This window comes from Lactuca virosa, chromosome 7, assembly GCF_052849685.1.
Source record: "Lactuca virosa cultivar CGN04683 chromosome 7, Lactuca_virosa_CGN04683_v6, whole genome shotgun sequence".
Taxonomy (NCBI): domain Eukaryota; kingdom Viridiplantae; phylum Streptophyta; class Magnoliopsida; order Asterales; family Asteraceae; genus Lactuca; species Lactuca virosa.
In genome coordinates this window covers 22,095,927-22,168,015 of record NC_136432.1, presented here as the reverse complement: position 1 = coordinate 22,168,015, position 72,089 = coordinate 22,095,927, and the positions used below count along the sequence as shown (strand labels likewise).

Here is a 72,089-nt window from a genome sequence, read left to right as displayed (position 1 = left end):
TCAGTCTATGACACGCCGAGTTGTAGGAACAACTCGTCGAGTTCATCTTCATGAGTTGGGAGATTGCCTTGGACTCGCCGAGTCTGTTCATACACTCGTCGAGTCCTATGATTTCCAGACCCAAGACAAACCCCTAGCAGGCTGAGTGTTCCTTCCACTCAATCTAAACCATTTCCAGAAGACGTTTTGGGTGAAAAAGCGTCCCGACTCGCCGAGTCACCCAAGTGACTCGTCGAGTCCCTCTTTGTCCAAAACTATACAGTCGATTACAATGGGTCTCACTGCATCAAAACCATATATCTGACCTCCTAGGGTCCATTTCATACGTAAAGTTCCAATCTTGACGTCCATGCATGGGGTTTTTGGCTCAAAAAGCCATAAAAGAGGTATATATATGAAGCATGGGTCTCCCATGGCCATAAAGTTGGCACCTTTATGCCATGGGAACCCTCAATGGTACCAGATCTGAAGCACAAACCCACTTATGCACACAATTCCGACTATAGCTTCACTAAGGCTAGGAAAAGGTAGAAAATAGCCCCAAATCAAGATCTAAGCAAAGAATAGTCAAGGTTTCAACTTTATACCTCAAGTGAGCTGGAATTGGGGCACAACCTCTGGATCTACTAACTTCCACTTGAACTTCCAAGCTCCCTTCTCTTTTTTCAACTTCAAATACACACAAAATGCACCAAAAATCTAAAGAACACTCAATAATGGCTTAGGGTTTCGAGTTAGGGTTTCTCTGGGTTGGGAGGAATGATGGAGGCTGGGTTGAGGCAAGAAAAGTTGTTTAAATAGGGTGCAAACCCTGAACATTAGGGTTTGTCCAGACATCTTCTACTCGTCGAGTCGGTCCCCCGACTCGTCGAGTAGGTTACTAAAACTCCCGCATAATGTCGAGTCTACTCGATGAGTTGGGCCTCCAACTCGCCGAGTCCTAGAGTAATACCCAAATTCTTGGATTTGAATACGTACCAAGAACCGGGTGCTACACTACTTATAAAGTTGTGCTTTTAACTTTTAACATATTATACTTAATTTATTTTATTTAATATGTTGTTGTGTGTAAACCATTATCATTTTAAAGCAACAACTTTTGAACAGTTTGGACAACATACTTAAATTGTTAATTTAAATATAAAATTACAGAGTCAACTTAAATATAAATTTCAGTACACTTAAAAACCCAAAGAATATATTGTGAATAGTTAAAAGTGATAAATTGTAGTGCTAAATGCAAAAAACTAAATTGTAATTTCAATTTAACTAAAATATTTCCTAAAGATATTTTTATAATCGCTAAAAGTTTTCAAATAAGTAGCTTAAAATAACTTATAATAACAATAGTTAAAAATAACTTTATATAAATGATTATATTGTTACCTTTAAAAACAAAAAATAATGTTTGATGTTTTAAATAATTATAATGATAGAAATTAAAACGTTAAGCAAGTAAATTTTAAAAAAGTAATTAACAATAACAACAACTATAAATAACATTAAATCATATATTATAATTAATTTTATTGATGAGTAACCCGCAGGTAGAGGTTATTCAAACTATTGAGATTATGCAGTTTAAATAGATGTATATATTATAATATAATTCACAATAATCATTATATTCAATCAACTTAGTATACGAATTATTATATCAAATTAACAACAATGTTATCGTTATATTTAAAAAACATATATTTGTAAATATTTCAATTATATAGTTGTTTCTGTGCAACGCGCGGACATTCGCCTAGTATATATATAAAGGAAGCATTTTTTCTTTCACCGCATTCATCTGAAACTCTCATTCATTTTTCGTTTAACCACATTCATTTGAAACTCCCATGACTTTTCAATTTCTTTCTAATAATAATTATAAGTTGGTTAATAAGGTAAAATAAATATAAAACCTAAAGTGTAATCATATATAAACTAAATTTCAATATTAAAAGAATATATATTTTCTTCTACTTATAAAGTTATGTTTTTAACTTTTAACATATTATACTTAATTTATTAGCTCAAATATGTTATTGTATGTAACTCATTATCATTTTAAAGCTACAACTTTTAAACAATTTCTATAGAAAACTTAAATTATTAATTTAAATATAACCTTACAGGATCAACTTATATATAAATTTTAGTTCAACTTAAACAATCTAAATAACATTTTGTAAATAGTTAAAAGTGATAAACTGTAGTGTCTTTCAAATAATGATTATAAGTTGGTTAATAAGGTTAAATAAGTATCAAACCTAAAGTGTAATAATAAATAAACTAAATTTCAATATTAAAATAATATTTTTACTTCTACTTATCAAGTTATGTCTTTAACTTTTAACATATTATACTTAATTTATAAGATTTAATATGTTGTTGTATGTAAACCATTATCAGTTTAAAGCTACAACTTTTGAACAGTTTGAACAAAATACTTAAATTGTTAATTTAAATATAACTTTACAGAGTCAAGTTCAATATAAATTTCAATTCCACTTAAAAAATTCAAAGAATATTTTGTGAATAGTTAAAAGTGATAAATTGTAGTGCTAAATGCAAAAACTAATTTTAATATCAATTTAACTAAAATATTTCCTAAAAATATTTTTATAATCGTTAAAAGTTTTCAAATACGTAGCTTAAAATAACTTACAATAACAATAGTTAAAAATAACTCTATATAAATGATTATATTGTTACCTTTAAAATAAAAAAAAATAATTTTTTTGATATTTTAAATAATTACAATGATAGAAATTAAAACGTTAAACAAATAAATTTTAAAAAATTAATTAACAATAACAACAACTATAAATAACATTAAATCATATATTATATTTAATTTTATTCATGAGTAACCCGCATGTAGAGGTCATTCAAAAGATTGAGATTATGCAGTTTTAATAGATGTATATATTATTATATAATTCAAAAAAATCAATATATTATATAAACTTAGTATATGAATTATTATATCAAACTTAACAACAACATTATTGTTATATTTAAAAAAAACATATATTTGTAAAGATTTCAGCTATATAGATGCTTCTACGCAACGCGCGGGCATTCGCCTAGTATATATATATATATATATATATATATATATATATATATATATATATATATATATATATATATATATATATATATATATATATATCCCTATTCTAATAAATAAATATGTTTATTCTTATATTGACAAGTGTCACAGTATTAGAAATCATCATTAATATTATATGTCACCTATCATGCCACATGTCAACCTATTAATTCTCCATTTAAATTTTAAAATTTAAATATCTTACTATAATTACATTAAATTAATAACTGATTCTTCATTTCAAATTTCAAATTTTAAATTACACACTCTAATTACATTAAATTAACAACATTAGAACAAAAATAAAATAAAATAAATATATTATATAAGGTAATATAATTTCATGTATTTATTTAAATCAACGATTATAATTTTATATAACTAAAAGATATCTTTATTAATAATTTATTTAAAAAAAATTATTTGAAATAATTGATTAATAATTTTGAGTTTTTACTATAAAAGATTAATTAATTTTATAACCGTGGTTCTCACAGGTTATAAAATAATATATATATATATATATATATATATATATATATATATATATATATATATATATATATATATATATATATATATATATATAAGGGACGGTTCACTTGAGATTAAAAAAAAAGTAGAGATATTGAGATTCAACTTGAACCATATATTTCTCATTTGCCGTTTTAACGCTCCAGCGTACCGGCAGCAACAGTGTATGTCTAATCATAAATGATTATACATATATGTCTGTTTACAAACTGAGTAACCGTATATGATTATGGCAGTTGGTGGCAGAAGAGGTGATGGTGACAGAGGTGGCGGTGATATAAGTGATGGAAGTGACAATTGTGGGGTCGGCTGGTGTCAGAGGTGGTGATAGTGGTGGTGGCGGTGGCGGTTCTGGTGGTGGAGATGGTGGTGTAGGAAAAAGGAACGGACGACGCTATATAATCATTTATGATTATAACAGGTTTGTCGCGCCGGTATATCGGAGGGTTAGAGCGGCAAACTTGAAATATGTGGCTGAGGGCTGAGGCTGAATCTCCAAATCTCTATTTTATTTTTAATCTCAACAGAACACACACAAACATATATATATATATATATATATATATATATATATATATATATATATATATATATATATATATATATATAGGGTTATGATTAAATATGAATATTAATATTGTATATTGTATGACTAGATTTTAGCCATCAGATCATAATTCTTAGTGGTTAAAATTGGTATGGTATACCATACTTTCGGTGACATGCATCACATATTAACGATGTTTTATTTTATAAAAAGAATTTGTATTTAAGGGCATCATTGACATTTTATTCAACATCAAGTAAGGAAATTACTATTATTCATGAAGTTATAATTCCTTTTTATTTCAAATCCATATATGCTAAATTGATAAAAAAAACGAAGGATAATCAAGATGCGTTACATATTATCATCATCCAAATTTAATTTAGAACTATATCATTCTTCTCATATTCTTTAGGAATAACAGCATATATGTATTCATTAAAAATAACTTTATTTAAACATGAAACATTAAAGTTCTTTTTCATCATTAGAGTTGATACAAAATGTACATATACTCTTAGTTAAAACTATATAATGCGATAAACAAATTTGATAACAAATTTAGCACAATAAATTATGTGAATCGAACTTTAAATTTAAGTTAATACTTAAGATTTCATACAGATATAATTATATCGTTCCTTAAGCATGAAATTCTATAATTTTGTATTCAAACATTGTTTACATACTTATTTGATAAAGAATTACACAAAATTATAAATAATTGGCTAAGAATGAGACTTCAAGAATATGACAATTTCATTAGTTATTTTCTAATACCCTGTGTAAAAAACTCATATATACAAAATCTCTACATTTCAGGAACAACAAATATTATACTTTGATACTGAAGCGTAAACAAATTCTTATTTGTAGATCAATCGAATATAAATGAAAATATATCTTTTTGTACTAAAATAAATAATCTACAAGAATGATGTTTTCTTTATTTATAATTAAACCAAAAAGTCAATTATGCATTTAGTTCACACATATGCTATCCCAGATTTGATTGTAGTAATATGAACCACCCAAACGCCATAGATTTTATAAAATTAGTCAAATATAAAAGCAATCCTGTAGTAATATGAACCACCCAAACGCCATAGATTTTATAAAATTAGACAAATATAAAAGCAATGCTTTTTTTGACAATAATCTTAAATATAATTCTTACTTAAAGTGCCAAAGAATGAATGTAGTTTATTAACATTTTTAATAAATTAGTAGACTTTACTACTATCTCGTGTCATATGAGACATAATTTCACTTTGTATGTCTTTCATTTATCAACAATAAATCAAATTATCAAAAAAGCTATTAGTAGTATAATAAATTAATTAGAATTTTCAGCCACTATCATTAAAATGAAGCATATAGTGAAAAAAAATGAAGTATATACAGTGAAAAAAAAAAAAAAAAAGATGAAGTATATACAGTGAAAAAAAAATGGATTAACTAATTTGCAAAAAGGCAAATTTATCTTTCAAGCCAAAGGGTAAATTTGCAATCTTTTTCTTGGGAAATTCGACTCTTCAGCCAAAAGGTAAAAAACTAAAGTGCAGGTTCAAGAGTTTTCAAGACAAAAAGAAAATCCAACGTCTTCTTATGCCTATATTGCAATGTAGATTGAAATGGAAATGCAACCAATTCAAAAAATCAAAACCACAAATCAAATTGTTAGAAACACAAGAAGGGACAAACCAGTTGGCAATACAGCTTCACTGTATTAGACAACAAACAGACAACCATCGATGCCAAATAATCCCGAAAACTGAATTGCAACAAACATACGAATCAATCAATAATTAAGTTGCCAGTCAAAGTGGATCAATAACCCTTTAAAAAAATTGAAAATTGGCCAAGTTGCAGGCGTCGATCGAGACTCATCCCATGAGTTTGATTCCCTTTTTCCAGTTATAGAAGTGATTATTATTATGGAGCTTAGATGAATCTTGTATCTCAATGGCCATTGTATGGACCCTGGAGGGAGGTGTGTCGAACTCGGGGCGTCAGGCGTGCATCTCCGGTGTTCGATTCTTGTCATCTAGTCGGCATGTGAAAGAGAAACAAGAAAAAAAAAATAAACCCTAGGCGGTGGTTATAGAAGATAAATTCGTGCACAACGTAATATTGCTTAAACTCCTTAATTATAGGCTTTTACGTTATTTAATTAATTAGTTAATTGTAATTTGACTAATATGCCCCTAAATATTGATTGTCCTAGACAATGTTTTAAAAATCGGTTTGAACCGGCCGGTCGAACCGGTTGGACCGGGAACCGGAGGAGGGAACGGTTCAATTATCACCGGTTTTATGTTGATTTCTGAACCGGATTGAACCGGCCGTTTTTAGAAAAACCCAGTTGAACCGGTCAAAATAAACCGGTTGAACCGGTTAAACCGAATAAAAACTCATAAAAAAAATCATTTACATAATAAACTTGGGTGATTTTTTTTCAAATCTATTTAGTTTTCTCTAAATAAAAACATATGATAAATGATTTTTATCTTATTTTACATAATAAGCTTTCATATGATAAATGTTTGAACTTGTAAACATCAAATTCATGATTTATAAAACCGCCGGTCAACCGGTTTCAATATTTTTCATGTTTTTTTTTATTTTCCTACACATACATACATATATAAATCATGAATTTGATGTTTACAAGTTCAAACATTAAAAATACATATAAAAATAAGTTGTGGATGAATCCAAATACATTAAAATAACACATAACCATAAGTTTTAGTGTTTTACTCATATACGTCAAAAAGAAAATAAAATATAATACCGAAACAAAATATAGTTTTAGACAAACACATATAAAAACTTTTTAACATTTATCATATGTTTTTATTTAGAGAAAACTAAATAGATTTGAAAAAAAATCACCAAAGTTTATTATGTAAATGATTTTTTTATGAGTTTTTATTCGGTTTAACCGGTTCAACCGGTTTATTTTGACCGGTTCAACCGGGTTTTTCTAAAAACGGCCGGTTCAATCCGGTTCAGAAATCAACATAAAACGGTGATAATTGAACCGCTCCCTCCTCCGGTTCCCGGTCCAACCGGTTCGACCAGCCGGTTCAAACCGGTTTTTAAAACATTGATTACAATAAGCTCGTATATATAATTAATAAATTATGAGAAATTAAATTTTCTTATATATTTTGTTTCTGTTCATATAAAATAATAATTTGTGAAATCCATTAATTCATTCTTCATTAATTTATTCTTTATTGTGATATTTATCTTGGTTAAATGAATAAGAAGATAAGTGACAACAAAAGTTTGATGAATATATAATTTTTCATAAGTTTTTTCAAATAACTACAATTTGTTACTATTTTTAACTAAAAAATTGTTACATGATACCAAAAACTACTATGTATTTTTAATATTTAAATTGTTATCATTCAAAATATATTTTTTTCATATTACTAATGTATGATCACCTACAAGTATTCATTTGGAAATTTACTAAATTCTTTCACGTATTAGTCCATGTAATATCATTCTTTTAATATGAAAAACTTTGTATGGAGAAAATTTCATGTATCCAAAACTGTCGGTTTGGGAAACGATTCTAAAATCTTAAACGGCTCCCATTCCGGTTCTATTTCAAAAACCTACGGCTCTAAAGAAAATAGTCGATTTTCGCTTATACTCATCCTTAGTAACTATGACTTCAATGACCCCTAAGGCATTATTAGTTTTATGAATAAACATCACTATTCCTATATATAAAACACTAGGTGTGAGACCCATTTATTACATAAATTTATTTAAAAGAAATATTACATATAAAATTCTAAACATTTGAAGTTTGAATTTATAAAAAAAGTGAGAAAAATATTAAATTATTAAAATTAAAGTTTTTTTCTTTTTTAAATTTAAACAAATAATAGTCCAGCGGTATGAGATGGTGCCCTCCCTCTCTGAGGTCGAGGGTTCAAATCTCGTTGTGGACATAAGTGGAATTAGGTGTTAGTTAGGAGTAGTTTATAATATTTGTATTTGTCGGTTCAAAAAATAAATAAATAAATAAATAAAAATAAATAAATAAATAAATAAAAGAAATTAATGATGGTTTAATTTAGTAATTTTGAAATTAGAATGAAATTCCATTAATGGGATTAATATGCATTTATTATCACATTTAAATATTATGTAATATTTAATAAAATGGAAAACCAAAAAATGACATGTGGAAAAAAAATAATAATAAGAAAAAGTCATATGACATAATGCATTAGAAAATGAAAAATGATAAAATTATTTTCATTTGTTAGGGAGGATGTATTGCAATGGATATGTCCTTGTTGTAACATAATAGCTTTGATTGCTAATAGCATTATTTGTTTTTTTGGAGCCGGTATATTCAGTGTTTTAAAAACCGGTTCGAACCGGTCGAACCGGGAACCGGATGTGAGGACGGTTCGATTTGGACCAGTTTTATTACGATTTCCTGACCGGATTGAACCGGCCGGTTTTGGTAAAAAACTGGTTCAACCGGCTGAATTGAACCGGAATGGACCGGGTTGAACCCGTAAGTCTTTGATTTTTGTGTTTGTTTTGGGGATCTTTGGTTGATTTTGGCTTCTATAATGATTGTTTTTATCTGTTGCATTCTATTTAAGTTTGTAATACTAAAGAGATGACAAGTTTTGTAATCAATGTATGCAGGATAATTAAAGACATATAAAAGTATAGAACCGGTTTGACCATTCGGTTGAACCGGAAAACGTCACCCGGCCAGTTCAATTAAAAAACCGGTTTTTAAAACATTGGTCCTAGAATTAGTTATACGGTCACACAATACTTCTGGTTTTATATATATATATATATATATATATATATATATATATATATATATATATATATATATATATATATATATATATATATCGAGTAGCACATGTTATTGTGACAAAAAAAGTACATAATGCCATCTCATAGCTTTTCTGTTTTTAATGAACTTAAAGGATAGTGACAGGAAAACATATATAAACTTGAACCTAATGGAGTAATGGTCAATTCTTTAGGTTGTATGGGACAAATATCCTTAAATGAAAGGAGGCAATTAACCTAACTCAAAATGAAGTTAAGAGCTCGCCTATCTGGACTAAATAAGTGAAAATTTTGACTCTTATACCATGATTTGGTTTGTATTTTAATTTGGGGATGGACCAACATAATAAATATCATTGAATATAGATTTATTATATAGCTACATATATAACATCTTAACTACTTACAAATTTCATAAGGAAAATATCAAAAACGTATTTGCAGGTTTTGACCCGGCTTCACCCGCATTGACCAATTACCCAGCGTGCTTAATCCGTTAATTTTGCCACCTATACTCCTATAGATTATGTGTAAGCCTGTAAACAAATCAAATACATATGGGATCTTCTCGTCTCAAATATTTATATCTTTAATTTATTTGTATGCATAGATGATATGTAGAACATCTCAAATATTTCTATCTTTATATATATACTAGTTATATATATACTAGGTTATAACCCGTGGACACCACGGATGAGAAGTTAAAAAAATAGTTAAATTATGACTTAATTATTGAGCAATTTAATGAAAATTTTAATAATTAGGAAAGCATAGCCGGTAGATTACCCAAATGGAAATATATATTTTGAGATATATTCGAAATTTATCATTTTGTGGAATGCAATATAAATTAAAAAAAAAACACAAACATAAATTGATTGAATAATAAAATTGTACAAAGGTTTTATAAATTCCTAAAAACTTCTTTATACACAACATTTGATGTTTTATTTGTAAGTTTACCATTCTTATCTAAAATTAACAATTTTAATCTCTCTCTACTTTGAACTCTGGATAAAGCAACATACAATTGGTCATGTGTAAAAACAGGATCTTTGAGAAATAAACCAACCTTCGATAAAGACTGTCCTTGACTCTTATTAATTGTCATTGCAAAACATACAGCCAATGTAAATTGTCTTCTTTGGAAATTGAACGGGATCTTATTTTCGGAAGGAGTTAAAGACATTCTTGGAATAAAAGTCCGATTTCCAGTATTACTTCCAGATATGATAACCGCCTCAATAACACGTTTGCCCAAAGATATAACCTGTAGTCTAGTGCCATTGCATCAGCCATTTTTCTGATCAATGTTTCTCAATAACATAACCGGAACACCGATTTTTAAAATGAGCTTATGGTTTGGCAAACCTGAGACTTTTAGACCATTTAAAACATCAGGTGAGTATAAATTTGCATCAAACTGATCATTAACAAACTCGGATTGGCAGAGGCTATCTGAACTTAAATATTCCTTTTGCTCTCCTGGAAACAATTTTAGCAAACGATCATTTATTTCTTGGACAACTTCATTCTTGGGAGCAAGTATTGCTCTTTCTTGAAAATAACCCGCAATGTTGAAGTTTTCAAGAATCGAAGGATATACATGTTGGGTTTTGAGCATTCTAACACTCCTATGGTGTACATGCAACCCTATAAACCTTGGATCTACGTTTTCTCTATTATACATGCAAATATTAACTATTCCAAGGTTTCATCGTAACTAGCATATTATAAAGCACCTATACTACAAAGTTCTAGTTAGATGACATACCTTTTGATGTAGCTTGATGTCTTCAAGCTTTAAGAGCTTAACCCCAATAGTGTGGAAGCCTCAAATGGAATCACAAATCACCAAAACACCTTGGAAGAACTTGAGAGAATATGTATGCACACTAAAATCGGCCCACTCTTATTTTCACACACTTGTCCAATTTGGTGAGCCAAGGACCCCTTTATATATTATGGAGGATTAGGGTTACATCCATGTAAACCCTAATACCCATGACCTTTCATTTACATAGGATCCATGGGTTAAAAGCTCCATGGACCATCCATGAAAGCTTAGCCCAACCTAAATGAACTTGGCCCATTCCATATATATAAGAGTCCATATTTAATTAGTTCTTTTTGATCACTTAATTAATTCTAAAGTAATTCTTGATCAATACTAATTAAATAATATGATTCCATATTAATATATTAGAACTTATAATATATTAATATAAATCATAAATATACTATTCTCAAAAGACTATCCATATAAATTGTGCCGGTGAAGTGCAACCCAAATGGACCATGCCGGGTCGGGTCAAGTACATACCAAATATAGTTATGGACTTAGACATCAATCCAACAGTCTCCCACTTGGATAAGTCTAAAACTATTATTGAGTATGACTTCAAATGCGTTTTTGTGCAATCAATGTATAACCAACTCATAGTAACAACTCATATCTCTAGGTTTGAAGAATATAAGATATTATCGTCTCATGATCACTCGTGATAAAATCCATGAAGTGATTCAAATGAGCGCGGGTTGAATCCAATACTCAGAACTTATGAGCACTCATGAGTGTTGTAGCACCACTTTGTCCACCAACTTGGACCTCTACAAACCAACCCATGACAGTCTTGATTCATATCTACTTCCAACATATGACCGACTGTGGATGGTTTGAATAACTTAATCATTCAGGAAGAGCGACTTAGTTATTCTGGAAGTCAAAACATGCAAAGTGAAACACAAGAATAAATGAATCAAATATGGTATCAAACCCTATGAATATAAATAAACACTTTTATATATCACCATACTGATTACTCATTATTCATTGTTTCGGTTTTATCAACTTTATACTTGAATTAAAAACACTAGTTGTCCCATGCTCCAAGCATGTACACTATGTTTTTCTTAAACAATAGCTTTGCCATACACCAAGTATGCACTCTATGTTTGTCTATGATCCTTACTTTGTGAAATAAACCAATTGAACATAATTTCAATGATTCTAATTTCACACTCCCAAATCCTTATCGAAAAATGTGAGAATTTCAAATTCCTATCATTTATCGAAATCTGTTTAGATTTTAAACTTATATGCACTGACCCTCCTGTAATGAATATGTACAAAGTCACAAAGACTTGTCAACATGTATTATAAGGTATTCCAATGGAGATCAACTCCATGGAAACTAAGTCTCATATTCAAAGTACATTGCTTTGGACATGCTTCTTGCATTAAGTTTTCTAATCTTACACAGATAACTTCCACCTATGGAGACAACTCCATATTCTCATTTTGACTATCACTTCTGAATAAGAGATGCCTCTTTTCAGAATATGTCAATATGGTCCTTCCAAAATTAGCATTATACTTCCAACTGTCCCTGAGCAACCAATCTTTGGTAAACCTCAGATTGTCCTCGACAATTGCTTAATCATTTTAGTCATATCCAATTCTAGACCTTTTCCCTTCTTAATGCCTCTGGGCATTTGGAAAAATTTAGAAATGACAAATATTATAGCACATGCAATCGATCCTGTACCCAAAGCAAATGGTACACGATTCATGATGTCTCACATAAAGACATGATTCTAGACCAGTCTTTTGCTACAATATTTTTATTTGCCATGTTTTCAAAATTTGACTATGAAGAGGGATGCCGTAATCATAATCGAATTTTGAGAACGCAATATATAGAATTTCCTTAAGTTGAACCAATCCAACATGAAATTCATATATATATTCTTGACTAAAGATGATTAAGGTCTCAATCTAAGCCTTTAGAACTGAAATGAAGTATATCCTCTCCCTTAATTATAGCAAAACAACTTTTTCAATCCCTGCAGCCTTACGAATTGAAACTTTTGTTTTCTATAATTAACATTGCTAACTTGCAACACTAACAATAATTATCATGCTCCCACTAACATGATGATTATTAGCATAACACTTATGCTCCCACTAGCTTTGACATGTACTCAGAAATCAGCTGGACTTCTAGAAATCAATACTTTATTGACTTTCTTACCAAAGTTCAGATTTCTGATACGAGATGCTTTGATAAAACTTTATCAAAATCATACACCTTTCCTTAGATAGCATGCATGTGTGTCTAAACAATTTCAGAACTATGAAAAGGGATGCCGTAATCATAGTCTCAATTGTTTAGACCTTTTGCCATCTGCTTCAAATCTACTTGGTGGAAGTGTTTCCTCACCATCATTTTCATGAATCGGAGAGAAACCTTATGACCCTTAGATTTTATGGTGTATGTGTTCTTATCCATGTGAATCGTCAAAACCATAGTCACAAGACAAGGATAATGACAAATCCAAACTCATATAGACTGAACTTATGCAATCTTAACTTCTTGCCACCTGGCAGTACAAGGCCTGCCATTGCTTCCAAGTTGTTATGCAACCAATTGAGAACTTTCAGAACTCCTATGCAAAGCCAACTTTAACTGGAATGGGCACAGAATATGTCAACACGATAGGTTATAAACCTCAAGTCGTGTGCTAGTGAAGAACCTCAGGTTTTATTCTTGATTAGTTCTTGAAATTCTTTTTAGGATCTTTAAGACTCCCACTATCCTCTTGACATATAAGACTATCTTGCCAAATATTCAAGAGATAGTGCGGATTCTTTATCAAGACAAACACTTCACACAATTGGCCTTAGTTGGTCTTTGTTTTATCCAAAACATCACAACTTATCAATTTCAAATGTACAAGAGTAGGACACTTTTACTCTTACATTTTACAAGTGTTTTAAACCTTTCTTTAAGATATGTCACTCAAGTTACAATCTTGGAGTATGACTCTAAGAATTGTGTTGGAACGAAGTATGACTCATCTTCCTGATCTAACCATTTCAACAATTCATGACTCCTCTTCTTAGTCATAAGAATGCACTAAGATGACCTTTAGAGGACTAATTGTGATATGATTTATAAATCATTAAGATGATCACAAACATGATACTAAAGTACTCTCCCATCTTTTCAGATTTGAGAAACTTTTATCTTTCTGCCTAATTTGATTCTTCCCATTCGTTCTGCCATACATTGAGACTTTTCCAATGTTTCAGAATTATACTTAAACTTGTAAGTATAACCATATTTACTAGACTTTAGTAAATCAAGTAGTCTTAACGAGCTTTGTGGTGGACATGACCAGTGCACAAGAATGTGTACTCGATCCCTTTAGTCCTTCACTTGACTCACACATCCATGTGAACAAGTGATTAGTCTTGATTTTCCAATGCTTGAAAGTTCTCATTCATCATACTATTCAACTTGCATGATTCCAAGTTTCGGTCCAATTGAAACTTGGGTGATGAGGAACTTTCCTGATTTGGTAAATTTAGACACTACCACAGATGAAAGAATCAAATCCATTTTCCAATATTGCTGTCAGTGGAATCATATAAGCAACAATTTTCCACAAATGCCATTGTAAGGATACTTCAAATAAATAAAATTAAACAATTTTCTTTTATTTTAAAACTTTGCGGAAAAACTTATCCTTACAATCCACATGGAAAATTGTTGTTATCTATTCCTTAGCAATATATCATAACTTCTTAAGCAACTGCTCAAAATTCTAATGCGATCGAAATCCACCTTCGCGATCAGAATCAGCATATACTTCCTTTAAGATTTCTCTCTATTCTTTGATTCTTAAAACATCAACATGTGACCCAGTCACATCATGTAATGAGGATCTCAGAATAGAACTTAACAGAGTTAGATAATGGGCTCTACCTGATGTAGAGTCAAACTTATTGACTTTAACATCCTTAGGTAAATTTGGCAGCTTTGCAATCAACGCCCCTTCCTTTGGCAAAATAAACATATGGACCCTTTGGTAATGGGACTATCTCAGACTTAGCCTTTCTCTTTACCATTTGGTCAACCGGGTTGACTATGGCCAATCCCTTTCCATTGGGAAGAGAATGCTTTTTTCTGGATTTCCAGTGTCACCATTGTCACTGTCCATAAAGTTTTTGGGAAGTTGATCTTCTAATCAAATTTGCTTTACTATCGTTCCAAATCATTGCTGATTCAGCAGCACGAAGCAAATAGATATGATCATTAAGGTTCATGTCATAGTCTGTTTCATAGTAGTCCCAAAGGAACTCACTATGTGACTTAGAAAGTGATTGAACATCCAACTTTCTCAAGACTTTGACACCCAATTATCCCGGCTTGTCAATATGTGACTTCATCTCTAAGATGTGATCACACATAGACCTTACTTGCCATTAGGGCTTGAGTAACCTTGAACTTGTGGGTTAGGGAGAATAATTGGAGGAGGTGGAGGAAGAGAAGTATGACTTCCATGAGCCAAACTCGGGAAGTCATATTCATTAGGAAAGCTTGGTTTGGGAAGATCATTGTTGTCTAAACCAGACATCAACAATGGGAGAAATTCACGTTAAGTTGATTTAAGTCCTTAATATAACACCCAATATGATATATTAAGGTTAGGACCCAACAAACTATTTTATAACTTGGAAGAGGGATGCCGTAATCCAAGCTATAAAATATTTGAAGGTAGGTGAATGACGATTCACCAATTTCCACCAAGATAAACGAAATGTATTATTAGGTTTTAATTGGTTTTGAAACTCCTAGATTCTTTTGAGATTCATTGAACTTTTCAATGGCATGTTTCAATCTCGAGTGTCCCCTTCAGGTTTTGTGACTGGGATGCCGAGGATCACAAAACAAGGTGTGAAGTAACCATGCAAATATACTTGGTACCCTTAATATTTACCCCTCAATCGATGTGCCGGTTAACCACACGAGCTCCACCGATACTATGATAAATATTAAGTTACCCTTTACCTACTTTGTTAAATCCAGGTTAGTGTGCCGGTTAACCACACATGCTCCACTAACGGTTTAAACAAAGTGCAAAGTGTAATTTCATGGATTAGCACCAAATTCACATTTTCCTAAATAACTAAGATTGAGAATTAATAAAAGGTTTAGTTACTTAGTATTTATCATTAATACTTTTAATGAAGGGAGAATTATAGTCCTTGTCCTACCTGTTCGGCTAACGACCCTCCACCAGTCAAGGAAGCGGTGGGTGAGAGTGGACACCTATTAAGCTGCCATTTTATAGGCAACAACCTTATACCCCCTTATAGACCGACTTCGTGAATGAGGCCTACTAATGGTAAGACTGACTTGCTCTTATACACATATACATATTATTAACTTATAATATTATAAAGTATAAGGGTTGAATTTTAGACATTTAAAATACTTGGTGGTTTAATCTATTAATTAAACTAGACTTTTAATTTAATTAAACTCAAACCATATATTTATGGATTAATAATACTCTTTTAATTAAACGCTTTAATTAACTATTAATAAAGTCCATAAGAGTTAATTTGAACTATTCAACAAAACATCATAATTCCAATTATTAAACTCAAAATTAAAACCATTTAATTAATTGTGTAAGTTTTGAACCCAAGAGTTTTAGAATTCAATTCTTTTTTTCATAAAAACTTTTCTCAAATTCCAAAACTTGAGGGCAAGTTTTGTAATTCTTGAAAACCTTTGGATTCCATAACTTATGGAATTAATGGTGTTTTATGATGAAACTTTTCATGTTCCATAACTTAAGAACAAGTTATGAAATTCTTTAAAACATTAACACCAAATTTTGTAACTCCATAAAAACTTTGAATCAATTTTTTTTTTTTTTTAAAAAAAAAACTTTCATATCCATAACTTATGGAAGTTTCAAAAACCCTTAAGATCACAACTTTAAAAAAAAACTTTTGAGCTCCAAAATTTTATGACAAAATATGTAACTCCTTAAAACATTTAGATCAAACTTTTAAAACTAATAAAATAATCATATCATTTTATCTTTTACTAAATTTGACCTAATTCAACTCATATAACAAATGACTCAAATTTTACAAATAATTCGTTTTTCACAAAACAAGTAATTATCTTAAAATTTGACAAACGTCATGTTTTTTTTTCCTTTTTTTTCCAACTTGAAAATAAAACATTTGCATCAATATAACAGAAAACAACCCATGGCTCTGATACCACTGTTGGGTTTTGAGCATTCTAAAACTCCTATGGTGTACATGCAACCCTATAAACCTTGGATCTATGTTTTCTCTATTATACATGCAAATATTAACTATTCCAAGGTTTCATCCTAACTAGCATATTATGAAGCACCTATACTACAAAGTTCTAGTTAGATGACATACCTTTTGATGTAGCTTGATGTCTTCAAGCTTTAAGAGCTTAGCCCCAATAGTGTGGAAGCCTCAAATGGAATCACAAATCACCAAAACACCTTGGAAGAACTTGAGAGAATATGTATGCACACTAAAATCGGCCCACTCTTATTTTCACACACTTGTCCAATTTGGTGAGCCAAGGACCCCTTTATATATTATGGAGGATTAGGGTTACATCCATGTAAACCCTAATACCCATGACCTTTCATTTACATAGGATCCATGGGTTAAAAGCTCCATGGACCATCCATGAAAGCTTAGCCCAACCTAAATGAACTTGGCCCATTCCATATATATAAGAGTCCATATTTAATTAGTTCTTTTTGATCACTTAATTAATTCTAAATTAATTCTTGATCAATACTAATTAAATAATATGATTCCATATTAATATATTAGAACTTATAATATATTAATATAAATCATAAATATACTATTCTCAAAAGACTATCCATATAAATTGTGCCGGTGAAGTGCAACCCAAATGGACCATGCCGGGTCGGGTCAAGTACATACCAAATATAGTTATGGACTTAGACATTAATCCAACAATACAAACTTGATTAATGAACCTATAGGATCACAAGGATCATTAATAAGAATATCTTTCGGAATTTCAACAATCATTTCACCATCATTCGGACCACCAAGATTACCTTCTCCTATGTCCAAAAGCCAGTTTGAAAAACCCCTTGTTTCTTCCATAGCAGATGGATCGCTTCGAACAGTCAATCACATGTTTTTTGTTAATTTATGGACTTTGCATTGTTGCCACAAATGAGAATAACTCAAAGAAGCATTAACAATGTTTTGTCTACTGCCACCTGGAACAACAGGTAGAATTTGTCTGAAATCACCTCCAAAAACAATAACTTTCCCTCCAAATGGAATATTTGAGTTCATTGGATTGACAAACTTTAATATATCCTTCAAAGTTCGATCTAAAGCTTCAAATGCATGCTTGTGTACCATGGGTGCTTCATCCCAAATGATCAATGAGGTTTTTCTTACTAAACTTGCGAGATCACTATCTGGATCTATTCTACAAACAGAATCTTCGTTGAGAGTTAGTGGAATTATAAACCTAGAGTGTGCTGTCCTGCCTCCAGTCAATAATAATGAAGCGATCCCACTTGATGCAACATTTAAAACAATCTCACCTTGGGCTCTAATAGCTGCAGAAATTGTCTTCCAAAGAAATGTTTTACCCATTCCACCATAACCATAAATGAAGAATACACCTCCCTTATTATCTTTAACTGCACCCATGATATCAATAAAAATATTGCGTTGTTCGTTTGTTAATGCAAGAAACAGCCGATCAAACTCATTCTTTAAAATTGGTATGTCATAATCCAGCTCCTCACTAATAAGACGATTGTTTGCAGATGAAACGGAATCAGCATCTGGGTAAGGCATCCTTGTATATATTTTAAGACTGGAATTGTTACGGAGTAGAATCTGTTCTATCTCAAACAAAGTCAAGTTTGTAAGTTGATCTTCGTTTAATGATAAACATGTACAAAAAATATTATATTACTAAAAACATATTAAAGAATATTTTAATTGAGATGTAAAATATAATTGAATGTATATTGAAATTTTATATTATAATGTGTTAATAATAATGACATAAAGTTACAATACCTGGAGACTTTAATCTTTGTTGTTGATTGTAAAGAATTCCATCTGACAAGATATCCCAAGTGTTTTCCCAAACAATCTCTGGTTTAGACAAACTATTGGACAATAACATCTTAGCAAATAAGAATCGTAGATAAAAACCAGATCCAGAAAGACTTGCTTCCTTAATTGCATCGATGTATTCTTTGTCATCATCCAAAAGGCCTAGATTATAGCATGCATCTTTGAAAGTAGAACATATTTCACCATTGACTGTGCGAATTTCTTCAAATGATTTTGGACCTTTAACTTTATTTAAAAGAATCCTTAAGAAATATACTTCGCCTAGCTTAGGTGAAACTGAATGAATTCTACCAATCGCATATCCAATTTCCCTTGGCTTCCAAATAAGAAGATTAGATTTCCAAACAAATTTGGTAGGAAATTCAACATATGTAAGTTTCCTAGCTTCTTTGTTAATTTCATTACACTTCATCCAACCGGTGAACATTGAAAAAGCAATTGAAGGCTTGTTAAGAACATTTTCAATATCGTCGTCAGCCTCATATACAACTTGTTGTTGACCAGGAAGATGAAAAGGTAGCCTAATGACAGCAGGATACCTATAATGAACATCGTATTTAAAAATACGCCATGATGCTTCACATGCAGAGCGATTTTTAAATACGATGTTCATTATAGGTATCCTGCTGTCATTAGGCTACCTTTTCATCTTCCTGGTCAACAACAAGTTGTATATGAGGCTGACGACGATATTGAAAATGTTCTTAACAAGCCTTCAATTGCTTCTTCAATGTTCATCGGTTGGATGAAGTGTAATGAAATTAACAAAGAAGCTAGGAAACTTACATATGTTGAATTTCCTACAAAATTTGTTTGAAAATCTAATCTTCTTATTTGGAAGCCAAGGGAAATTGGATATGCGATTGGTAGAATTCATTCAGTTTCACCTAAGCTAGGCGAAGTATATTTCTTAAGGATTCTTTTAAATAAAGTTAAAGGTCCAAAATCATTTGAAGAAATTCGCACAGTCAATGGTGAAATATGTTCTACTTTCAAAGATGCATGCTATAATCTAGGCCTTTTGGATGATGACAAAGAATACATCGATGCAATTAAGGAAGCAAGTCTTTCTGGATCTGGTTTTTATCTACGATTCTTATTTGCTAAGATGTTATTGTCCAATAGTTTGTCTAAACCAGAGATTGTTTGGGAAAACACTTGGGATATCTTGTCAGATGGAATTCTTTACAATCAACAACAAAGATTAAAGTCTCCAGGTATTGTAACTTTATGTCATTATTATTAACACATTATAATATAAAATTTCAATATACATTCAATTATATTTTACATCTCAATTAAAATATTCTTTAATATGTTTTTAGTAATATAATATTTTTTGTACATGTTTATCATTAAACGAAGATCAACTTAAAAACTTGACTTTGTTTGAGATAGAACAGATTCTACTCCGTAACAATTCCAGTCTTAAAATATATACAAGGATGCCTTACCCAGATGCTGATTCCGTTTCATCTGCAAACAATCGTCTTATTAGTGAGGAGCTGGATTATGACATACCGATTTTAAAGAATGAGTTTGATCGGCTGTTTCTTGCATTAACAAACAAACAACGCAATATTTTTATTGATATCATGGGTGCAGTTAAAGATAATAAGGGAGGTGTATTCTTCGTTTATGGTTATGGTGGAACGGGTAAAACATTTCTTTGGAAGACAATTTCTGCAGCTATTAGAGCCCAAGGTGAGATTGTTTTAAATGTTGCATCAAGTGGGATCGCTTCATTATTATTGGCTGGAGGCAGGACAACACACTCTAGGTTTATAATTCCACTAACTCTCAACGAAGATTCTGTTTGTAGAATAGATCCAGATAGTGATCTCGCAAGTTTAGTAAGAAAAACCTCATTGATCATTTGGGATGAAGCACCCATGGTACACAAGCATGCATTTGAAGCTTTAGATCGAACTTTGAAGCATATATTAAAGTTTGTCAATCCAATGAACTCAAATATTCCATTTGGAGGGAAAGTTATTGTTTTTGGAGGTGATTTCAGACAAATTCTACCTGTTGTTCCAGGTGGTAGTAGACAAAACATTGTTAATGCTTCTTTGAGTTATTCTCATTTGTGGCAACAATGCAAAGTCCATAAATTAACAAAAAACATGAGATTGACTGTTCGAAGCGATCCATCTGCTATGGAAGAAACAAGGGGTTTTTCAAACTGGCTTTTGGACATAGGAGAAGGTAATCTTGGTGGTCCGAATGATGGTGAAACGATTGTTGAAATTCCGAAAGATATTCTTATTAATGATCCTTATGATCCTATAGGTTCATTAATCAAGTTTGTATTGTTGGATTAATGTCTAAGTCCATAACTATATTTGGTATGTACTTGACCCGACCCGGCATGGTCCATTTGGGTTGCACTTCACCGGCACAATTTATGGACCACCGGTAAATGAAGAAGGTAAGATGACACGTTGTCCGACATTGGAAATATATGTATTCCCATCAGCTTGTTGGCTACGCAAATTCTCATAAGACGTACATCTCAGAATTTTTTGTTGATTACGAATGAAATATAATCTCTCACTTTCAATCATTGTATAACCATCTACCAAAAATTGTTGGAACAACCTTTTTGCATTTAGGATTAGTGAGAACGAATGATCCCTGTCCTGAATTCTGTAAGCAAAAAGTTCTCTCATTATACAGGTTGCCCGCTTGCTGTTGCTAGAAGATGTAATACCTCTATGAAGGATGTCAACTCTGTAACCATCATCTCCGTATGGAAATAGTAATGGATACTGAAGAGCAAGGTAAGAAGGATGCAATTCACTAATACGTTGTAGTAATCCTGAGGAAGTTTGAACAACGATATCTCTTTTTTCAATCGATTCACAAAAGTCACCGACAATTAATGCTGCAACCTCGGAAGAAGTTGGTAAGTTATACGTCCTTCCATCTTGCTCTCTTTTTCCAATTAACCTTAATTTATAATCAACATGAGGATTTGAATGAATGCAATCTCTTGCCATCCTATAACACTTAACCAACTCATTATTTGAATCTAGCATAACCTTCAAAAATTCTATAATTTGAAAATCATATGCAGTTGAAGTTGACGTAGAAGCGTTCATTGGTCCACTGAAAAGATTATAATGAAATAAATAAATAAATAAATAAATATGTATATAATATAAGTAAAAGAATAAATAAATGAAATGAATTGAATTAGTAAACTTTAGTTATAGTATATACCCAACACTTGTTGATCTATTTGAATTCTCGTTCTCCGTATCATATATGTATAATTGACAAAATTTTGGTCTTGATCCATCTGCTGGCAAAAGACTACCCATACTGTGATAGTTTTGACCACTAAGTCTGAATATGTACGGAGCGTTGCCTTTGTTAATGGATGAATCAACTTTGCCTCCCATCGATGTAAATGAAAACATCGAATTGTAACGACGAATGTTCTTGATGAAGTGTTTGCTTTTTGAATCTATCGACCGATAAAGATTTTGGTAAGATGACGGAGCTTCTTTTAAAGGTGGTAGCTCAACTTTTCCATAGCCACAACATAGGGAATAAGATGCATTCTCTTTTTTTTTTTGCATCTAACCGATTCATCTTTCCATAGTTTTGCATGACAAATCTGACATATAACAATCTGGTCTCCATGATCCAAGTAATCTGTTGAATATGATAAAGAAATTAAAATTTCTGAATATAATTAAAGTTTTAAAAAATTAATAATAGCAAATTTTTAAGAAATATAATCACCTATTGATGTACCGCGACAAACATCATCAATAATTTGCTTAGCATTAATTTCTTCATCTAATGTCAAGTCAAACAAAGGTATATTAGATATACGTGTAGTCTTCCTTTTTAACCGATGCTTTCCTGTTGGTAATTTGATTGATGAAGATTTTTGAATGATGCTCGAACGACCGGTGGATGTCATACCAATAGAAAACAATTATTTATCATTGTTAATAGATATCGGTGTTTGAATGTTATTATGGAAACTATAATTTCCTGAAAAAATCAAAATACAAATTACAACGTTAGGAATCTTTATAAATTATATAAATGTGAAAGATATATTTTAAAATTTGACTATATAAAAATGCATATCATTTGAAATGTTGGAAAGGAGAGTTCTAACATTTGTATTTGTAGAAGGAGAATGAATAGTTTTATCTTGATATACAAATGATTTGACTGAGTTTATATTTTCTTTATCTGACGTAACATTTCTATAGTTATCTATAGATTCTGGATAACGACGACGATTGTAGATGTCTGTTATGTAAAGAGAAAAAAAGATAGTTAATTATAAAACAAATAATATTAACTTTTTAAAAGAGAATAAATTTAAGAATATATATAATTTATATAAATTTTATAGGCAAAAAATATTTTTAAAATAAACAAATAACAATACCGTTATTCGACATGTAAGAAACATGTGTAGTAGAAGATATTTGACGGGTAGATGTGTTAGAAGTTTTTGTTGATTTTCTATTATCCAAATATAACTTTCTAAATTTTCTCCTCTCTTTAGCGTTAGTAGATCCTGTAGTGTTAATTGAACCTGTAAAATAAAAGTAAATAATTTAGGGAAATTTTTTTATATAATTTGAAATAATATGCTATTTTATAAAAGTCCTTTATTTCTTTTTAATAAGTATGAACAACAGATTAAAAACATGTAAAAGTAAGTAAGAATATTACCGTTTTGGCTAAAATGAATAGCATGTGCAATAGGTATACGTTGAAACAATTCCGCGGTAATGTTTTTTTTGGATTTTTTATTATCCAAGTATAACTTTCTCTTTTTTCTTCTTTCTCTAGCGTATGTGGCATCCATATTCTTGTTCGATATATAATAAAAATAATAAAATAAAGTTAAAAATAAGATTAATAATTTGATATATATATATATATATATATATATATATATATATATATATATATATAAAATAAAATGTTTAACAAATTTCATTGATATTTATGAAAGTGTTTAGGAATAAATCAATAAAAATACATTGGAAATATTAAAAATATCATTTTAATGATTTTAATGATCATTCAGCATTTTTAATTATAAAAAAATCCACCTAACCCTTATTGATAATCCCAAAACGTTCCCCTTCCCCTTTTGTCTGTAAGAAAAACGCTCAAACACAAAATCAGACCTAGACTTACGATTACATACACATTTCCACAACCACCAATCGATTTGTGAATGGGTATGAAGGTTTATCCATTTATATCGATGAACGAATATAGTAATACTCAACCGATTAGAAATGTGAAGTGAAGAAAATCTTATATTGAGTAAATCCCGATGTCGAACTCAGAGACTGCTTAAACGCAACTTTCGCGTTTGAAGAAAGGAAGATCGAAGGTAAGAGATGATGAATTCATTGTTTATCTTGGTTTTTTTTAATAGAAAAATCATTCACAGACGAAGAATTTTTACCTGATTTTTTTTCTTCCAGAAATGTTGAATACGAAGATATAAGCGAAAACTGAAGCCGTTCAAAATAATACCCTCACAGTCGTTAAGAGCGGAAACACAATCAGGTATATATGATTTTGGTTCAAAATTTGAAATTGAAGTATTTGTTTAAACATTCGAATTTTGAAATAGCATTATTTTAGGAATCATTTGTGTGAATGATTATTCAGGGGATCATATGAGTTAATAAAAGATTTACTTTATTTGATATACATTCTTAATTATATGACATTTGTATATCTGTATATTAAGGTCTTCAATTTTATGTATATATGTTTAAACGTAAATGTACATTGACTGTTAACAAATATGTGTTTCAAAAAGACTATTAGATATTTCGATTATATAAAAATATGAAATTGAATGAACTAAACACTCATCATCGATGATGGGTGTTTAAAAGTAATGTGATTTTATTTATCTTTTACATTCATTGTCAATGGTTACAAAACACTCCCTGTCTTTTTCTCCCCATATACTGCACCCCTTTTCAACCCATAGTTTATGAACTATGAACTTATTCAACATATGATAACATAAAATTCTTTCAGCCCATAAACTTTACATATAATAATCTCATGAATTTTATTATCATTTATTTACTATAAATTTGGACCTTATTACAAAACCATAAGTGAATTAAATAACAAAATGTAACATAATGAAAAAATATCATGAAAAAAACAATAATCTCCAACAAATGTATCGAACTTAAAAAACAGAATGTCACATAATGAAAAATAAAATGCATAATCATTATTTAAAAATCATATTCCACTACGTTACGAAACTTCAACTTATAATAAAAACTCAGCCACTTTTTTCCAACTTTACCTTCACTAACTGGTTAATGCGTCCTTCTGGAGATATCTTAGGAGTTTTTGATGATGATAATTTTTCATTTAACTCCAAATCAAATACTTCTTCGAGATTTCTCTTCAAAACTGTTGGTGTATTCAAACCCTTCATGGGACTTGTTGCTGAGTTTTTATCAACAGTGGTAGGTGTTATGTTGTCGTCCGTACCAGATATTGCATCCTAAACAAAAAATAATTGTACTTAATTAATTTATAAAGTGAAGTAATATTTATAACATAATTATATGCAATTATAATGTGTATATAACCTTCAAAATCCTATTATCTTGTGTTTCGGTATCGGCTTCACCAATATCAAATGACTGTGAATTACCTACCTGCATAATAAATAATAAAAATATGAACATATATAATATTAATAAATAAAATAATGATAATAATAATAATACATAATAATATTATATTATAACAATAATAAATAAAATAATGACCTGTGAGTTGGTAAACTTATTTTCCAGTTCTTCAATCAACTTTTCATCATCACTGACTCTACATATACCGTATTGGTTGTTCTTTTTCGAGACATTGAAGCGATTGATTGATATTTTAAAAGCCAACTTTAAACCTTTAAGTGCATTTATCTCTCCGGGATACAAATGAGTACTAAAACCAAACTACAATACAAAAAATTAAAAAAGTTTAGTTAAAGTATTTCTAATTAAGTAAATGTATAAATTAAATTTAATTAAGGTGCACCACCTTGACTGCTTTATCAAACAGTTCTTTCGCTTATTTCTTCAAAAGATATTTTCCATCTCTTTCAAACATGGTTAGGGTAATAGTACCGGTATTGTCTTGAACACGTACCGAAATCATAAATATATAAAAAATGAAAATCAAAAATAATATTTATATATACGAAATATAATATAGGTTTTACTGATTTAGGATGAAATTAATAACCTTGGAACGACTGCAGTTTCGGTTTTTGTGAACTCATTATTATGACATTCATAACCTCCAAGTGATCCATCAAAATCAGGCTTCTCGTCTGCACCTGGAGGCCGAATTGCTTTGTAGTTGCAATTTGTACATGCCAAATAATGTCATTGTTCATTTTGTAGAATTCCCTTTATAGTGCCCACGATAATGAAATAATTTTTCTACATATTAATTGTATTTTGATAATTCAATATACATAACATAAAAGTAGGCTTATATTGATTATAAGAAATTGTATATGAAACACACCTCTACGGGTTCCAAAACATCAGCAATAGTCTTCAACTGAAACTTAACCATGAAATCTTCATGTTCAGAAACTTTATTAGACTTCATAAGTGTGAATGTATTCGCGGATGAATCACGACGATCATCTCCATCCAAACTGTTAGTTAAAAACAACTAACTAATATTACACATATAAAAGTTAATTGTAGAAATTAAAATGAAATAACATAAATTAAGTAATATCAATCAGATAATAGTTAATTATACAAATTATAATTATAATTGTATAACATATATTACCTTTTCTTAAAAACATTGATTTCATCAATGTTAGTGTTAATGAACAGCTTTGACACGGAAAAGTAGGTGTTAACCGTGGGACGATCTATAAAATAGATGTAACAAAGTGTTAGTTAAATGATAATAGAATAATGTTTAATAAGAAAATCATAGAGTATACCTCTCCAAATACTAAGTTTTGCAAATTGAAGGATAACAATGATACGAAGATTGTGTGGATTGTTATCAATAAAGTGTTGCATTTTGTAAGCAAAATCACCCCACAAATTGACACTCAGTTGCAAACCACTGAAAAAAAAATTGTTAAATTAAATGAAATAAATATTATATAAATCTAATATCCAAAACTAAATATGTATTTTAACAAACTTTGTATCTTGGATTTGGATGTTGGGCCTGTGTTTTTTTTAATCATTATTGTCTCGCCCCATCTCACCAATTGCAACCACTAATCCAATAACATCTATGAAGAACAACAAATGTCAATGAAATATTATTATTAATGTAAAGACATAATAATCTATTCAAACAAAAAAATTGTCCATAATTAATATATGTTTAAGGAAAACTAACCAATAACAATGTTTTCAGGATGGACTAATGAGATAATAGACTGATAATCAACAAACTCAAAACCAAATGTATGTCCAGAAAAGTCATGACACTCCGTAACAACAGTGTTATAGAGGAAAGTAAGTTTATGTTCCTGGCGAGTTAACCTGAAACCACCCATCTTTTGGGATGCAAAGCTTTGACATTTTATGTAAAATGCCAAGCCATCTTTTAAAATGTTTTTGAAACGGTAAATGTATTTTTTTAATACATTTGCTTGTATCTTGGTATCCTACATAAATATAATATAAAAAAATTATAATTAAATCATATTACATTTGAATGACTAAGGAATCTATAATGGTAAGTTGTAAGATACCTGTTCATCTATCAAAATCAATTCAATAGAGAAAAGTTCATCATTGTTATAGAATGAAGAAAGGTTCCATAGGTTTATCACCCTGACTTTGATAGTTGAATCATCTTTGAGTACATCCAAATCTACAATGAAAGTAACATTTGCCTGCGACATTAATCTGAAAAGAATGTATAAAATATGAACTTAGCAGTTAAAATAAACAAATAACAGATATAAGATGAATTAAAAAATAACAATAAGTACGATGCTAAAATAAACAAATAAAATGTGAAAGACTACAGTTGTAAACTTGTAGAGAAATTTGAGACTGACACAATTACAGGAAAAAAAGAGAACAAAAATATACAAAAAATAAAAATAAAACCGATGTGCAGTTATTGTTAAAAGAAACAATTTAGAGTTTGAACACAAATGATAGAAATAAAAGAGAGCAAAAATAAATGAAAAAATAGAAACCGGTGTACATTTAAGTTATAAGAAACGCATTAGAGTTCAACACAAACACAACAAAAAAGAGAACAAAAAAATATGATAAAAAAAATGATGTGCAGTTTGATGTTAAACAAATAAAAACTGAAACGGATGTACAGTTTATGTTAAAAGAAACAATTCAGAGTTTAAACACAAATGATAGAAATAAAATAAAACAAAAAGAAACAATTCAGAAATAAAAGAGAACAAAAATATATGAAAAAACAGAAACCGATGTACAGTTTATGTTATAAGAAACGAATTAGAGTTTCAACACAAACACAACAAAAAAGAGAACAAAAAAATATGAAAAAATAAACGATGTGCGGTTTGATGTTAAAAAAAACTATGTATTATTAACCTTTAAGAAATGTGGTAGATCAGAGCAGAGAATTTCACTCAAATTCGATGGCAAAGTAGAGCAGTAGAAAATGTTGTTCAATTCGATGGCTTGATATAAATATGGAGATTTTATTCCTGATTTTGTGGATTTGTTTAGTGGGTAATTGATTTAAATTTCAAAATCGGTAGAGAAGATATGAGATGAAAATAGTTGGAAGAAAAAATAAGAACGAATTTGCAGTATACATAAATAAAGTTGTTTTTGAGTCAACGATATGCTATAAATTGATTTGCTGATTTACAGTGGGTGATAATGTCGATTGTTATGTTTTTAGTTAATTGATTAATTGATTTGTACAATCAACAATTGAAATTCGTCTAAGATTGATTGCGTAATATGAAAAATAATATTCCTGATTTACCGGAGGTGATAACGTAGATTATTGATTTGCATAATACATATTCCATAAATATATGACTGATTACAGTTTTTTTTGCAGGTAAGTTTATATGGATTAGCTGATTTATAGGAGATGATAGTTTCGAATTTTTGGTGATATAAAAGAACGGGAGTTTCAGTCAAAACACAAAGCTGGTGACGACACGTGGCAAAAGAGAGGTGTAAAAGAGTGTCATGTGGCGTCCAAAGGTTTCTTTTATTAAGAATAGAGATAAGAATAGAGATGTATGCATAATACGACCCCAGATACTAAATACATCTATAAATATTAATTTAAATCCTATTCCGACATACTATATACTAGCTTTACATCAATAATGTTTGATTGAAGAGCGGTCTTATCTGTAATCAATCTTGGAACATAAAAATTAATTGACATTAAAGTAGCATTACTACGACCCTAAGAACTCCTAATAGGTAGTGGCCCTTGGGTTGAGGATAGTCATGACGGGTACTTATGGAAGAGTTTCTTGGCTGTGTATATTTTTCAGGTCAATTGTGAAGATTCAATAGTTATCTCACAAAAGATTTTTGTGTAATTTATATATGTGATTAGTGTTTTGTCATATTTCGTTTGTTTTGATGGTAACAAAAATGAAATTCTTATCTTATTGTTTAACTAAATGTTTACTTAGTATGAAGGTTTGTTTAAAACACAAAAAGATGATGAATCAACAAATTGGTACTTTATTTATCTATATATCAGATAGTGTATTTGGATGCACTTGTATTCTTGGCAATGAAGTTTAGAATTCCAATAAGCGAGGATGCGTCATGTCCACAGAACCCATTGAGTCTTTCAATAAATGACCTAATATTTCCTTAGTTGCTTGATGATACTGAACAAGTGTGTAGGTCCTCAAAAACTCAAACTTTGAATAAGTCATTACCTTCCATTAGTATGAACCTAATACGTTCGTCATTCACACGTTTCATAAATACATAGAACCTAGAACATGTTTATTCATGACTTTGTCGTCTTATCTCGACATTAAACATTTGATGGAGTACTGAGACTTGTGAAGTAGGTTATAGACTTATAATGCATCGGTACTGTTGGGTTGATAATAGATTTTGGATTAGGTAATGGAGGATGCATATATTATAAATCGATTATGTTCTCATAGAGCTTATATTTATATACCCTTACAATATTTTATAATCCTCCTTATACAAAGATAGAGATGATTTAAAATCATGAAGCAAACAGGTACAATCTCCATCACCATTCGCAGATGCACCCATATTGTATTTGTATGTAGGGTCCCATGGAGAATATTCTAATATTTTTGTTGATTAAAATGCTTATAAGGATTGGTATAAGAAATCATAGTTGGGACAAACATGTACAAACCTACTTGGTTGGGAAAGCGACAGGAATAAGGAACGAGTTGTATTGGATTCATTTTGGTTCTAATTTCAAATATAGTTGTGATCTGAGTTTCTAATTTCCTTAAAAGGGTGGTAATAGGGAGTCACCGGTGGTGACGGAAGGATTGTCATCGAAGGTTTGGGGGTTTTACTGGGAAAGCGACGGGAATAAGGAACAAGGGGAAAGGAGTTAGGTTGAGAGGTAGGGTCCATATATATGTATATTTTTTAATTAAATTAGTTTAAAGAATATGAAATTAAGTAATACAAAAGAAAAAAAATACATTAAAAATGATAGAAAAATCATTTTACATACATTAAAAAACTAAATTTGAAATAAATTATATTTGTTTATGCTTAATGAAGTTATATTTCAGATTTTTAACAAATGGCTATATTTTCTTCAGGTTAAACACAAATTAAACTTTTTAATTTATTTATTTTAAAATTTTATTTCGATGAAGTGAGTATCTTATAAACCACAATTACATGATAATGACATTTCATTATCATGTTGAATAGAAAAATAAATATTAATACATTATTCAACCATATTAAATATAACAATAATAATGTGTATCTACACACTCAACTACATCAAATCTACCATCATAAATGCAATAAAAGTATAAAACCCATAAATCTACTTTTTTGACCCAAAGTCAAAAGTAAAACTCAGTTATTCTCTAAATGTTTCGCAAGTAAAAATAGTATCATTAAAGTTTATATTTAATTATACGAAAGAGACACTCAACTGCACAGCTGGCCCACAGTCGACTCGAATTGAAAGCGAGGGCAAATTTGTAATTACAATGTATACTCATGTCCAAATTTGTAATTACAGAGAAGAAAATTAAAATTTCAAAACCTTTTTTTTTTTTTATTTCTCTCTGTATTTAATATAGCGAATACTATAGCTACTAGAAACAAAAATCAGAGAAAAGGGTACCAAGGGCAAAATGGTACTTTCGAAGGAAGTCAAATGTGTTCCTCACTGGTCATCCAAATCAACGGGTTGTGTTCAATCTCCCCAAATCGGCGAGTTTTTTTGATCGGTTGGCGCAGAAGGTCTTTGTGTTGGACAAGTGTGGCTTGACCGGAGCTCTGATCTCGCCGCCGTCTGCCGGTGGCATTCCTTTGTGGTTCCAATGCCGGTTAGGACTGGCTCGCACCAGCGGGCTCAAGCAGAAAGTTAGACCGGAAACGTTCTTCCCGTGTCCGCCACCACCGCGCCGGACCGAAGGATGCGCTGGCGTCCTCCACGGAGTTTGTTTCCGCGACTCACACGATTCGTATCCGCTGGATCCATCGCCGAATTCATCTTCTACACCGCCATAAGCATCGGAGTATCTCACAGGAGACATACCCCGGTCTTCACGGTAGTGCTTCCGCATCACGCTGGCTGCGGAATTCGAGGACTCGTTAAAACTAAACGGCTGTTTCTTCCGACAACCACCACCGGACCTAATGGTTGAGAACCACGAAGTCGATGGCATTGCCGACGTGCCACTATCACCACCACCGTATGATCCACCATAATTCGAAACCGAAACCCTAGGGTCCGAATCTAAATCCACTTCGTTTCGTTTCTTAGATCTAAACAAATTCGTTAACAAAGAGAACCGAATAAAACTGTGCTTCTTCTTTCGGCATGGATTATAACATCCGATTGTAGGCCCTACCTGCGGCGTGCTAAAAAACCGCTGATCGGGAACGCTACGATGACGATTTCTCTCACTGTTATGTTGATTACTGTTTGGCCATGCGGAAGCCGCGGTCGAGGCGGCGGAATTATCTGATTTTCGGCGACTGATGTAGGGAGAAACAGAACGAGGAAACACCGGGTGCGTGTCCAAATTGCGATTTTTTTCTTCTACGGTTTGATCCTGGGATTGAGCTTTTGCTTGTGCCTGCTCCTGAGCAGCGACGAGAGAAAAGAGGCGTTCCCGGAGGCAAGAAGCGCAGACGCCGACGACACTACTGAGATCGGCGTAGTGCTTCTTACACTTCATCTATGTATACAAAGCAGTAACTATGTACACTTGTCTGGTTAGGGAAATTGGGTGCAACCAGTGGCTGTAATCATGGATTCATGGAAAGTATGAACAATTTTCTAGGGTTTTAGACGAGGAAAACGGAGTTGAATTTGGGCAAGATGCGGTTGTCTTCTTTGGTAGAAATATAGACATTTGAGGATGGTGGGTGGGAGTGGGGGTGGGGGTGAAATAGAAATCAAATAGTACGGAATTTGTTTCTTCTTCCTTCAAAGTGCAATTATATAAACATGGAGAGGGGAGACTACTCTGTAATATACTAAAATAAAATATGTACTTTTTTATTTCCTTATTCACTGTAGTTTGACTTTTACAATTTATGTATAACAATTGTCTTTGTCATTAAATAGTTTCCTAACCTTATTATTATTTGTTATTTACGTTACTAAACTTAATATTATATTTTATTCAAATCACTCGGATGGAATTGAAAAGAATAATTTATTATATGAATTTCTAACAAAGTGGTAATTAGCTGTTATATAAGATAGGAAACTGTAAATGGGCTTTATATTGATTTAGTTTTTTTTATTTAATTAAATCTAAAAAACCGATAATTATATTTAATTTGACAATTTTACTCGGTCAACATGTTAGTCAACTATAAAAAATTATATTTTTGACTTAGTTTTCAAATTTTATTATAAATTTAGTCCAAATTTTATTCTTTTGGTCTAGATTTTAGAATTTTGTTATAAATTCATCATAAATTTAGTTTTTTTTTACAATTTTTTTACTCAAAATTTTGTTTTGAATATAATTTTTCTCTATAAAATCATATTTATACAAAAAAAACATATTTTCATATAAAAAAACTTATATTTTCCATATAAAATCTTTTTTTTTAATTATATGCAAAATATTAGAACCATAGAACCATAGAACCATTTTTTTGAATATTAGATCAATTTTTGACAAGAAAAATATATAATGGTAAAATAACAATTTTATTTTAAAAATGAAATAATAATTTATTAATTATTTTCCTAAATTATAGCATTTATAAAGATACATAATTCAACTATAAGCATTTATATAGGATTCCGTAAATTATCTTTGTGCAACATATGATAATACATGTTCATAACTAAACGTATATACAAAACTCCAAAAATTGGTAATGTTCATATTTAAACATTCATTTTAATATATATTCATAATTAATGTTTATAAAAAAATCATACATGTTCATAGAAAATCAAACATGTACATAACTAAATATTTATACAAAAGCATGATTATAACCACCGTTGGAACTTATGTTCATCATTGAATATATTTTCAAAAACAAACAATGTTCATATATTAACACATGTAAAATCAAGTGTTGTACAAATGCTAAAAATATTATATATCAATCTATGTTCGTATATGAACATATGTTCGCTTATGAACATGTTTCTTCATGTACTTATCCTAAGTCCTTCAGTTTTTGCTTCATTTCTCTCATCAATTGCAACTTCCCCATGAACTAATATATTTGATTTAAAAAAAAAAACGATGTTCCCAAAAGACAGCAAAAACAAGTTAAAATTAATAAGTTTAGTTGTAAAAAAATCACATATTTATAGATTAAATCTACAACTGGTTGATAGTTCTATAACCCACTAATTAGTCAATATTATCAAATTATCCCATACATTGATGACTATAGAAACAAAGAAACAGATGGAAAATTAATCAAGGGAAATTCTTGTTATTGTTACGTGAATATTCATTTTTTTTAACAAACATGGATTATAAAATATGCAATATGCAATAAGGTTTATCAACAATTACACATACATAAATAATGAAAGATGTCACACCCCCAAACCAGAACGGCGGAAACGTTCGGGGGCGGAGGACGTCATGTACAGTATCATAACAATGCATAATAGTAAAACAAGCAACAACATCATCCATTGCATTAATAATATAATTTTAATACAAGTGTGTTCTATAGTTTAATAGACACCAAAATATGAATCAAAATAAAAGACGAGTCTTGAACGTGCTCTGTCTTCTCAAAACCTGGTCATCGGTATCTGTCTACCGGTGACCTGAGAATACAAGTTATTTTGAAAGCGTAGATCAGCATTAAAGTTGGTGAGTTCATAAGTATTTTAATGTCATTGTTTGCATAAGTTTAATGAAAGTGTTTGTAAATGTTTAATGCAAAAGTTTGTAAGTGTTTGTTGTAAATGTTTGAATACTTCCTAGAAAATCCTATATTTTCTACTAAAGTAGTCTTCTACCAAGACTCGACTGTTTTGTAAGTTTGTTCTTTTGTAAAAGTGAGTGTTTTTCCCAAATATGACTATCATTACCAAAATATAGTTTACATTACCGTTTATGTGAGAATATCACAGTATGAATGTAATGGGAAAATAAGTATGTATTTGTAACATCCCGAACTTCGCAGGTATATTTCGAATCCCACCTCTTTTATTAGCTGCCATTTTTAGTCCCTGGAGTTGGTTGAGTTGGGCCATGAGAAGTATAAGTACTAAAGTTGCAACTTTAAGTCAGGAAAGAGAACGTTGAGCGTACATAAGGGTACGCGGAGCGTACTAGGCGCGCCCTAGTACGCTGGGCGTACACTCATGTACGTTGGGCGTGCTCATGTCAGGTGAAAACCCTAATATTTAGGGTGTGGGGACTATATAAACACCCTTATAAATCATTTCCTCTTATTACCCTCAGCCTCCACAGCCTACATTCGTCCTCCCCAAACCCTAGCTCTTCCTTTGTGTGTTTAAGCTTATTTGGTGTGTTTTTGAGTGCTTCAAGAGGAAGGTATTGCATCAAAGTGTTGGAGAAGAAGATCAAGTTTGTAGATCTGAAGCTAGTTTGTGCTCAAGAAGCTCCAGAAGGTATAAAGTTCCAAACTTTATGCATATATGCTTAGATCTCATCATTTTACTTTATTAGAAGCATTTCTTGTCCCAAAAGCCATAAATTGGTGCATTTTGTGTTGTGGACGAAAAGAGTTGTCCTTTCAGGCTCTTGAAGGGACCTTGAGTGATAAAAATAAGGTCCCATTAGCTATAGGTGTCCCATGCAAGAGAAATAAGGTCTTAATGGATTACGACCAAGCATTTAGAACTTTATAGACGTCCAAAGTGATAAAGTTTGTGACCTTATGGGCCCTAGGCACATTTAGTCACTATATCTGAAGTTTGGGCTTAAGTGCTTAAGCCATTAAGCACTTAATAAGAATTTGACAAAACGCTACGTACGCCCAGCGTAAATCCAATACGCCCAGCGTACCGGGTCAACCACCCCGATGGTGGTCAACATCAGAACGAGTACGCCCAATGTACCAGAGGAGTACGCCCCGCGTACGTCCCCTGTTGGGCCACTGACAAATGGGCTTCGGGTTTTGGACTGCTTATGGACTAAATGGATTTGGGCCTTTGCTGGACTTAGTAAATAAGATGTTTTGGGGCAATTAGTGGTAGTGGATCATGGGGTTAGGCCCAATAAGGAGTTTGGGCCCAATTTAGTAAATTGGGCCAATAGTGGACGTATGTATATGAACTTCCAAGTTAAGGGTTTGGTGTGGGACTTTGGCCAACAAAAAGGAATGGACTTAATGAGTTATGAGGACACTTAGTCAAGGGAGTAATGATGGGTATTAACCTAGTATTTGTTATTATGTGACAGTTCGGGATTCCCGGTGAGACAGCAGTCAGAGATTTACAGTGTTTCAGCACTACTTGCGAGGTGAGTTATCCTCACTATACTAAGGGGTCTAAGGCACCAAGGTCGGCCCATTGGATATGATATCCTAGCAGTTGGTAGTATGTTGAGTATGAATTAGTATTGCATGCTAGTTGCTATACCCGTTAGGTAGATCTGTAGGACTACCTGTGATATTATGTGATTATCAGTATGTGCATTAGTTTTGTTATATGTCGACATATTATGTGGGGTGGGTTGAGGTGATATTACTTCGTGCAGTAACCAACAAACCCTGGAGCATTCCAGATACGAGATGAGGGCCAGGTGGGGCATACCAGACTCGTACTGTGGGCTCGGGATCATTCCAGATACGAGTTGAGGGAGACTCGTACTGTGGGCTCAGTGGCAATCCAGATGTGAGCTGTGGGCCCGGTAGGCAATCCAGATTCACACTGTGGACCCAGGGGTATTCCAGTGTGTAAAGTTGTGGACCCAGTACATGCTGTTATTTGTATATGTATTATGTGCAGTGTATCGGTATTTTGGGGGAACTCACTAAGCATCGGGTTTACAATTTCAGTTTATTGTTTCAAGTACATCAGGGGATCGCGGCAAGGCGAAGGCGTGATCGTACAACTCCTCATGTGTTATTTATGTTTCTGGGATGAACTCTGATATTAGACTATTTTGAAAACGAATTTGTAATTACTATTGGTTTTAAATGTTTTGAAAAAGTTTTAAATTGGCTTGAATTTTTATGGGTGTTACAGTATTGTAGTATTGTGTATAAGTAACTACCAATGTACTAACTACCTTAAACCTGTTTGTTTAATTAAGGTAACATGTGATGAGATTATAACCATACTTGATTGACTAGTAAGACACGACATTCGAGACGTCGAAATGGTATGACATTCGTCACCCGTAGACCTGCAGGTCCCACTGTAGCTAGCAGCAAGGTGTAGGATGGTCAATCCCATATAGATCTATACACAAACTCACACTCTCCCTCCATGAGACTCTGGTTACAAAACGTGACACATCAGTATATTGTCACACCATGATGTAGTGACTCACATTAATGTTATCTTTGTTATTGTATTAGTGTAGTATGTTCTCTCTGTCCTAGTATATAGTATGTTCTCTCTATTCTAGTATATAGTATGTTCTCTATGTTTCTCATTATAGTATGTTTGAACTGACTCATGTATGAACTGACTCTTGTAAGTTTCACTGTTCTAGAAATAGTAAGTAGTGACTTCCTAAACTATACCTATTACAGTTTACTAGTAATGTTGTTTGAATGACTGATTATGTTTGAACACCTTTGCTACCCAAAGGTATTGAACTGAAAGAAAGAACTTTTATATTAATATACATATACATAATATATAACTAAGATTCAAACGACACTCGGACAAACAACCGATACCCTAAGTCCACAACCAAACAAGGAACAGAAAATAAGGCGAGTTATCAGTCCTAAGCCCTTTCAACCTTATTTATATAACTATATCCATATAGACATGATTTTTGACAATATATAAGTTTAAAAGAGTTTAATAAAGAATTTGACATATAAAAGAGTTTTAACCATTTCAATAGCTATAGATGACTTGATGTCAATTTATAAAAAGGTTTTTGAAACAGTTTGATAACACAGTTTTGAAGAATAAGAAATCTACTTGATTGGCAGTTATTAATCACATGTGATTGATATAATAACTATAATGTTTTCTACTTGTATTCCCCCCCATAAAAGCATTTAAAATCATTTAAAAGATAAGTTAGGGGTATGAACTCACCTGTAGTGAGTGATACGAATGTAAGTTCGATATAGGATGCTAAGTGTCAAGTGAAGCCTCGAGCACAAATGGATCCTATTAAGCATATAATGACACATGTATGTATATAATTAGTGTATAGACAACTAATCATGCAAGCAAACCACCTTAGGGACTAGGAAACACTTGGATTGAAGTGTTACAATCACATATGATTGCATCAAAGGGGTTTACAGCCACACAAGGGTGTGTACGGCCAAGGTGTGTACGACCAATGTGGTGTACGGCCAATGGGTGTACGGTCAAGTAGTGTACGTCCGTACACTCATGGAAGAAGCATGCAAAAAGGGTGTTTTATGGCCCTATCAAACATCCATTAAGTTTTCATGATCTTATGTTGGGACATGAGGTGAGTTTGAGGCCAATACATGCACTAAACAAGGGTTTACGGCCATATGAGGAGTGTACGGCCGTACACCCTTGATGTTCATGCATTTAGATGACGATTCAAGGCTAAAATCAAGTGTTTATCAAGCTAAACTAGAAGATAGAAGAGATACTCACACTTTTGAAGGCTTCTAAGGAGTTCACTGCCCAAGGACAAGTAGGTGTTCTTGGTGTTCTTGGTGAAAGTGTAGAAGACTTGAAGATCTAACCAAAAGAGGTAATTTCATGGATGAAAACATGGATCTTCACTAGATAAAGCAATGTATCAACTAATTAATGGAAGGAATACTTACATCTTTGAAGATCAAGGTGAAAAACTTGATGATAGTTGAGAGAGAATCGGATTTCTTGAGTGAGAAGTGTAAGAAATGAGGAATAGTGAAAGATTACCCTCCATAAAGGAGGAGTTCACGGCCACCTTGGGTGTACGGCCGTACACCCATGTGTACGGTCGTACACTCCTCTTGAAGGAGTGTTTGGCTCGAATGCAATACGAAGAACTTAAGTTAACTCCTTCCTATACCCAAACCTTGAATGCACTAGGCTTAGAACACTCAAACAGACCCTAAACAGTGCTAAAAGATTGCAGAAACGAGTCTGACTTTGATTGAATTGAATGGTTGTATAAGATAGAAATTTCGGGTTGTCACAAAAGAGAACCACCGTGAAGTACAAGAACCCTAGAATCAATAAAATAAATTACCTTGTGGAATATGTTTATCATTTCAATCGATATTCCCAAATAGCAACAAGAAACATGAAAGAAAACAACACAAAGGTAACAAAAAATTGATTTTGGTTAGAAGAAATTTGTCTGTTAATCGGAACTAGGGCTCCACCTTTTTTTGCAGTGTGTATGTACTGTTTCGAGTTAGTGTGAAAATATGTATTTATATGGAAAATATAAGATTATTTTTGTGAAAATATGTTTTTTTATATAAATATGACTTTATAAAGAAAAAACATATTCGAAACAAAATTTTGTGAAAAAAAATTGTAAAAAAACTAAAGATAGGATGAATTCATAACAAAATTTTGAAATCTAGGCCAAAATGGTAAATTTTGGACCAAATTTGTAATAAAATTTAAAATTCAGGCAAAAAGTGTAAAATTTGGACCAAATTTGTAATAAAATTTGAAATATGGGTCAAAAGTATAATTTTTAAAGTTGGATGACTTATTGTCTGGATAAAATGGTCAAATTGAATACAATTACCATTTTTATGACTTAATTGAATAAAAAAAGATATAAAGACTGAATCTATTATGAGATTAATATATAATGACTTTTTTGCAGTTTTCTCTATAACATAAATATGTATGCAACAAAATGTTAACAAATTTACCTTTAGGTAAGTGCGAACGACTTGAATAACTACTTTTATATGAATATTTATCGTATCAAATTAAACTATTTACGTTGGACAATTTATTGAAGTCAAATTAACAATGAATATTACATTATGTAAAATTGACATTTATTTGGTAACTTGATGGGTGGTCTGTGCGTTAAGTCGGGTTTAGTAATCTTATATTTTTCACGTAATTTTTGTGATGTTCTATAGTTTTATGAAACATAGGAACAGTTTATGTAATTTTGTTTTTGGCATGGATTATATTTGTAATTTTGTGAAAAGTACGGAAGATTTCTATATTTTGTGAAACATAGCGGTCATTTATGTAAATTTTCTAACATGGACCATTTTATGAAACATAGGAACCATTTCTATAAATTTGTTATTAGGAAGTGACCATTTTATGTATGTTTTTTAAACATGGTAAAAATAATACCTATATTATTGGGACCATTTTTATAATTTGATTTTTATGTAGGGAACATTTTAGACTGTTAGAGAGATAGTTTGTAGAGAATTATTTTTAATATGAACTATTTGAGTAAAATATTCCAACAAATATAAGGAGTTATAGAATATAGCATGTATGCAATTTTAGATGAATAATGAGGAAGAATGAAGGAATATCTTATCGAGGTAATGATATTTGTTTTGGTAAATACGCTCTTCAGGCACTTGAACCCGCTTGGATCACATTTAGACAAATAGAAGCAAGTCGACGAGCAATGACACGAAATGCACGTCTCGGTGGAAATATATGGGTCGTACCCCTTATAATTGCAGTGCAATCGAGTAATGAGGACCTTAAACAATTAAGTACAAGCTAAATATATAGTTGAATATCTCCTTAAAAAAATTTGTACAAATTAAATAGTTGAATATCTATAGATGAGCTGATCATAAAGCTTAAAATCCAAACTTATTTTGTCTTTCACAATTCACACAGTCTATACCACAATCTATACCGATTAAGAGCATTCATAAATGAGAGTTTTTTATGAGGTTTGTTCATAAGGGTGTAAGTGAGCCGAGCTACTCGGGATCGAATCGTTACAAGCTCGACTCGAGATCGAATTAAACGAGCCTGAGCCGAGCTCGAGCCGAGCTTCAATTCATGGGCTCGCGAGCCTAAACGAGCTTATACGGGTCTATATATATATATATATATATATATATATATATATATATATATATATATATATATATATACATACATACATACATACACACATACACACATATATAGGTATATATATATATAGGCTCGATTAGGCTCGCTACACTACTAGAAAACAGCCCTTTAATGACGCGCAAACAATGACGTGCGCTGATAGAGGACGCGTATTTGTGCGTGCCCTAAAAAATAATGTCAGCTCTAGAAAATTTGAAGGATAGAGGGCACACATTTTTGTGCGCCCTAAAATTAGTGTCCAACAAAAAAAAATTAAAAACACGGAGGGCACCTATCCTAAAAAGCGCGACGTGTTACCCTGTCGCTTTATAATTTTAGTCTGTGAGCGTGCATTTTCATTTTTTGGGGGGAATGAAATCCAAAAAATTAAAAACCCCGCTTGCGTCTCCTCCTTCCACGGGAACGCTTACCTCATCAGACTCACCACCATCTCTCTCTCTCTCTCTACAGTTCCCCTCCATACCACCGCTATGGTCGTCGCAGCTACATCTCACCACCTGCAACCTCAACACAATCGACCATCACCACCATTCCTACCATCCATCGTCGCCCTACCATATTCTCCATCACCACCTCTTTCTTGTGCTATGTGAAACCCTAAAATCGGTACCAACAACTAATAGGGTTTGGAGAAAAAGTTGATCTAACAAAAATCAAAGCAAACGACTTAGAAGATGCTACCATATACTCGTACAAAGCTGCTCAGGTAGGTTATTTCCTAAATTTTGTCTTTACTTCTAAAGATATTTCCTTCGATTCTAACCCTAGTTCATTCTCCCCCCCCCCCCCCCCCCTTCCCCCTTTGGATTCAGATTTTTTGTGTGATTGGAGATATTTAATTTTTATATTGTTTCATTTTTAGGTTTCAGGTAAGACAGACAGACTTTGATTTGGTCTTTGGTTGGTTTTTGCTCATTTGTAATTTATTATGTTGTTGAGTAGAATGAGGATAGAACCCTCTGGGAATCCACTGATACTTACATCAAGATGAGTCCTTTCATGTCCGTTGATAAGATTAAGAAGCCAATCCTGCTTATCCATGGAGAAGAAGACAACAATTCAGGAACACTGACAATGCAGGTGGGATTGGATTTTATGACCTTATATAATCCTCCTTCAACTTGTCTGTGCTGTGGTTTGTATATATATATATATATATATATATATTATATATATATATATATATTGGTGCAGTCGGATCATTTCTTCAATTTAATGCACAATATATGTTGGATTTATGTAACGAATGTAAAAAAGAACTAATACCATCCTCACATAAAACACAAACCTCTTATAATTTCCAGATTTAACCACTTCAATTTCTGCTGCATATTTCTTGCATCCTGTATATGATTTTTAAGAAAATGTAAAAACCTGATTACATCCACTTTTTTGTTTAAATTGATTTATGTTCTTTGCTTCTGTAGTAGAAGGCTAGAAGCGACATGACTTATAGCTTTGGTGAAGAGGGCCCTGCCATTGTGCAATTGCAAAAATGGGAATCTTCTCGATTGCAAGCAAACCTGACACAGTTTCATGAAGCTTTCCTTTCCCCAACCAGGGAACTTATATTATTGCTTTCATATCACCATGAATGTTACTTCTTCCTCTAGTCAAAGGTGAACATCCAATCTAACAATCTTAAGTGCTTATGCTATGATCAAACCTGGTTTATGTTGATTTTAAGATGTGAGTTATTTATATGAATCTTCTGTGCAGGTGAAGCTGTAAGTCGTATTGTAAGCTATCCCATGCTTTCTGATATAAATTCACTCACTTGCTTTTAAAAAATCTGTTACACGAATGGTTAGTTTTATTAAGATTCAATTTATGCAAATTTGCAATAGCTGGCTTTTATATATTTGTATGAGTGATTAAATTGCTTATGTGATGTGTTATGTCACAGGGGGACAGTTTGAAGCCATTGGAATTTATGGATTCAGAATTATCACAGGATGATTCCACACATGTTTCTTCAATGGAAACAACAAATGGTTTGATGTCGGTTGACTAAGTTGACTCTAGATTCTATTCAGAGTTGGAGAGATCTGTTTCTCAAGTAGAAACAAGAGTTATTCCATTTGAAAATCCTAAGGATATGATTGCACGTTGGGAACATTTAGACCAAAAAAATGTTGTGAAAGATGCTTTACTTTATGGGCGTCTTCCATTAGCATCTTCATAATCAAGGAGGTATGGATGGTAACAATGAGCCTCACAATACTTTTGAGAAAGTCCGAGATATTGTAAGGGCTATTGCTTATGACCTGTTTCTAAAGGTAACCTGTTGCTCTTAACACATTCTAATAAATATATATTAGGCTGTTACTCTTAACACATTCTAATCAATCAAGAGCTGTTTGCTTCTTCTTCTTTTTTCATGTTTGTACTCTGAAGGAAATCATAACATTATTTCTTGTGTGCAGCTTCGGGTGTACTTGAGAACCTATGCACTGGATCAAATAGTGCAAGCTGCTAGCTTGATGCAATAATAGCTGAATATATATACATGTAAGAATTGTGACACTGAGATGTTGTACAAATCAGGTAAAAAAAAACCAAACAGGGACTTAATACTTAACTGTCTGTTGTTGATGGTCATATCTTTCTTGATGAAAAAAAGTCAACTTTGTTTATATGCCTACTTATATGACCTTGGATGAGCTTTAAACTTTCAATATTTTCACAAAAACTTGCAATATTTTGGCATCAAACTCCTTACTTGGTGGGTACTTGGGCAAACTTGAAGGGTATTGTGAAATTTGTCTTTTGGAAAGTAAGGGTAAGATGGTCATTTAGTGTAGTTAATATATTACATGACTTTTAGGGATTGGGACAAGGATAATAACAGACAAAAAGACTATTCTGCCCCTTTAGTAATATATTGGAACAATTATACATTTCTTTTATGGTCCGGTAGTTTCAGCTTTTTACTTTTAAAGAATTACATTTCTAAAAATTGTGGTCTAGCAGTTTTCTTAAGGCAAGATGCTATTTTGGCTACTGAAATTAAGCACAAGGTACAACCAACATTCAAGATTCATATTTCAGATCAGATCACAAATTCATGTACAATATATTTATGTGTCTTTGTTATACATACAGATTAGGAAGGTAGATCCGACTTTGGACATGGAGGCTGATGAAGGAGACAATTACACACATATTCCAGTAAGAAACAACAGAGTTGGATGATTATTTGTTAGTTTTATAGGAATGTAACCCATGTTAGCAATGTATTATTTTTGTTTAACATTTGTATGATTATTTGTATGACATATTATAATTTGTGCAATTTATTTTATTTTTTGTGTATGAAATTTTATTTTATATTATGCAATGGATTGTATTTTTTGTATATGGTATTTTATTTATATTATGAGACATGAAATGAAAATTTAATTTAAAAATTAATAAATATATAAATATATTTTTTTAAACATTTAAATTTACGATACACAAAAATGTGTGTCATCTTCGTTTATGACATGGCCTTTCTTGACATGGGTTTTAATGATACGCATTGCGTGTCATAAATGTGCGTCGTAAATGCACGTCGTCTATAGACGACGCGCAAAAGCGTGTCATCTCTCGTTATGACAGAGCCTTTCTTGACACGCATTTGCGTGTAGTCTGAGCGTTTTACGACACGCATTGCGCGTCATAAAAGGCTGTTTTTCTAGTAGTGCTAGCCCACTAAATTGTTCACGAGCCGAGCTCGAGCTTCCTCAAAATTAAACGACCCGAGCTCGAGCTTGGTCAGGCTCGGGCTCGGCTCGACTCGTTTACACCCCTATTTGTTCATAATAAAACTTTAAAAGAAAAGATTGAGAGCTTTTTCAATATTTTTGTTTATGTGACTCACTAATTCTGCTTATATTTTATTATTATTTTTTTTGTAAAAATTGTTTATTTATAATCGGTTGAAAACGTATAAGACCAACTATATTTTAGTTTTACTTTTTTCTTGTAAAAATTGTGGCACGTTAACTTTCCACTTACTCACATTTCACTTAGCAAAAGCCAAGAAATAATTATCTTTCACTTTTATTTTTTAAAAATAAAAATATTTAATTTTAAAGTTTATAATTCAGAAAATTAATAGAGTTAATTAAAAATGATTAATAAATACAAAAATTAATGAAAATAGAAATACTTCATTACTTAAAATAAAAAGTACATACAAAGCAACCAATATTTTAAAAAAAATACCTAGAAACAACCAAGATTAAAAAAACAACAAAGATTAAATAAAAAACAACCAAGATTTAAAAAAACACAAAAAAAAAAAAAACGAAACAATCTAGGGAAATATTTTTTCATGATCTTCTCATTCGCCTTCAAAATTAGCTCGGGCCATGTCCCGAAAGATAATCAGTTTTTTGCACCTAGAAATTCATATCTTCAATTTCTTTCCTTTCCTTGTGCTCTTTTTTATTTGGGCAAGTTTTTCTTTGTCAAATGTCAAACGTTCAACGAAATGCAGATTGTATTTATCAAATATCTCCGTCATTTTATGCACTCCATTTACTTTGTTGTTGAAATCTTATGCATTGGAAGAAGACATCTACCCCTTCATTTTTTCTATGTCGCTACCCATCGGTTTGACAATTTCTTCTAGCTCGAGCTCGTCTTCAACATTGAAATCTATCCTGACACGAGCATCGGAAAAAGTTATGTATCCACTGGAGCCTGTTTTTGTTCTTTTTGATTGTTCTCCTCCTATTAGGAAGTCGACTTCATATTTTCTCCATCTTGGACTAGAAGTTAACAATTTTCAAGGCTCGTTAAAGTTGAACATCTTTCTCTTTTCCTCGTGAAACAAATGCAAAGCCTCTTGAAGAATTTCTTCATCTCCTTGACAATTTCTCCTTTGGGTTTTTAGGTTGTTGTACAACATGTTTATCTTCGAAACATTTTTCACCATTTCTCGAAATTTTGAATTAAGTTGGTGTTTGGTACGGTAGTCATCACCTTCACCCAACTGCTTGCGAAATCTTTCAAGATTGCGGAGCCAGAAATGTTCATACCCTTGTGCATTTCCGTAGATTAAATCCTGTAAAATGTCAACCCAAGATTGTGTCAACACTAGCTCTTCTTGCGGAGTCCATGCTTGAGGCTTGGACTTTTCTTCTCTTTCACCAATTGATTTCCTTTGTTGTGTGGTGGGGGTTGAGTTTTCCCATATAATTTATTCTTCAACTACTAGAAAATAACCCTTTAATGACACGCAAACCATGACACACACGAGTTTACGATACACAAAAACGTGTGCCCTAAAAATAATGTCATCTCTCCCAAATTTTGAAGGATTTAGGATACACATTTTTGCGTGCCCTAAAATTATTGTCACAACAAAGAAAAAAAACACGGAGGGCACCTTGCATAAAATGTGTGTCGTGTAAGGATGTCGCTTTATAATTTTTTAATAACGCGCGGCCATGCTTCCTGATAAGCAACTAGGGCTTTTTTTCACAGTTCATTCCACACAAATGGCGAACATATCCACCGAAGAAGAATGACCAGCGTTTCACTCTTGTTTCCCTAACTTTTTCTCACAATTCACTCTTCTTACTCTTAGAGACGGTTCCCCCATCAAACGATCTAGCTTCAATTTTGTTTTAATCAAAGCAATCTAGTGTTCTGTTTCCACCTACAACCAACTCTCACCACCATTGAAATTCCCCGATTCCCAAACCCTAATTTTTATCGACAACATCGTCGTCTACAACAATGTCACCAAAAACATTAGTAAGTTATCAGTTCCAGCTCCATAGTTGGAGACCGTTTCATCTCCCTTCCATACTAAAAAAAAACCCAAGAAAAGTCCAAAACATCATCAACAATAAACCGACATCTTCTGCTAAACCTCACAAACTACCTTGCCTCTCCAATCGAGCAACCTCGTTCTCTATTGAAAACCTCGATATGTCCAAGTTATCATTATTTGACGATGATGGTTCCCGATTGCATGTGAAATTGAAGCTTCAAAAGAATCCATTTGATGGATAAGAAGAGGCGAAGACATGGATCAAGGTGTGCTTCTACATCACAAGTGAGTCACTTCTGTGGTCATTTTTCCTGAAATTCTCAATTCTTGTTCTCTTTTCAATAGCATGGGAATCTTTGGGGGTTTTAGTTTATGTTCACTTCATTAAGATGTCATTCAAGCAGTCGCAAGGAAAAAAATATGAAAGTTGATAGTTTGTTACTCTTGTTTTTAAACATATCATTGTTTTTTTTCTTATAACACATAATTGTGATTTTGTGGGTTTAAATAAAGATCATGTTTAGACCAATAAGTATTTAGCACCAGATTAACATCATTTGAAGGAGATTGTAGCCAATGTTATGACTTTTATTGTGAATTTTGGATGAAGGCTGAAGAAAAGACAATTCCATGTTGTCTGATTGATATTAAAGCTAATGTCACCAGTTGTATATCTATCCATACCTCTGTTTTACCCCTCAGTTATGATTATATTATATTATATTATGCCTATTATTTCTCACTTATTTTACTTTCAGGGTTGAAAAAATCTTTCGTGAGATCAACAATAGTATGTCAAATGGGTCACTCCTTGTGACTTTAGATTTTAAAAAGCTTCCTTTGGTGCAGTCAATGTTTATTGTATGGGAGGGAATATCTGGTAAACTACTTTGTCTATAATCCTTCTTTTATTATAACTTTCTACAATCTTGCTTTGCTTTTTCTAATGGAGCTCTTGTTTTGTAGATGACAGTTCTAACACTCTATGTTTTCTTGTATGGGAAGGCATATCTGGTAAACTATTTACAATTACATAGAGTTTCCAATTTCAAAATTTCTTAACCTGCAAAAATAATTATATATGATATATGGTATTTTTATATTTCAGGCTTTCTCAGGACTTGATGAGGGGATTAGTAGTAGATCTAGAATATTGGGTAATACTGTTGCATTCAGTGCAATTTTGAATACTTAGTTCTTAGTCCAAATTGGCGTATTTACTGCAGTTCCAATGGTTATGGGTTTCATACTTGAACTTGGACAACTCAAGGTTTGTTCACATTCACTTGACAGATATATCAAATATCACTGATACTTGTAGATTATTTTTAAAATTGATTTTGCAGGCCATTTTCAGTTTCACTACAATGCAACTTCAGTTATGCTCTGTATTCTTCACGTTCTCATTAGGAACTAGAACTCATTATTTTGGAAGAACAATCTTACATGGTGGTGCTAAGTACAGAGCAACTAGTAGAGGTTTTGTTGTACAACATATAAAATTTGCTGATAACTACAGGCTCTACTCAAGAAGTCATTTTGTGAAGGCGTAAGTATTATTTTATTTATTTATATAATATAATGTTTGTTAGTTTACATTAATAAGTAATAATAATGATAATAAGTGATTGTTTGTGTTGTGAAACTGAAACAGGCTGGTAATGACATTGCTTCGTATAGTTTATATTGGTTATGGGTACACTAAAGGAGGTAGTGTTTCGTATGTTCTGCTGACACTGAGCAGTTGGTTTCTTGTGGTTTCATGGCTGTTTGTACCGTATATCTTCAACCCATCTGGCTTCAAATGGCAGAAGTATGCTTCCAGTTATTTTATTTTCTTTTTCCAAATTCATGAATCTATCTTATAAGATTTTGATGATTGGGATGTGATGTGAACAGAGTTGTGGAAGATTCTGATGATTGGACTAATTGGCTTATGTATAAAGGTGGAGTTGGAGTGAAAGGAGACAATAGTTGGGAATCCTGGTGGGATGAAGACATGTACATATCCAAACAATCAGAGGGCGTGTACTTGAAACTATCTTGAGCTTGAGCTTGAGGTTCTCCCAACCCAACCTTACTCATCCCAAACAAGCCACCTCCACCTCTCCTAATCCTCCAAAGGCTTAACTCTAAAAAAATGTTAGAAATAGGGGATGAACATATTGTTTGGATTCTCTGAAAGTCGTGATTCATTATCAAATTGAAGTATTTCGATGGTACAGATCGAACACTCAATTGGATGAAACTCAGAGATACGAAATCAGAGAATGTATGTGCAAATGTTCTTCAAGAAGATGTATCAGAAAAAATGACCAAAAACAGCTATATGATTCCTATATGAAAACTGTCATCAAAACTACCAAACCTGTCATTAAACGGATCTCAGGGAAAAAGGGTCAACTTTCTAAAAAATTGGATTTTTTATGCATTTTTTAATATAGCAACATAACCCAAATAAAAAAAATTTGTGCTGATCTGGCAGCTCGACCCCAGCCAGTGGCTCTGCCCCTTGGACCCCGCTCTCAGGGGCGCTGCCCCCGGACCCCCGTTCGTTTAGAGGTTTCGCCCCTAAATAACAGTGTATTTTGAATCTTGAAAAACTTGAACAAGTGTGCACTCCTACATCATCCTAACTTGTTCAATATTCAACAAGATCACTTTTGATCAACAAATTTTAACCTATTACACTTAAATAATATTGATAATATTAAATCACCAACAAAAAATTCCTCAAACTACAAAAATATATAAGGTTGAAAATCTCTATTGTTATTCTTATTATAGATAAAGGATTACATTTATTGAGGATAACAATCATGCAAAAGACCAGGGGTTAATTGGTATTTATCAAGACTTAAAGGCGATGCCTGTAGTTAAGCCTAACCCCAGGGTGGTCTATGTAAGTTGCCAAAGCGAAACTGTTGGTAATCATAACCGATTTAACTTCCACAAATAGCAAGTTCAATACAGGCATTTCTCTTTCTTTATCATCTAGGGCGCAATTGGAGTGCAAATTTCTGTAAATCTACTCATTCTTTCTGATTTTTAAAGAAACAATGTCGAATTTCTCTCGCCAAGTTCGGCTATCGTCGTCTCTGATTAGAGGCATACAGTACAGAATTTCAAGATCATTCACTACAATCGAATGCCATAGACCAACCATTCTTCATAAGAAAGGTGTCGATATTCTTCACAACCCATGGTTCAACAAGGTACATCAATGAATTGAATCAAATGTCACTTTTTGTGCAATGTCGTTTATAATTTCTCTTACAAACTCGGTAACGTTGTCCAAAAAGTGTGTGGGAAGATTCCCCTTTTTGCTCTTCAATTTATGCGTCTCATTTCCATCAAAAAATTCACAATTCTGCCCTCATGAGGAATTATGAACGATTAGCCAATCAAATATAACATAGTTATTGAATAATGAGTCGGTTTGAAAAGAATGAATTATTATGATCGCGTTCCATTAATTAACAAATAATCAGGATTAAACTTGACAACTTTGATTAACAGGGAACAGCATTCTCCATGACTGAAAGAGATCGTCTAGAACTACGTGGACTTCTACCTCCAAACATCATGACTGATGAACAACAAATTGAACGCTTCAGTAAGTTAATACCTTCATTTATTTTGCTTGCTACCAAATATAATAAGCATAACATGTCGCTAACCTATCTTTATAAAATTTACAGTGACGGAGCTGAAGAAGCTTGAGATGAATGCAAGAGATGGTCCTTCAGACACAATCAGTTTGGCAAAGTGGCGAATACTTAACAGACTACATGATAGAAATGAAACTATGTACTATAAGGTGAGTGATTCTTGTAAAAAAAACTCTTTAAGGTAGTTTACTTTTGGTGTTAACCATGAACATTGTATTTTGTATCTATGTTATGACAGCTTCTAATGGCCAATATCAAGGAGTATGCCCCAATAGTGTACACTCCAACAGTAGGACTTGTTTGTCAGAAATACAGTGGATTATTTAGAAGACCAAGGGGGATGTATTTCAGTGCTCTTGATCGTGGAGAAATGATGTCAATGGTTTATAATTGGCCTGCTGAACAGGTACTCTACTTTTAAATAAATGATACGGTTTGATTATTATTATTTATTTTTAAATTATTAGATATATAGATACTTCGGTGTTTGTGTTGAGAAGGTTTTTAACATTTTTGTAGGTTGATATGATTGTTGTTACTGATGGAAGCAGAATCATGGGTCTTGGTGATCTAGGAGTTCAGGGTATTGGAATTGCAATTGGGAAGTTGGATTTATATGTTGCTGCAGCTGGAATAAATCCTCAGAGAGTAATGTTAATTTGCACATTATCCATCTCAGTATATACATATTTCTAAAAAATTTCACATGCAAACTTATATCTTTTTTCCTTTTTTATCGTAACAGGTGCTTCCTATCATGATTGATGTTGGAACCAACAATGAGAACCTTCTAGAAAATCCCTTGTGTAACTTTTTTTCTTCTCTTCTAACATATATATTATGCTATTTTTTTTCAAACTTTATTAAGTAAATTATTTTCTTTATGATGATAGTATTTTTTTTTCTAGATTTAGGATTGCAAGAACGTCGTCTTGAAGGTGAGGAATATCTTTCCATTGTTGATGAACTTATGGAGGCTGTGTTCAATCGTTGGCCCCATGTGATAGTTCAGGTATCATTTTTTCCAGGTTTTTACCATTTTATTGGTGAATATTCCATGTAGATTCTTATCGCTTATGAGGTGTGATTCTATTTTAGTTTGAAGATTTTCAAAGCAAGTGGGCCTCAACGTTATTGCATCGCTACAGAAATACCTACAGAATGTTCAACGACGATGTCCAGGTAAAGCACTTTTTGGTGATAATTAATGAAGGATTGTGCTATAAGTACCCCTTAACCAATTTTACCACCCCCCCCCCCCCCGACATCAATCAAATCAATTTTTTACTTTTGATTTGACATTATTATTATTATTATTATTATTATTATTTCCTTTTTGTTTTTGATTTTTTTCCTTTTATTTTATATTTTAATATTATTACTATTAAATTCGGATGACATTTTAAAATTCGGTAAACATTATAAATTCGCACGACATTATAAAATTCGAACGACTTTTTTGTCCGTAATTAAAAAATATAAAAAAAATATTTAAAAACCGATTTTATATAGCCGTTTGAATTTATAATGTCTTCCGAATGTTAAAATTTTGTGCGAAATTTATAATAATAATAATAATAATAATTAAAAAAGAATTAAAAACAACAAAAAAACAAAAAAAAAACAACAAAAGACAAAAAATCAAATCAAGGGGGGTGGAATTGGAAAAGGAAGGGGGGTACTTATAGAAAACCCCTTAATGAATTGATTGTTCCTTAGTAAATGACCTTTCTACCCTTGTGTTTAGGGAACAGCCGGAGTTGTAGTCGCTGGTCTTCTGGGAGCTGTAAGAGCACAAGAAAAGATGATGATCGACTTTCCAAAACAAAATATCGTTGTTGCTGGTGCTGGAAGGTATATATACTATTTATTTATTAATACAAAAATAAAATGTTTATTATTAAATAAGATAATGATTTATAAGTGCTGAAAACTGCAGTGCAGGAGTTGGGGTTGTGAAAGCAGCGAGGAGAACAATGGCAAGAATGTTGGGAGATAGTAAAGCTGCTTACGATAGTGCACGAAGTCAGTTCTGGGTAGTTGATGTTAATGTATGTATGTATATATTGATATTCATTACAACTGTTTTATTAAATTTGGTTATTACTTATTACCATTTACATCTTCCTATTTTTTGGTGAAATAAATCAGGGTTTAATCACAGAAGAGCGTGCAGGCATTGATAATGAACTCAAACCATTTGCACGAAAGATCAATGAAACCAAGCGTAGAGGCTTGAGGGAAGGAGCAACTCTTGTAGAAGTGGTGTGTTGACTTTATACGGTTTGACTATTTTTTTTTTTTTTTTTTTATAGTAAATTACATTTTTTGTCCATAGCTGATCTTTTTTTTTCAATGTTGTCCCAAAAGGTTTTCTCATTTTACTTGGAACAGGTAGTAAAAATGTTACAAGAACCTCAAATAAGGACCAAAATTGCCTTATGGGACCAAAATTAAGAAGAATCAGTTATACTTTGGGACCAAAATGTAATTTACTATTTTTTTTTATTAACTTTTTTGCATGTACTGATTATATTGGATATTATATGTATTAATCAGGTGCAGGAGGTAAAGCCTGATGTACTCCTTGGGTTGTCTGGAGTTGGTGGCTTGTTTTCTAAAGAGGTATAATTTTTTTATATTTATTTAGTAAAACACATTGTATTCTATAATTTCATGTTATTTATCTTGTACACTTGTAATTGAACTAATTTCTTAATCTTTGTTTCTAGGTATTAGAAGCGTTTAGAGGTTCAACTTCAACCAGACCAGCAATATTTGCATTGTCAAATCCCACAATGAATGGTATAATTGACTTAAATGCAGAAAGAAACGAATTAATAAAGAAAGTCAAAAGAAATGAGACTTTCCCTACTTTTTACAGTTTTCTCAAGTGTGCTTAATTATTTTGTTGTATGACAGCTGAATGCACCCCTGAAGAAGCATTTTCTGTTGTGGGAAAACACATTATTTTTGCTAGTGGGAGCCCATTTCAGAATGTTGATCTTGGTTTGTCTTCAAACTTTCTTCTGATTTTATATACATATGTGAGTCAGTCTTATTTACCAAAATGTTGATTCAAAATTTTCTGGTTAGATATAAAAATAAATACATGCTTTAACATTAAATATGAAAATGCTCCATTAAATTCTTATCTCATCTTAACTTTGTTCTAGTATCTCGTCTTTTATCCCTACTTTTGGACTTTTTTTTACAGGAAGTGGAGACATTGGCTATTGCAACCAGGGAAACAATATGTATCTTTTTCCTGGGTCAGTTCTTATCTTATGAGAATGAGGAGGGCATTTAAGTCTTTTTACACAAACAAAAGATCAAGAGCCGTAGATCTCTGTCCCACATTTTTTGGCAATTTTTGTCCCATTGACATCAATCCTGATCCAAATCCAAACACAGTATAACCTATGTAACAAAAGTGCCTGAGAGAATTTTTATTTTTTAATTATTTTGAGTAAATCTTGATTTGCAGTATTGGCCTTGGTACTCTTCTATCGGGTGCTAGAATAATCTCAGATGGCATGTTACAGGCTGCAGCTGAGTGGTAATTTTGTAATTTATAAAACTAGAAAACCGATTATTATTGTTTTTCATAACTTTTTGGTATCTTATATAAACCACAGCCTAGCTGAATGTATGAAAGAGGATGAGGTTGTGAATGGGATGATATACCCTCCAATATCCCGGTAAATATCAATATAATATTGTTTCTTATGAATTTAAAATAAAATGTGTATGACATGTCATCCAGCATACGAGAGATAACAAAATCAGTAGCTGCTGCTGTCATTAGTGAAGCAATAGAAGAGGATTTAGCAGAAGGATACCGTGGAATGAACTCTCGTGATCTCCAAAGGCTAAATAAGGTAATTATTTTATAAAGATTTATGAGAATGACCTAATTAAATTATGATGATTAGGATAACTATATATATTATTATTATTATTATTATTTTTGCAGGAGGAAATTCTTGTGCATGTGGAGAACAATATGTGGAGGCCTGATTACCCGAAATTGATCTACAAGGATGATTAAAATCTGTAGCTTTTTATCTATCCACAGAAAGGAAATAAAAAAAGGCCAATGTTGACCATTTTTGTGTCATTGGTTTAGGTCCCATGCAAAAGATGCATTAATGAAAAGAGCCTAATTGGAAATCAACAAAATAGGAATCAAATTCCTTAGGGAATGGTAATGGAATGAAGCATTTCTATTAGGAATTTTGAGCAAATGTGCTCAATAATAACTAACACCTTTGAAAAATATGTCTATCTTTCCAATGTCCTTGTTTTACTTAGGAAACTTGCCCTAATTTATGGAACAAAAACAAAGATGTACATATTTTTCAGGTGATGTTACCGAGCACATATATATTTTTTACAGACAATGTATACGTTGTTTTCAGCATATTTAATTTTCATTTCTATTTTGAGATCAATATTCTTTTTGATGTAGTAAAAGGAGGGGATTTAAATTCGCAATCTTCAAGGAACTGGAGACTGGCTTTTGATTCAATTTAGAGATGGGTGTTAGCATGTTTAATGTAAAACTCATATAAAATTAAAGATTATTGTTGTTGGGAATCCCTTTTTAATTGCCTTTGAATTTTGAAATAAAGCACTTCTTATTTCATTATGAATTGTTATTATTTTGATTTAAAATGTCAAACGTGATCCAAAATAAGAGAGTAAAGTGTGTTAAAAGTCAACCTTTTTTTGTATATTCAACTATCATGTACCTCTCAGTTGTAAAAAACTGTTTGTTTAATACTTATTTTTTTTTCCTTAGTCCAACATTCGTAATGTTGGTTTGTCGGTATGTTTGTAGTGGCAGATCCCACTACCACCTGCTTCTCGAAAAGAAAAACAATTTGAAATATTTTTGTTCGAGTGAAACTTGTAGGACGCCACCACCACAATTTTGAAAAAAAATAAAAGTAGGTTTGGATTAACTATTAAGAAGCTCCAGCCTCACAAAAAAGTCGGAAGAAAAGAGAAATACAAAGATGTATTATCTTTAGTACTAAAGACATAATTGGTTATCAAAGTTCGGTTATCAAAGTTCTAGTCATTTAACTTATTTTGGCGGATTAACCAAAAAGCTAACTATTAATTGGAAGTTCCTTGCTAAGTAAAAAATTGACCAATAAAAAATAAGACAAAATTTCAAAAATGATTGCTATTGTTTTTCATTTTATGTGGTTAAGATCCAAACATTGAAAAACTTGCAGATTTGATCATTTTAACCTAGTTTTGTTGTAGATTTGGTCTCTTTCTAAACTAAACAAATTATTATACCTTTCTATCTTATTTTTAATAACTTATTTAATATTTTAAAGATATTTAATAAATATTAAAAAGAAACGAGCCCACTATCTCTCCCCCTCCTCCTCCAGACCCTACCACCATCTCTTTCTTCTTTCGAGCATCTATTTTCTAATTGTAGGTATCCACACAAACCTAAACTATAAGTTGATGAACCCAAAAAATAGGGATGAGCAGCGGAACTTGGTAACCGTTTTTAGAACCGGAACTGTCTCGAAACCGTCTTAAGCAGTTTCGGTTTCGGTTTTCATTTTACAAAACCACTACCCTCTGGGTATCCGCCGGAACTGGTATATATATATATATATATATATATATATATATATATATATATATATATATATATATATATAGAAGTTCAATAAAGAACCATTATTAATCAAGAAACCAAGTAACCAATCCAAAACGTCGAAATTTAAAGCGATCAACGGCAAAATGAAGGTTTGTAGACTTTTACAATGGAGCACATGCACCGGATTATAACAAAACTCACTTCCTTTTTTTCATTTAAAATTTTTTTAGGCTATGTTTTTTATCGAAAAAAAATTGAATATACCGTTATTCACGATTTTTCGTTCTCTTTCCATAGAGATCCATAATAATATATAAAAAACGAAAATCTTTTTTCGAAAAAAACCCACTTCATTTTCTTTGTTGAAAAGTTAAATTCTATTTTTTTATAGAAAAAAAAATTAATAAATATATCAAAATTCATACTTTTTGGTACTTTTTAAACATAGATTCATATTCATGTTTAAAAAAAACGATATTTCAGTTCAGATGCACATTGTGAACCTTCTCAGATTCATAGTGTGCATAATAGTGTGAATTTTTCACATTGTGAATGTTAAAAATTGAAATATTTACAGTTTAGATTCATAGTGTGAATCTACACTGATCGAAGTTTTTTTTTTTTTAGTCCGGTGTTGATGTTTATTAATAGAGTACAAAAAATTAATGTTTTTGGTATAATTAGTTTTTTTTTTATAAAAGTAAACTTAAATATTGAAAAAACTAATAAAATGAAGTGGATTTTTTTCGAAAAAAAAAATTCGTTTTTTATATATAATCATTGATCTCTATGGAAAGAAGACGAAAAATCGAGAATAACGGTATATTCGGTTTTTTTTTTCGATAAAAAATGTGGTCTAAAAAAAATTTTAAACGAAAAAAAATAAATATAATATATGACTTAATGTTATTTATAGTTGTTGTTATTGTTAATTAATTTTTTAAAATTTATTTGCTTAATGTTTTAATTTTTATCATTATGATTATTTAAAATATCAAACATTGTTTTTTGATTTTAAAGATAACAATATAATCATTTATATAGATTTATTTTTAACTATTGTTATTGTAAGTTATTTTTAGCTACTTATTTGAAAATTTTTAACGACTATAAAAACATCTTTAGGAAATATTTTAGTTAAATTGAAATTACAATTTAGTTTTTGCATTTATCACTTTTAACTATTTACACAACATTCTTTGGTTTTTAAGTGGAACTGAAATTTATATTTAAGTTGACATTGTAATGTTATATTTAAAATAACAATTTAAGTATTTTGTCCAAACTGTTCAAAAGTTGTAGCTTTAAACTGATGATAGTTTACATACAACAACATATTAAATCTAATAAATTAAATATAATATGTTAAAAGTTAAAGACATAACTTTATAAGTAGAAGTAAGATATTATTTTAAAATTGAAATTTAGTATATTTATAATTACACTTTACGTTTGATATTTATTTAACCTTATTAACCAACTTATAATCATTATTAAAAAAAACACTACAATTAATCACTTTTAACTATTTACGAAATATTCTTTGGGTTGTTTAAATTAAACTAAAATTTATATTTAAGTTGACCATGTAATGTTATATTCAAATTAATAATTTAAGTATTTTATATACAAATTGTTCCAAAACTGTATCTTTAAAATGATAATGGTTTACATCCAACAATATATTAAAACTAATAAATTAAGTATAATATGTTAAAAGTTAAAAAAAATCACTTAATAAGTAGAAGTAAATATATATTTGTAATATTGAAATTTAGTTTATATGTGATTACAGTTTAGGTTTGATATTTATTTAACCTTATTAACCAACTTATAATTATTATTAGAAAGAAATTGAGAAGTCATGGGAGTTTCAAATGAATGTGGTGAAAGGAAAAATACATGGGAGTTTCAAATTAATGTGGTGAAAGGAAAAATGCTTCCTTTGTAATATAGTATGATATGATGATATGATATGATATAGATATAGATAATCATTATTAGAAAGAAATTGAAAAGTCATGTGAATTTCAAATTAATGTGGTGAAAGAAAAATATTCTTCCTTTATAAGTATATATATATATATATATATATATATATATATATATATATATATCATAATCACATACTTTATACAATATCTTGAATAACAACATTTAAAATTGTAGAATTTTGAGTAATTTGTTTTGAACCTTTAAATATGCATGTGTAAATTTCACTTTGAATTTAAACTATCTACGTTTAAAATGAATTTGTAGATAGTAGACATAATGTACTATTATATTCAATTTAAATTCTAACTCATATAAATATTGGTTTGGCTATGAACTTCAATTCTTTGAATTTTTTATATTAAAAGTATGAATTTAAAATACATGAAATCAGTAGAGTTTATTTATAGGTTTCAAGTACCCTGCACATATTTTTTCTTCATGTTATTCAAGCTACTGATATTTTACAATCTTCATTTTTAATACGTTGTGAATTATGTATTGTGACAACCCGAAACTTTGTCCGTTTCCGTTACGCGAGTTTCGTTAATAAAATTTCGAAGTTGTTAACTTTTCCGTCAAACTTTTTGGTTTAGAAAATAATCTAGTTATATTTAATTAAACTATTTACGAGTTGGAACCAAAAATCGCGCGGAAACCCGAATATCTCGAAAAACCAAGCATTTGCGGTCTAAATGAGATTACGACCGTAAACTCGTTTACGACCGTAAACCTGTTTACGGTCAGTGAAGAGTGGACCCCCAACTACACCCCTATAAATACGATGCCTCCACCTTCATTAGAACATTTCTGGCCAAAAACTCTCTCCTTCTCTCTCTAAGAATCTTAACCGTAAACACTCAAAACGCCTTCAAGCTTCGAAAAACATCGAGAAACCACGTTTGGAGTCACTTGGGAACGCCTGGAAACGATTATCTCTTCGAAATCAGCAAGCAGAACCATTTTTCTTGAGTTTACGGTCTACCTTCAAGAACCGTAAACTCTGTTCTTGAGTTTACGGTCCAAACTTCAGAAACCGTAAACTCTGTTCTTGAGTTTACGGTCCAAGCCTTCAAGAACCGTAAACTCCTCTTCGACCGTAAACACCTTTTAAGTGGTGTTTTTGGCTGAAAACTCATCTTCTTCGATTCTATCAAGTCCCGAATTTCGTTAAGTGTCGTGCAACAACTCGAGGATCTTCATTTTCAGTCAACGATTTCATGCAACAACTGTGAGTTCATACCCCTACATTTTTCCATATTTTCAATGTTTTCAGGGGGGATACAAGCTAATCATAAATGTTTCAAAACTTATGCAAATCTCATGCTTTAACCCTTTTGTACTGTGTTGAGCATAAGGGACGTTTTCACAAAAATTTGCATAGTTTACCGGACACGCTATTCACTATACATGCAAACTATAATCGGTATAGTTTGGGATTTTCTAAACATCACGAGTACAGAAACTTCACTATTAAACATATGCACGAAGACAGAAATAGTTTACAGTTACATCACCACTTTATCATGGTTTTTCATAACTGTAATTATCATTATATCTGGTATACATACGGATTTTCACTACGGTAGAACGCTACTACACTACATGTAAACTAGATTGTACGATACTGTGAGGCGCTACTTCACTACTGTACCCTTAGGTGTACAGGGATAAATCCTACCACTGTATAACCAGAGTCTCCTGGAGGGAGAGCGTGAGATTTGTGAATAGATCTATTCGGGACTGACAATCCCACATCTGGACTGCTAGCTACAGTTAGGCGGGCACGCCTGAGATGTACAAATGTCATTTAACTCGATGCCTGAAGAATGTTGGAAAGGTCTCTAGTCATATCAAGCATGGTTATACGACTCACAATATGTATAAATCACCTTTAGTTTACAACTTAACACTCTTCAACAGTTCTATTTTTACTAAATAGAACTGATACACACTACGTAATCTGGCTAAGGCCAGGGTTTTTCAAACAGAACCAATTATGCAATGGTTTCACTTATAAAATACTTACACTTCATGATTAGTTTTAGCTAGTCACATGAGGTAGTATTCTATCATATCACTACAGTTTTCAGTAACGAACATTCATGGTTTTATACGAAATCGATAACGCTACCCTTTCCACTAAAGAAAATATCGGATTTTCTTGGAAACATACAGATATTCATGGTTTATTACAGAACTGATAACACTACGTTTTCACTAAGGAAAATATCGGATTTTCTTGAAACTATTCAAATATTTTCCGAACTCATCAACGATTTTCACTACAAACCACCGCTTATGAACTCACCAGCTTTATGCTGATACTCTTTTAAACTGCTTGTATTCTCAGGAAATCAGTAGACAGGTGCCTGCTGGGTTTTTGAAGAGTTGAAGCAATAAGAGTTTAATGTTATATTCATACAAGTTATATGATGTAATTCAAACAAGTTTTCAGAATTGATGTAAACATTTTTACTTAAGTATTCACTGTAATGGTTGTGTTGCTATGATTGCTGTTAGTCATTGGTTGTGATGCTATACATGGCGTCCTCCACCCCGGAACGTTTCCGCCATCGGTTTCGGGGTGTGACAAATTGGTATCAGAGCCCTTGTTTATAGCGAACTAGTATACCGAACCTTACGTGGTATACAACTATAAACACTAAGGGGCCTAAGTGCTCTACGCTAAAAGTATACTTTCAAAATATAAAGTATTTTTATAAAAAGTATACGAGCATGCATACATAACGAAATTCGTGTCGCTAGTAGACAAGAACAAAAGTATTTGGATGCTGGAACACTGTGGTTAAACCTGGGCAGTTATGTAATCATGTTTAGGGTGAATATAGCCTGATCAACTATATTCAGTCGAGACATGACCAACATGTGTTTGGGAGTGACTGTGTTGCTACAGCAGGCCTAAAACTTACCAAAATCATCTCACATAAAATACTATAGGAGTATTTTCGCTAGAACCAAACTCAGTATACAGATTCACTCTAAGTGTTGCTACCTTTTCTCCCTTAAGCGATAACTTACTTGTATTAGTAACCTTTCTTGCTTATCGCTTGGTAGAACACTTGTTTATCAGGATGCGATATATTTTGCTTTTATATCTCGAGGACTTATCATCCTCTTCTTCTTAATTGTTTCTAGAACAAGATGCCTCCTCGACCAAGACCCATCAGAAGGAACGACGACACTCCGCCACCACCACCACCTCCTCAGTTCGACCCTGTCATGTTTCAGGCTGCAGTTACCGCCGCCGTGACCGCAGCAATGGCACAAGTGAACGCTGGTGGAACTGGAGGTGGAACCGACCCCCAGAGACAAGATGGAAGTTAGGGACATCAAAAAGAGTGTTCCTACAAGGACTTCATGACTGCGAAACCCAAGTCCTTCGACGGAAATGGAGGTGTCATCGCCCTGACTCGATGGTTCGAGAAGATCGAATCCATCTTCGAAATTTGCGTTTGTTCTAAAGCAAACAAGGTGAAGTTTGCCGCCTACACCTTCACCGACAGAGCTTTGACCTGGTGGAATGGTCGAGTCAAAACCCTAACCCTGCCAGTGGCTAATGTCATGGGTTGGGAAAGATTGAAGGAGCTCATGCTCGCTGAGTACTGCCCGAGGGGCGAAGTGCAAAAGTTGGAGCACGAACTTTGGAACCTGAAGATGAAGGGTTCTGACATTGCTGCCTACACTGCTAGATTCTGTGACCTGGCTCTCCTCTGTCTGGGAATGGTCACCCCGGAAAGCAAGAAAATCGAAAGGTACATCTGAGGACTGACACAACCAACAAAAGGAAATGTCTTGGCTGCGAGGCCGGCCACATTTGAAAGCGCCAAGGATCTGGCACAGACTCTGATTGATCATCGGATCGATCTGGATGAAGTGGTAGCTGTCTCCGATCCGCAAAAGGAAAGCGGTGGGAAGAAGAAGAAGTTTGGTAACAAACGAAAGGGTCAGTCTTCGCAGGAGCCCTCCAAGAAACAACAAATAGTGGCAGTTCATGCTGTTACCGCTCCTGCTGCTACTCCCACTGCTGTTCCAACCACCCAATCTCCTACCGGCGGTTATGCTGGAAAACTACCCCTGTGCAATAAATGCAACTTCCACCATCACGGACTCTGCCGTGAGTTGAGTTGCAACAGCTGTGGAAAGAAAGGACACACAGCTCGATACTGCAAGACACCAGCTCAACCAACCAACCAGGCTCCGGGAGCGGGCGCTGGTCAAACGTGTTATGGATGTGGAGAGGCTGGGCACTTCAGGAGAAACTGCCCCAAGGCAACAACTGGTGGCAATGCAGGGAGAGTTCTAGTGATGGGCCAGGAGGAAACAGTTGATGATCCTACCGTTGTTACAGGTACGTTCCTCCTTGACAACTCTTATGCATGCATTCTCTTCGATTCTGGTGCGGAAAGGAGTTTTGTTAGTCATACATTCAAACATCTAATCAAATGTAAATCCCAACCTCTAACCGAAACATTTACCGTCGAAATGGCTAACGGAAAGAAGGAGAGCACTAACGACATATTCATAGGCTATACTCTTACCCTAGACAATTATTCTTTTCCTATCAATCTTATGCCTGTATCCATCAAGAGTTTCGACGTCATTATCGGCATGGACTCGCTAAGCTCCAATCGTGCTGATATTCTTTGCTTCGAGAAGGCTATCAGTCTCAATCTTCCCTCTAGCGAAGCTCTCATGATTTACGGAGATAAGCCTAGCTCGAACCTCCGTATCATTTCATGCATCAAAGCTCGGAAGTATCTGCGAAAGGAGTGTCATGCATTTCTAGCTCACGTTTTAGACGTGACGCAAGGAGTTAGAGACCTCGAGAGCATCCCCGAAGTCTGTAACTTTCCTGATGTTTTTCCCGAAGATATTCCAGGAATCCCTCCCGAGCGCCAAGTCGAGTTTCGTATCGACTTGATCCCCGGAGCTACTCCTGTAGCTAAATCCCCTTACCGTTTAGCACCAGCGGAAATGCAAGAATTATCCAGTCAGCTCAATGAGCTGATCAGTAAGGGATTCATAAGGTCGAGTTCTTCACCCTGGGGAGCTCCGATCTTATTCGTGAAAAAGAAAGATGGATCCTTTCGGATGTGCATTGACTACCGAGAGCTGAATAAGCTGACCATCAAGAACCGATATCCCTTACCCAGAATCGACGATCTCTTCGACCAACTTCAGGGAGCCAGTTATTTCTCAAAGATAGATCTAAGATCAGGGTACCATCAGTTGCGAGTTCATGAGAATGATGTGCCCAAAACAGCATTCCGAACTCGCTATGGACACTACGAGTTTGTAGTAATGCCCTTTGGTCTAACCAACGCACCGGCAGTATTCATGAACCTGATGAATCGGGTGTGCCGCCCTTTCTTAGACAAATTCGTGATTGTGTTCATCGACGATATACTTGTCTATTCGCGGAGTGAGAAGGATCATAAACAGCACTTAAGGCAGGTGTTGGAAACATTAAGGGCAGAAAAGCTATACGCGAAATTCTCGAAGTACGAATTCTGGATCAGAAAGGTGAATTTCCTTGGACACGTGATTAGCAAGGAAGGAATACATGTGGACCCTTCCAAGATCAAGGCGATTGAGAACTGGTCTGCACCGAAGACACCCACAGAAATCCGGCAATTCTTGGGTCTCGCGGGCTATTATCGCAGGTTCATCCAGAACTTCTCCAAAATCGCTAAGACCTTAACTACCCTGACGCAAAAAGGGGTAACATTTAGTTGGGGAGTCAAGCAAGACACTGCGTTTCAAACATTGAAGCAGGCCCTATGCAGCGCACCTATCTTGTCCCTGCCCGAAGGGATAGAAGACTTCGTTGTCTACTGTGATGCATCCAATCAGGGCCTAGGGTGTGTGCTCATGTAGAGAGGAAAGGTCATCGCCTATGCCTCGAGGCAGTTGAAAACACATGAAGTCAATTACACAACTCACAATTTAGAGTTGGGAGCAGTGGTCTTTGCGTTAAAGATTTGGAGGCACTATCTCTATGGAACAAAGTGCACTATCTTCACCGACCATAAGAGCTTGCAACATATTTTCGATCAAAAGGAGTTAAACATGAGACAACGGCGATGGGTAGAGTTACTCAGTGACTACGAATGCGAAATTCGCTATCATCCCGGAAAGGCCAATGTGGTAGCAGATGCCCTCAGTCGAAAGGAGTATTCAGGACGTAAGGTGAAGGCACTAACAATGACCATCCATTCCCATTTAACCGCGCAAATCATAGAGGCTCAGCTGGAAGCCTTAAAACCCGAGAACGTGGCAAATGAGTCACTACGAGGAATGGACAAGAACGTGGAGGTCAAAGGAGACGGAGTGTACTATTTCATGAACCGGATCTGGACCCCAAAGTTCGGCGGGTACAGAGAGGTTGTTATGAATGAGGCTCACAAGACGAAATACTCCGTTCATCCAGGTTCGGACAAGATGTACCTGGATCTCAAACAACTTTATTGGTGGCCAAACATGAAAGCGGAAATTGCTACCTTCGTGGGCAAGTGCCTGACTTGCGCCAAGGTGAAGGTCGAATATCAGAAGCCCTCAGGTCTACTTCAGCAGCCGTAAATACCTGAGTGGAAGTGGGAAAGGATAACCATGGATTTTATCAACAAGTTACCCAAATCTCCGGGTGCGCACGATGTCATCTGGGTAATTGTCGATCGATTAACGAAGTCCGCCCACTTCTTGCCAATCAAAGAAAACTTCAAGATGGAGAAACTCACACGGATCTACATTCAAGATATAGTTCGCCTTCATGGTGTACCTGCATCCATTATCTCCGATCGAGATAGCAGGTTTACATCGAGGTTCTGGCAGTCACTACAGAAAGCTCTTGGAACTAAATTGGACATGAGCACGGCTTATCATCCGCATACTGATGGACAGAGTGAGAGGACCATTCAGACATTGGAAGACATGTTGAGAGCCTGCGTCATCGATTTCGGCGCATCATGGGACACTCATCTTCCTTTGGTTGAATTTTCCTACAACAACAGCTACCATACCAGCATCAAGGCTGCGCCGTTTGAAGCCCTCTATGGCCGTAAGTGCAGATCCCCTCTGTGCTGGGCTGAGGTGGGTGACACGCAGCTAGCAAGGGGTCAAGCCCCCGACAGTACTCTCACTGGTCCTGAGATCATCCGAGAAACAACTGAGAAAATTATACAAATCCGAGAACGACTGAAAGCCTCACGAGATAGACAAAAGAGCTACGCCGATAAGAGACGAAAACCCTTGGAGTTCCAGGTTGGTGACCGCGTCCTTCTAAAGGTCTCACCTTGGAAAGGCATGATACGTTTTGGGAAACGTGGAAAGCTAAACCCAAGGTACATTGGACCGTTCGAAATCCTTGCTAGGATCGGTCCCGTGGCATACAAACTTCAGTTACCCTGAGAGCTCAGCAACATCCATCCTGTCTTCCACGTGTCGAACCTAACGAAGTGTCTGTCCGATGAGACACTTGTGATGCCTCTCGACGAGATTGAAATCAACGAGAACCTCAACTTCGTGGAAGAACCTGTCGAAATCATGGATCGGGAAGTCAAACAAACGAAACAAAGTCGCATCCCGATAGTGAAGGTTCGCTGGAATGCCAAGCGGGGACCTGAATTCACTTGGGAGCGCGAAGATCAGATGAAACAGAAATATCTGCATCTCTTTCCTAATCCATGATTTGTATCCAATGTTCGAATTTCGGGACGAAATTCCCTCTAACGGGGGGATGATGTGACAACCCGAAACTTTGTCCGTTTCCGTTACGCGAGTTTCGTTAATAAAATTTCTAAGTTGTTAACTTTTCCGTCAAACTTTTTGGTTTAGAAAATAATCTAGTTATATTTAATTAAACTATTTACGAGTTGGAACCAAAAATCGCGCGGAAACCCGAATATCTCGAAAAATCAAGCATTTGCGGTCTAAATGAGATTACGACCGTAAACGTGTTTACGGCCGTAAACTCGTTTACGACCGTAAACCTGTTTACGGTCAGTGAAGAGTGGACCCCCCACTACACCCCTATAAATACGATGCCTCCACCTTCATTAGAACATTTCTGGCCAAAAACTCTCTCCTTCTCTCTCTAAGAATCTTAACCGTAAACACTCAAAACGCCTTCAAGCTTCGGAAAACATCGAGAAACCACGTTTGGAGTCACTTGGGAACGCCTGGAAACGATTATCTCTTCAAAATCAGCAAGCAGAACCATTTTTCTTGAGTTTACGGTCCACCTTCAAGAACCGTAAACCCTGTTCTTGAGTTTACGGTCCAACCTTCAGAAACCGTAAACTTTGTTCTTGAGTTTACGGTCCAAACTTCAGAAACCGTAAACTCTGTTCTTGAGTTTACGGTCCAAGCCTTCAAGAACCGTAAACTCCTCTTCGACCGTAAACACCTTTTAAGTGGTGTTTTTGGCTGAAAACTCATCTTCTTCGATTCGATCAAGTCCCGGATTTCGTTAAGTGTCGTGCAACAACTCGAGGATCTTCATTTTCAGTCAACGATTTCACGCAACAACTGTGAATTCATACCCCTACATTTTTCCATATTTTCAATGTTTTCAGGGGGGGGGGATACAAGCTAATCATAAATGTTTTCAAAACTTATGCAAATATCATGCTTTAACCCTTTTGTACTGTGTTGAGCATAAGGGACGTTTTCATAAAAATTTGCATAGTTTTCCGGACACGCTATTCACTATACATGCAAACTATAATCGGTATAGTTTGGGATTTTCTAAACATCACGAGTACAGAAACTTCACTATTAAACATATGCACGAAGACATAAATAGTTTACAGTTACATCTCCACTTTATCATGGTTTTTCATAACTGTAATTATCATTATATCTGGTATACATACGGATTTTCACTACGGTAGAACGCTACTACACTACATGTAAACTAGATTGTACGATACTGTGAGGCGCTACTTCACTACTGTACCCTTAGGTGTACAAGGATAAATCCTACCACTGTATAACCAGAGTCTCCTGGAGGGAGAGCGTGAGATTTGTGAATAGATCTATTCGGGACTGACAATCCCACATCTGGACTGCTAGCTACAGTTAGGCGGGCACGCCTGAGATGTACAAATGTCATTTAACTCGATGCCTGAAGAACGTTGGAAAGGTCTCTAGTCATATCAAGCATGGTTATACGACTCACAATATGTATAAATCACCTTTAGTTTACAACTTAACACTCTTCAACAGTTCTATTTTTACTAAATAGAACTGATACACACTACGTAATCTGGCTAAGGCCAGAGTTTTTCAAACAGAACCGATTATGCAATGGTTTCACATATAAAATACTTACACTTCATGATTAGTTTTAGCTAGTCACATGAGGTAGTATTCTATCATATCACTACAGTTTTCAGTAACGAACATTCATGGTTTTATACGAAATCGATAACGCTACCCTTTTCACTAAAGAAAATATCGGATTTACTTGGAAACATACAAATATTCATGGTTTATTACAGAACTGATAACACTACGTTTTCACTAAGGAAAATATCGGATTTTCTTGGAACTATTCAAATATTTTCCGAACTCATCAACGATTTTCACTACAAACCACCGCTTATGAACTCACCAGCTTTATGCTGATACTCTTTTAAACTGCTTGTATTCTCAGGAAATCAGTAGACAGGTGCCTGCTGGGTTTTTGAAGAGTTGAAGCAATAAGAGTTTAATGTTATATTCATACAAGTTATATGATGTAATTCAAACAAGTTTTAGAATTGATGTAAACATTTTTACTTAAGTATTCACTGTAATGGTTGTGTTGATATGATTGCTGTTATTCATTGGTTGTGATGCTATACATGACGTCCTCCACCCCGGAACGTTTCCGCCATCGGTTTCGGGGTGTGACATGTATTCATGTTATCGATAACTTTCTTGTAAGTTATAACAGATATAATTTTAAAAGTTTTAAATAATTAACAAATTTAACGAACCGGATACCAGGTATTGGAACCGCTACCCGTCGATTTCGGTTCCAGATAATTAGGACGAGTGCCTACGTTCATCTCTACTAAAAAGTTATAAATTTGAACATATGCATCTTCAAACAATTGATGAACCTAAAATGCACATATTTAAACATCTCCATCAAAATTTGTGTCGATCTTCAACATCCGAATCATACCACTGAAAGCTGAACATCTATATCGCACCCTTGTCTCCCTCCATGGTCACACAAACACAGTGTGTATGTGTGTGCACGTTTTCTGCTTCCTCGATTAGTAACACACAAAAAAAAACAAATTGGGTGGGATGTAACCTTGACTTTTACTAATTGTGAGGGAGAGGGTATGGGCCCATTTTATATTTTATAAATTTTAAATAATTATTGAGATTAAAAAAATATAAAAATTAAATCTAAACGGTATAATAGTTTTTTTTTAGTTTAGACTATGACCAAATCTACAACAAAATTAGGCGAAAAAGACCAAAATTACAAGTTTTTTCAAGGTTTTGACCTTAGCCACATAAAATGATCAACCCTAGGGACCATTTTTGCAATTTTTTCAAAAAATAATGTTTGATAAACTTGCTAAATACGTAAATTAACATATAAACGATTTAGTTTTTATAATTAAAAAGGTATATTTTGGAGTAAAAAAAACTCAATAAACTCTTTGAAACACTAGTATGTGTAGCTTTTAAAAAAACAATTTTATAAGTTGCTTTTTTATTTGTCAAATATGACAACCTAAAAAAGTTCAAAAAATAAGTTAGACGTAGCTTAACAAACATAACCATTTACGTTTTAAAGTTCAAAATTAGCTAAAGTAGACCCAACGTTTTTTAATTATGTTGAATTAGTCACTACAACCGGATATCTCATGTTCTCCAAAGAGATCGTCGATGTTCAATGGAATTAATCGGTGTGATGATGATTAATCACAAACAATACAATTATTTTTAATGATATATTTTGATTCATATTATACTTGGTAGTAAAAATTGGTTTTTATTATGTACAATTAAGTTCAAATGAACTTAATTATAGTCGTGGTTACCTAAATTATTTGGGTGTTTAATCCACTCTCGTGGATAGTATGGTTGCAAAATAATTTACTTTTCATGTAAATGTCTTTTTCTAACTCGTTGCTGGTAGAAATTGTAAGTCTCGTATCTCGTGTACGAGATGGGTGCAAAGTTTTTTATTTTTTATGTAATTGTCTTTTTCTAGCTCATTGCTAGTGGTTTTAATAAATTTCAGTTGTTCATAAAGAAAATCCAGTCGTTCGTTGGGTTTAGTGTTTGTTTATAAATTCCTTGTGATATTTTGGGTTTGGTGTTTTAGTTTTATCTATGGTTGTCAAATTGCGTTTTTAAATTGACTAGTTGGTATCATTCTAGTTTAAGTGTTTCATTTTTATTTGTAGTTCCTTGTAATCATTCTTGATTAAACCTCGCTCTATATGATATTTTTTTGGGATACATGCTAATTTCATCAATCTAACATTTATGGGGTTGATGACACTTTTTGTTTGTTGATAGTGAGGGAGTATTACTCATCTATGGTGAATTATGTCATAGGTAGTCATGTGCGTGGAGGAATAGAGACATGTGGTTATCTATGAGACGACTTGTTGTCGGAAAATGATGGATGGTTGAATGGTTGGGTATGTTTGAGTATAATAATAATGATATGTTTGTATATGTTTTAGTGATAAAGGATAAAATGAGGTCATTAATGATGATGCTTATGATGATAATAACAGTAATACCAATTATGTATAAGGATGCCCTTTATCTCATCACTTCTGGATTTGATCAGAGAGGCTCAGACGGAGGGGTTCAAAAAGGAAAACTGGAAGAAGGAAAGATTCATTACCGACAGTCAAGGGCTTTTGACCCAATGCGGCCGAGTTTGGATTCCGATTTTCGGGGGAAGTCCGTTAGACAATATTAGAGGAGGCACACAAGTCTAAGTTATCGATCCATCCTAGAGCCACCAAGATATATCGATACATGAGGCTCAGTTATTGTTGGCCCTTCATGAAGTGGGAGATAATATGGTTTGCCGAGAGGGGCATGACATGTAGGAAGGTCAATGCTGAGCAATAGAAACCACACGGTAAGTTGCAGCCTTTAGAGGTCTCTCTGTGGTCTATAAGAGGTCCAAGGGTGAGTTAATGACTTTAAATATCGGTGAAACCCTAAATTTTAGGGTTTTGGAGACTGGGCTAGTACGCCCGACGTACCACATGTGGGCCCAACGTACTGGCATGGACTCCCCGAACCGGACTTTTCACGAGTACGCTGCGTGTACCCCCTTCTTACGCCCAACGTACAACTGAATTGTGGAAGTTTAAACAACAAGGGACCAAATAAAAAAACTTCAATTAGGTTAAGGGTTAAGATAGAAATACATGATAATCAGATGTTACAATTCTCCCCCACTAGAATCAAACTTTGCCCTTGAAGTCATCCTTGGAAAACATATCAGGATAATGCTCGTGCATCTCAGACTCGGCCTCCCACGTCCATTCTAAGCCTTTCCAGTGTTGCCCCTGAATTTTGACCAAGATCACTATCTTGTTCCTCAAGGTATTCACTCTCCGATCCAGAATTACAACGGGCTTCTCAACGTAGTTCAAACGTTCATCGAACTGAATGTCCTCCAAAGGGACCACAACTGTCTCGCCAGCTATACACTTCCACAGCTAGGAAACATGGAAGGTATCAAAAATATGTCTCAACTCCTCCGGTAGCTGCAACCGGTAAGCCACTTTTCCCACACGGGCAAAAACTCGGAAATGGCCAATAAACCTGGGGCTCGACTTGCCCTGCTTCCTGAAGCGGATAACACCCTTCCAGGGTGACACTTTCTGACGCACCAAATCCCCCACCTGAAACTCTAGCTCAGAGCGTTGCCGATCCGCATAACTCTTCTGTCGGCCCTGGACCGTCAACAATATCTGTCTAACATGTTGAATAAGCTCGGTTGTCTTGAGCACTACTTATGTGCTCCCCATAACCCTCTGTCCAACCTTCTGTGCTCCCCATACATAAGCTCAAGGGGGGGGGGGGCATGTCAATACTAGCATGATGGCTGTTGTTATAAGAAAACTCAGCCAACGGGATATAGGAGTCCCAACTCCCACCAAAGTCAATGATACAGGCATGCAACATATCCTCGAGCGTTTGTATAATCCCTTCGCTCTGCCCGTCCGTATGAGGATGATATCAGTACTGAAGTGTAGCTGGGTACCTAACTCCTCATGAAACCTCTTCCAGAACTTGGAAGTAAAACGAACATCCCGGTCCGACACAATCAAAAGTTAACACCCCATGCCGAGCCGCCACCTCTCGAACATAAATCTCAGCCAACTTCTCTGTAGAAGAGCTCTCACTAATGGCTAGAAAGTGAGCACTCTGTGTCAGATGATCCACTATCATCCAGATAACATCAACACCCCTCGCAGTCCTCGACAACTTCGTAACAAAATCCATGGTGATCTACTCCCACAAGACCAATCATGAAAAACTCCTCATATAAGGTTAATTTGAAATAGTTTTCAAATAAAATATTTTAAAATAATCTTTGAGAAATGCAAAGTCCCAAAACAAAATAGTTTTCAAACGAAAATAATAGTTCAAAACATATATTATTTAGTAAAATAAAAGCCTAAATTTCTAAGCTAAAATATATCGATCTCTAAGTATGACTATCTTCTCCCTCTATCAAAACACTGTTTCTCTGGTTACTCGCTTAAGTACATATCAAAATATTACGATATAATTGGAAAGCCTAATGAGTCACAAATATCAAATAAAAATATATAAATGAACACAATTTCTATATTTGATAAGTAACCCTTCAAATCAACACAATTTAACATAACACTTTGGAACACAAATTAGGTAAAAATTGCTTTATACACTAAATATGGTAATATAAGTATGAAACATTTAAACCACAATGCAATGCATGAAAGAGAGACTCCAACCCAAGTCAAACCTTACTCGTAAACTTCTGTCTTCTTTCTCT

At 33.2% G+C, this 72,089-nt stretch overlaps 4 protein-coding genes and 1 pseudogene across 4 annotated transcripts; 3 read left to right on the top strand and 2 right to left on the bottom strand.

Annotated features, from left to right (window-relative positions):
* Positions 1-17,883: 17,883 nt before the first annotated feature.
* Positions 17,884-19,663, bottom strand: LOC145126462 (uncharacterized). The gene is made up of 3 exons (XM_079061826.1): positions 18,991-19,663; positions 18,116-18,842; positions 17,884-18,061 (listed from the first exon to the last, which is right to left on the bottom strand). Exons 1-3 carry the CDS (start codon positions 19,661-19,663, stop codon positions 17,884-17,886), a joined length of 1,578 nt encoding a protein of 525 aa, XP_078917952.1.
* A 61-nt stretch (positions 19,664-19,724) lies between these two features.
* On the top strand, positions 19,725-21,374 carry LOC145126461 (ATP-dependent DNA helicase pfh1-like). Its single transcript, XM_079061825.1, has 3 exons — positions 19,725-19,790; positions 19,892-20,267; positions 20,416-21,374. Exons 1-3 carry the CDS (start codon positions 19,725-19,727, stop codon positions 21,372-21,374), a joined length of 1,401 nt encoding a protein of 466 aa, XP_078917951.1.
* A 10,106-nt stretch (positions 21,375-31,480) lies between these two features.
* On the bottom strand, positions 31,481-32,485 carry LOC145126460 (uncharacterized). Its single transcript, XM_079061824.1, has one exon. The coding sequence runs from the start codon at positions 32,483-32,485 to the stop codon at positions 31,481-31,483; it is 1,005 nt and encodes a 334-aa protein (XP_078917950.1).
* Positions 32,486-46,997: 14,512 nt separating this feature from the next.
* On the top strand, positions 46,998-48,871 carry LOC145126459 (callose synthase 10-like; annotated as a pseudogene).
* An 861-nt stretch (positions 48,872-49,732) lies between these two features.
* On the top strand, positions 49,733-55,003 carry LOC145125369 (NAD-dependent malic enzyme, mitochondrial-like). The gene is made up of 20 exons (XM_079060828.1): positions 49,733-49,956; positions 50,261-50,357; positions 50,443-50,561; positions 50,651-50,818; positions 50,932-51,060; positions 51,158-51,218; positions 51,321-51,424; positions 51,511-51,594; positions 52,160-52,266; positions 52,352-52,463; positions 52,564-52,677; positions 52,972-53,037; positions 53,145-53,217; positions 53,335-53,421; positions 53,630-53,684; positions 53,900-53,971; positions 54,051-54,113; positions 54,179-54,293; positions 54,389-54,619; positions 54,884-55,003. Exons 1-19 carry the CDS (start codon positions 49,801-49,803, stop codon positions 54,461-54,463), a joined length of 1,857 nt encoding a protein of 618 aa, XP_078916954.1. The 5' UTR covers positions 49,733-49,800; the 3' UTR covers positions 54,464-54,619; positions 54,884-55,003.
* The last annotated feature ends 17,086 nt before the right edge of the window (positions 55,004-72,089 follow it).

Excerpts from the sequence above, each read along its gene's own strand:
- LOC145125369 (XM_079060828.1), top strand. The coding sequence starts at position 49,801 with ATGTCGAATTTCTCTCGCCAAGTTCGGCTATCGTCGTCTCTGATTAGA. Across the intron at positions 53,218-53,334 it reads GTCAAATCCCACAATGAATG|CTGAATGCACCCCTGAAGAA; the intron begins GTATAATTGACT and ends GTTGTATGACAG. Across the intron at positions 53,685-53,899 it reads AATATGTATCTTTTTCCTGG|TATTGGCCTTGGTACTCTTC; the intron begins GTCAGTTCTTAT and ends CTTGATTTGCAG.
- LOC145126461 (XM_079061825.1), top strand. The coding sequence starts at position 19,725 with ATGAGGCTGACGACGATATTGAAAATGTTCTTAACAAGCCTTCAATTG. Across the intron at positions 19,791-19,891 it reads TGCTTCTTCAATGTTCATCG|CCAAGGGAAATTGGATATGC; the intron begins GTTGGATGAAGT and ends CTTATTTGGAAG. Across the intron at positions 20,268-20,415 it reads ACAAAGATTAAAGTCTCCAG|ATCAACTTAAAAACTTGACT; the intron begins GTATTGTAACTT and ends CATTAAACGAAG.
- LOC145126462 (XM_079061826.1), bottom strand. The coding sequence starts at position 19,663 with ATGAACATCGTATTTAAAAATCGCTCTGCATGTGAAGCATCATGGCGT. Across the intron at positions 18,843-18,990 it reads ACAAAGATTAAAGTCTCCAG|ATCAACTTACAAACTTGACT; the intron begins GTATTGTAACTT and ends CATTAAACGAAG. Across the intron at positions 18,062-18,115 it reads TTGAGTTATTCTCATTTGTG|CGATCCATCTGCTATGGAAG; the intron begins GCAACAATGCAA and ends GACTGTTCGAAG.
- LOC145126460 (XM_079061824.1), bottom strand. The coding sequence starts at position 32,485 with ATGAAGTGTAAGAAGCACTACGCCGATCTCAGTAGTGTCGTCGGCGTC.